The sequence below is a fragment of the Pogoniulus pusillus genome, unplaced genomic scaffold (genome assembly GCF_015220805.1).
Source record: "Pogoniulus pusillus isolate bPogPus1 unplaced genomic scaffold, bPogPus1.pri scaffold_111_arrow_ctg1, whole genome shotgun sequence".
Classification (NCBI taxonomy): Eukaryota; Metazoa; Chordata; class Aves; order Piciformes; family Lybiidae; genus Pogoniulus; species Pogoniulus pusillus.
The window spans coordinates 68,625-137,508 of NW_026974550.1; the positions used below are offsets into that span (position 1 = coordinate 68,625).

The window sequence follows — 68,884 nt, forward strand, 5'->3', positions numbered from 1 at the left end:
CTCCCAGCTGCTCTCTGCAGGGGTGTTGGACAAGATGAACTTGGAGGGTTCCTTCCAACCCGATGCAGTCTGTGATTCTGCAGACTGCTCTCTCTCTGTGCCTCCTCCCAGGGTGCTGAGGCCATAGGGCAGATGCGATCGATAGACATTCAGTCTCCACATCTAGTAAATCAAAAACCTTCTGTGCTAGTTTGAAGCAAGCTAGAATGTCTTGGTGAGAAGAACTAGATCATAGGCTGTGAAAGGGAAACAATGGTGATGTCTACGTCCCTTGCTGAAGAAGAAACGAAAACATTAGATAACACTCTCTGCCTTGGGCTTCGGACTGAGCTGCATCTCCCTAACCCACCTTTGCTTCATAACCTCTTGGCTGAACCTCTATTCTTCTTTAGGACTGGGGTAAGGTTGAGAGGGGCAGGGGGAAGGTGCGGCGGTGGTTGAGAGTCCCTCCTGGGGACTCAGGTTTCTGAGAGGGGAGTTGTGCTTCTGTATCACCTTTTATCTTGTATATTTCTGTATATAATTGTATATACTGTGAATATCTGCTTGTATATTGTGCTAGCTGTAAATAAATAGCTTCATTTATATTCCCAGAGCCGGCTGAGTCTAGTCTGGGTGATTTCTAAAGTGGGGGGGGGGTGGGGAACACTCAAACCATCACACCTTCTCACACAAAGATGGTCCTGGAAATGGGAAAGAGCAGCAACTTAGTAAATTGAAGCACAATTTTCTTCACTCCCATTAACCACTAAGCTTGGGTTCCTCCCACATGCAGCTCTGAGGAGCATGCAGGGGTACAGACAAGAGAAGGACAGCAAGAGGCAGGGTCTTCTCCTGGTGCCCTGAGGGTCTGCCCCTGTCCAGCAGTGTTGTTAAGCTCAAGTTTGGGTCCTGTCTGGCCTCCCAGCCTTAGGAGTTTAGTCTCTGCAGGCTCAAACTCCTTGCTTGTGGCCTGTCTCCCTGAAGTTTTAACTCCAAGCCCGTATAGACTCCTTCTCAGATTCTTGTCCCTGCAGTGACCCTGAAAAATGGACATCAGCACCTCTTCACTCACCTTCTTCCTTTCTCTGGGTTAGACCCCCCAGGACCAAGGTCAGGGCATCTTTCTGTACACAGAAATCTCAAGCCCAAGCATTCCTGCAAGAATTCTGGGGCTGCAGGAAGAGTAAGGAGCAGCTGCAGCTGAAAGTGCCAAGCAGGGGGAGAGATGGGAGCTGCAAGCTGCACCAAAGGACCTGGCCCAAACACCAGAAGTGGCTGTTAGGAAAAGGTGGAAGGTGCCACAAAGCTGCTGCTGCACCCCGAGCAGGAGCCAGCATTGAACACTCAGAGGGGCTGATGAAAGGCTGTAGATTCCCAACCCTGCACTCCAGGAGCTGTGCAGGCTGAAATAGTCCAGCTCTGAGTCAGACCCTGGGACTCAGCTAGCTGCTCCCAGCCAAAGTAGCTGGTGGACAGGGCTCCCTCCTGGGGGCAGATGCTGGCCAAGAGGTCAGTGTTGCTCCTGACTGCAAGAGACTACAATCCAGTTCCTCTTCATTCAGAGCTGGGAATGTTCTGGTGGCTCAGTGGCTGCCTTGTCCAAGGCTGATCCTTTGTGCCAGGTGAGTGGAAACAGCAGTGGGGGGCTGCTGGAGAGCCACCCTCAGCAGCAGGAGATGATGGATCTCCTCTTCTGAAGCTTTGCCCATGGAAGTACAGATTTTAAGCAGTGTTTGTTTAAAATATTCAGCCTGCCAGTTAAAAAAGAATACTCCTACACACCAGGAATGGAGGGAAAGATGGGGGATAGGGGCTGCATTCCCTGCTTGGAGGAGGGGGAGAGAAGCAAACAGGAGAAAGGTGTTTCCTCAGCTTCCCTCCTGCTGGATGTGCAGCCCAAGACATGTGCCACCTGCACTGCAGCTTTGCCTGCCTCTCAGGCCCCACAACAGCCTTCAGGAGCGTTTTGCACCCTCCATCCCATGTGCAGGTCAGCCCAAAGATAGCTTAGGTGCTCAGAGGGCACAAAGAAGGTGAGGAGGTAAGGAAACACTCCCGTCTACGCCCACCTCTCCTTACCTAAAAGCACAATCCTTTCTCTAATTAAGACTTCATCTCTTCAGCTAATGTGGCCAAGGGGCACATCAGTAGCAGGTGAAATCCAGGAGCGGTGGTTGAGATCTCCCTCATCAAAGACAAATGCATCACCTCTGCTCTGGGCACATCCCTGCCCTGCCAGTCACCAGCCCCTGGATTGCCACCTGATGCTGAAGAGGCAGGTAGGCCCTGGTTGCAGTACAAAGAGATTTCTCCTCTACCTTGCAGCACTTTCCAGGCTAAGGCAGGTTTTCACTGTCTTCTGAGGTGGGTTTCAGGTGGAAGAGACTGCAGGTAGCACTGGTGAAGAGAGAGGACCCAGCTGCCCAGGGAGGTGGTGGAGTTACCGTCCCTGGAGGACTTCAAGAAAAGACTGGATGAGGCACTTAGTGCCATGGTCTAGTTGACTGGCTAGGGCTGGGGGATAGGTTGGACTGGATGATCTTGGAAGTCTCTTCCAACCTGGTTGATTCTATGATTCTATGACTCAGCATGTCCTGCCCCAAGAAGCTCATTCAAATAATTGGATACATCTCACAGCAGGGCACAGGTTGCAGAGGGATGCTCAGGAAAGCACAGCTCTCCCCCCCCAGCAAACAGACACCAGAAGGGTGCTGCTAAGCACACATGGTGCCCTGGGCAGCTTGCTCTAGTGGAGGTGTCCCTGCTGACTGCAGATAGTTGGACAAGATGACCCTTGAGGGTCCCCAAATCTGAGTTTGGGGAAAAATGCAATGAGGCCGATTTAAAAGTTATTAAATAATTTATTAATATGCACAAAATAATTCCTCCAAACTTATTTACAACTCTCCACACAAGTTCTTGGATGCTGTTAGCAGAACTATTTTACAGAATGCCTCTGTACAATGGAATTTTGAAAGGCTTCAGAAAATGTATTTAATAGAGACTCTGGCAGCTTCATTCACCACTTGTGAGGTTGATTAAAATCCTTCAGTAACTTGAACAAAGAATGAAGAATACTCACTAGTCCTGATGGCCATGGCCCAAAACATAAGCAGGAAAATATTCAACAAAAGTCCTGTGGCAAATTCCACGTGGGCTGCAAAGTGGAATCAGCTGCTGGCTGAGGTGGCTGAGGTGAGGGGTGGGCGAGCGGCAGGTGAGCGAGGAATGAACGAGCATGCAAGCACCTTATTCACCTGTTCAGCCCCATTGATAGGGTAATGGCTGAGGCTAATGGTCTCATTGGCCACACAGTCACCCAATCACCTCTGGCAATCACCCAAGTAGACCCAAAAATGGAAGAACCCACAGGCTGTTGTCTGCCAAAAAATGGGGGGCGCATAGGCCTTGCATGCGACAGGGGCATGGTCCCCGTGGAACCCCTCTCAGGCAAGCAGACTAAACCAGACAGGGTTCCCTGGGTTTCTTTGTCCTGTTTTCCTGCCTCTGGCTGCAATGCAGACAGGCAGGTAAATAAGCCAGGACATGCTTAAGCCCATTTTACATCCTTTGGGACTATTCACCACACCAAGCACAGGGGCAGGCAGTAGCCCCGAAGCTGCTCAGTGTTGCCGCCCCTCTTAAGGGGGTGTGCGGGCCCCTAAATTGGGTCTGGCATCATCCAAAGGGCCTGGGGATATGAAAGGTGGGGTGAGAGGCATCCAAAGGGCTGTGGAGCATATAGAGACATCTGTAAGCCTCTGGATTTTCCCCTGTGGACTCCTGGAGGTTCCCAAAGGATCTGGGCAGTGTCTCAGTGAAGATGTGTGGCCTCTGTGGGGTGTCACAGGATTTGGGCAGGATCTGAGTGGTTCCCGGTGCCACCAGACGTTTCCTTAACAATAGGGGGGTTATGTACACATACATATGTGTATGTGTCTGTTGTGTGCTGTTTGTTGTCTTTTCTTCCTAGGGCTGTTGCCTTCCATTGAGAGAAGCCTCACAAAGCTCTGTAATTTTCTGATGAGTAAGAAATATCTAATAGGGTAACAAAGGTTGTGAAGGCCTACACAGCCCAAAGGTAACTTGATAAAGAAGCTCCTGTCCTTTAAAGCAGTGCTTTTGTTTTCATTTGGTGAGTCAGTAGAGAACCACAGACTGGTTTGGGTTGGAAGGGACCTTTAAAGGTCAGCTAGTTCAATCTCCCTGCAGTCAGCAGGGGAGTCTGCAACTAGAGGAGGTTACTTACGGTCCTGTCCAACGTGACGGGGTTCCAGGAGTAGGGCATCTACCACCTCTCTGGGCAACCTGGGCCAGTGTTTCATCACCTTTCTTGTAAAAAAAATGGCTGAACATCCCCAACTTTCTCAGTCTGCCCTCATAGTAGAGGTGTTTCAGCTCTCTGATCATTTCTCATGGCCCTAAATGTATTTGTTACTATACTAAAGGTCTTCATTCCCCCAAACCCAGACAAACTCCTCCACGACAGGCAACTAAAACAAGACCATGTTGTTTCCCAGGGGTTCCTTCTCAGGTCACGTTAATTGTGTATAAACACACTGGTTCATTTTGTAACATCAGTGCTTCTACTACTTTTTCACTCTTTCTGGAGTCACAAATGCTATGTACCTGACTAAAAATGTGATAGTAGCTTGGTTCTCGTCATGACCTTAAACACCCCTCACCTCCATGTCAGTGCTTCTACTACTGTTTCACTCTTTTTGTGGTCACAGATGTTATGTACCTGATTTCTAATGTCCATTATGTTTCTCTGTTGTGAAGCATAGCAACAGGATAAGGTCATTACACAAATAAGGTAGATGCTCAGTCAGGTTCATTAGATGCAGAGCTCGCAACCAAGGGCATGGTGATACACACCCAAGCTCCCTTTCTAGCTCTGGCAACTTAAATTAGTGGTTTCAAAATGTCTAATTTAACTTGCCTCCTGAGTTATATCCATAGCTCAGGGTTTGGGTTTGGGGGAGAGAAGTTGAGTGCAGAGATTACCATAAAGGAGTAAGGCTTGGAGCAGAGAGTTCAGACCTGAACCTCCATGCTAACAGCCAGTGCATTACATGTTTATACACAAAGTCTTACTACGTTATCTCAGGAGAGGGGCTGGTTTGAGAGGCTGTTACCACTTGCAGCTGTTAACATGAGGAAAGCAAGGAACATGTGAAAGCAAGGAACGTTATCTTAAGCTAGGAAACCAGGACTGAGCTGTGCTGTCAAGAGTGAACTGACCTGGTTGTTTGGCTGCTGTGCATTTAGTTTGTTTGTCCAATACTGAAGTGATCCAGAATGTGCTGACTAAAAGCATGAGAATTGCTTGGTCCTCATCATGACCTTAAAAAGCCATCACCTCAACAGCTGAAGGTTTTTAAGAATGGGGCAGTCTTAGCTGTCTTGGGCAGCCTGCTCCAGACCTTCACAACCCTTTTAGGGAAGAAATTTTTCCTAATGTCCAACATAAACCTCTTCTGGTGCAATGGGAGACCATTTCCTCTTGTCCTGTCATTTGTTCCTGGCGAAAAGTGCCTGACACCCACCTGGCTCCAACATCTTTTCAGGGAGTTGTAGAGAACAAGAAGGTTTCTCCTCAGCCTCCTTTTCTCCAGACTAAAAAAAAAATAAAAAATTCCCTCAGCTGCTGTGCACAGGACCTGTTCTCCAGACTCTTCACCAGCTTTGCTGACCTTCTATGGACCTGTTCCAGCACCTGAATCAGATGCCTGAGAGCCAAGCAGCTCCAGAGATTTCAGGGGAATTCCCAAAATGCCTACACAAAAATGGTGAGAGTTCTAAATCATTTGTAAAGTCACTTCTGGGAGTTAAGAGCTTGAGTTGGATACTTTGAATCCCATTAAGACTTCTTAGTATAAGATGAAGGGAAAATTCTATGTTATAATGACTCCCCTATGTTAGCAAGGGGTTGGACTGTATGAGATCCCTTCTCACCCCTATGATCCAATGATTCTGTAACCTTGCCTGGCACAACTTGAGGCTATTTCCTCTTGTCTTATCACTAAAATGTTACCCAATTTGATCACAAGAAGCTTTCTAAGCTGAGAGCTGTAGTGAGGGGTGTGTTGGTCTCTTCTCCCCACTATGAACTGATAGAAGGATAGAAAATGACCGCACCAGGGGAAGTTTAGATTGGCTGTTAGGAAACATTTTTTTACTGAAAGAGTGGTCAAGGCTTGGAACAGGCTGCCAGGGAAGTGTTGGAGTCACAGTACCTGGAGGTGTTCAAAGAACGTGTAGACATAGCATTTTGGGACATGGTTTATTTGGCACAGTGGTGCTGGGTTGACAGTTGGACTTGATGACCTTTGAGGTTTATTAGCAACCAAAATGATCCTGTGATGATTACTTTACTTTGTCAAAAAGTACAGAACCAGTTATGTACTGAGGACGGAACTCACATAAGGCTGCTGTAGTATGGCACTCTAAGACAGGGTGGCAAAAACACATTTTGCAGGGGACGGCCACGGACTCCTTACAAACCCTGGAATTAACCGCAGTGGTGTGGGCTTTAGTTAACTGGCTTGACGCCCCCTTAAATGTAGTAACTGACTCAATGTATGTAGCTGGAGTGGTGCGAAGAATTGAGGACTCTTCTATCAGAGAGGTGAAGAATCAGCACCTATACCAACTACTATGCTCACTGTATGCAGCTATAGCCCAGAGAACGGCTCCATACTGCATTATTTATATTCGTAGTCATAAGTGGGAGATAGGTCTGGGGGAAGGCAATGCTAGAGCTGACAGGTTAGTGGCACTGCCTGGACAGCCTGCCCCACTTGATCAGTTTTCCCTAGCCAGAGAGGCCCACGCTACCTTTCATCAGAATGCAAAAGGACTAAAACACCAATTTCAGATCTCTAACAACGATGCCAAGGGAATTGTATGTTCCTGCCCGGTCTGCAGTCATATGGGGCCGGGATTAGGATCGGGTGTGAATCCCAGAAGACTCAAGGCCTTAGAATTATGGCAAATGGACGTTACTCATGTTCCCTCCTTTGGCAGACTGCATTGCCTCCATGTTACTGTTGATACCTATAGCAAACATATGTGGGCAACGCCACTGCCAGGAGAGAGAGCCACTCACGCTATCAAACATTTGACAGGATGCTTTGTGGTGATGGGTGTGCCAGAAAAAATTAGAACAGACAATGGCCCTGCATACACCAGTGAGAAATTTCGGAGGTTTGTGCAAAAATGGGGCATTACTCACACCACTGGCATAGCCAATTCACCCACGAGCCAAGCTATTATCGAGCGTGCCCATCAGGTGATAAAAGGTTACCTTGAAAAGTTTCGGGACATACCTGACCCAGCTGAACGCGTGAGCAAAGCCCTTTTTGTTATTAACCATCTGTGTATTTTTGGTGATGATCCAGGACCACCTGCAGAGGTGCATTCAGGTTTGGTACAGAAAGGAGCGCCTCCAGTGCAAATGACAGTTATGTATAAGGACCCCAAGACCGGACTATGGGGAGGCCCAGCCTCCGTAATTTATCTGGGACGAGGGTACATGTGTGTCTCTACCAAGTCAGGTCCCTTGTGGGTTCCTTCACGCTGGACCAAGGCTGTACCTGGAAATTGCGATAGCGGCAACCCCCCGCCGAGTCAGCCGGATGGACAGCAAACACAGCCTGGTTGATTTCTCGAGATATAGACTGGGGTCTTGATGACTATGTCGGACTCTGGGACTTTACCATTGTTTTGACTTTAATTGTAATATATTTTGTATTTTGGACATTGTTGGATAAGGTACTGATGCTTATTAATCGTATTGGATTTTTAGGATAACGTTAATAACGCAGTAATTCTTAGGCAGTCATGATAGAGTATAATTAGCATTTGATAGATATTATACTGATATATTACGGTAAGGCATTATATTTTGTATTCATAAGTCCCTACTCACTTTTCCTATACTAAAGATAATATGGTACCATATTCTCTTTTACACACACACACACACCTTTTTTTCTTTTTTTTTTTTTCTTTTCCTTTTCTTTTCTATTAGGCTTATAAGTTAAGACAGTATTATAGTTATAAGATTTTTTCTTTAACGTATAGAAATGTAGAATTTTGTCTTTTATATAGTTGCTCAAAAAAAAAAAAGGGGGCGAGGTGGAAGAGGAGCTAGAAAGATGAGAAGAGAGGCATGGAGAAACACTGCAGCTTCTTTGGACACATCATACAAGTAAGATCAGTGGATTTATCAGCTTAGGTATTGAATATGTTTGTATTATGTTTTATCACCTGTCTGTACAGGCCCTAAGGTGGATACCAACCTGAATATGATTGGTCTGTCCTTTTATGAAGTGAGCAGAAAATCTTGCTCAGATGGCAGAATTGTGGTAAGATCTTGGGAGAATCATTGAGATGATGATTGTGAGTATTTGGATTATAAGGCATTGGATCTTTGGATCTTGGCTAATGAATTTGGGTATTTTCATGAGCTTCAGTGATTGTAGCTTAATGGAATAGATTCGGTCTGGTCCCTTTGGTGAAGGCCAAAGCCCACTTAAAATTGGCATAAGATGGCAAAGTGATTTCTTTATCTCTTGCAAGGGCCCTGCAAGGGATGAAGAAACACTGCCCCAAATTCTTGAAGTGAATCGAGAGCTGTGGGAAAAGGCCTAAGCAGAATAGCCTGAAAGCAACATCTAAGACGCACTCTTGTATTGTATTTGGGGGTTGGTAGTTCTTAAGCACAATGGTCAGACGCAGCTCATAGCCGAGGACTGCACTGGGAACATCAAGATCTCTGAGAAGTATGAAGTGAACTTAAAGCTATGGGAGAGATACTGGACAATTCACTCGCCCACAACATCAGCTACCACGGTGAGCTAATGAAGACGTGGCAGAATTGCACTCTCCAGAAGCTGTGATGTTCATCTGGACTTTTGGGTTTTTGAACATTTGCCTCACTGTTGCTTGCAGAAATGGCTTTTGGGATCATTAGCTAAGCTTGGGTGGCTAGTTTGCCAGATTGTTGTCACTAGCAAAGTTCTTAACAAATGTATTCTCTTTACTTTAGCACCATTGACCTGCGCTCCCACTGAGCACAGCTCGTTTAAAATCAAACGTGGGTTGCTCAAAGAAAAGAAGGGGGTATTGTGGGAAGCTTTCTCCTGCAGCGGAGCATGAAAGGTAAACATCAGACCCCGTGATAAGAAGTGTCCTTGGAGCCTTGAGGCTCCCAGGGGCCTAAGCCGGCGACTATGAGCAACCCACGCACAGCTGTCAGGGGGTGGAATCTGCCGGCCCCTGGGGCGGGCACGGCCCAGGGGGCTGACTCTGGCCATCCCCCCTGGGTGGGATCCTTAAGGTGTTTACTGTAAGTTAACCTATCTCTGCCTTACACTTAACCTGGAGCCAATCTGTACCTTCCATTTGTACCAATCTTGAGCTAAGTTAGTTGTCTACACCCCCTTTGGGGGCTATAAAGGTCGCTGCATCGCCCTAATAAATCGCACTGCTGCGCAGAAGCCACAGAGTCGACTCTCAGTGCCCCGATCTCTCGCCGCACCAGTCTCCGTCCTCCAACAGTCTGTGTGACCTCATAGAAGGCTGTGGTGGTTTGGGTGTTCCCTGCCCCCCCTCCCCCACTTTTAAAAATCCCCAGCTAGGCTCAGCCGGCTCTGGGAATAGGAATGAAGCTTTTATTTCCAGCAGCACAGTGCACAAGCAGCTATTCACAGTAGATACAGTTATAGACAGACATAGACAAGGGAAAAGTAATACAGAAACACAACTCCCCTCCCAGAAACCTGAGTCCCCAGGAGGGGCTCTCAACCACCCCTGCACCTTCCCCCTGCCCCTCTCAACCTTACCCCAGTCTTAAGGAAGAAAAGAGGTTCAGCCAAGAGGTTAAGGAGCAAGGTAGTGGAAGGTGAGGTTAGGGAGATGCAGCTCAGTCTGAAGCCAGAAGCAGAGTGAAGAAAATGGCAAAAGTGTTATCTAATGTTTTTCTTTCTTGTTCCCATACATCTCAGCGAGACTGTGAGGGAAGCAGACATCACCACTGTTTTACTTTCACAGCCTATAATCTACTTTTTCTCACCAAAACATTTACCCTGCTTCAAACTAGCACAATCCACCCCTGTCTACTTCACTCAGAGTATTGCTGAGAATTATCTGATCTAATCTAAACCAATATTTACACTAATGGATATCACGAGGTCAGTTCACACTTTATTCCAGCTATCTCAGATGTAGGTGATTCAAAAGCTCAGAACAGTTTTGTCTCCTCACAGATGAGATGAGAACAGGGACTCCCAGGTGACGTTGGGTTCGTGCTCATGTACTGTAGATTCTCTCGTAGATTCTTTTAGTGTTGGACACCGATGGTACCTAGAACAGAAACTCCTAACAGCTTGTGTTATACACTCTGAATTTAGACTCTCTCAGCTAAGGTTAGATTTCTCTGTGGCACACACTGGATTTCACCATTCTCCTGCATTACCCAGGAGGTGTGACCAGGACCTTCAGCAGACACCACCCCTTGGACAGGTTTCCCTTCGTCCGAAGGAGAAAATACCCAAACAGTTTTCCCTAACAGATTCTTTTCACCTACAACAGGAACTTTATCACTGTCCACTGTTTGGACCAAGTTAGATTGTGCAGGTCCTGCTCTGTTTACTGAACCTCTGCTATTTACCAACCAGGTAGCTTGTGCTAAATGTTTCTCCCAGTTTTCCAGAGTTCCACCCCCTCCAGTGGCTCTGACAGGGTTCCGAGGCTCTGACCAAGCTCTGGGCCTCTGACAAGGGTCCCAAGCTGACCATCTCCATTTTTTCCTCTGGCTCCTTCCTGCCCAGGTTCCTTCACACCCAGGCCCCTCTGCTGGCGAGCTGCAGGCTGTCGTTCCAGTGCTCCTCACAATGCCTTGGCTCTGGCTACCGAGGCCTGGGATGGCAGAGCAGGGCCAGGGAACATGAAGCACAGAGACGGAACATGAAGCACAGAGACAGAGCCAGGGCTGTCGGTCAGCTGCGTTGTACTTTCACCAGAGGGTTGCAGGCAGGAGCAGGAATGTGGACAGGATTGGTTCGAGGCTCCCAGAAGGGTTTCTGATCTCGGTCACCAAACTCAGCAGGCTATGGCAGGGCTGGGAACAGGCTGGCAATGACAGGACAGGGCCAGCTGAGCGTTCCCAGCGAGTCAGGAAGCTGCAGGCAAAGGTGTTCAGCAAAGGAGGTCTCTGTGCTGTTGCTGTGCTGCCACAGCATCACTCAGAGCTGTGCTGCACGCAGAGGTTTGCAGGCTAATGGAGTCAATTAGCAGCCAGCCAAAGAAATGTATAACCCAAAGGGCTGCTGAGGGAGCAGGGAGCTGTGTGTGGGCAGGCAAAGCTGAGGAACGAGAAGAGGCTGCACAGAAGAGATTGCAGACAGCTCCTGACACAAAACACTGCATGAGAGAAACAAAGGCAAGTGGGAGCCAGGTTGAGAGTGGTTGCCAGATGTGGAGAGCTTGGCTGGAGGCAAGCACGGGGTGAAACACGGCTGCTGGCAAAGGGGCCCGGCCCTGGCAGGGACAAAAGTGCCCATCAGAGAATTAGAGAGTGCTTTGGGTGGGAAGGGACCTTTCAAGGTCATCCAGGCCAACTCCCTTGCAGTCAGCAGGGACATCTGCAACTACAGAAGGTTGCTCACAGCCCCAAACTGACCTGGCATAGGGCAGCTCCCACCTCTGAGCACCCTGGGGACAGGGTCTCACTACCCTCAGTAGTAAACATTTCTTCCTTCTCTCCAGTCTAAATCTCCCTCTTTTAGTTCAAACCACCACCCCCTGTCCTGTCACAACAGGCCCTGCTCAAAACTCTGTCCCCAGCTTTCTGACCAGCCCTTTAAGCACTGCAAGGCCACCAGAAGAGCTCCCTGGAGCCTTCTTCAGGCTCAACACTCCCAACTCACAGCAGAGCCCTTCCAGCCCTGCCAGCATTGCTGTGACCTCTGGCCCTGCTCCAGCAGGTCCCTGTCTGTGCTGTGCTGGGGACTCCAGAGCTGGCCCCAGCACTGCAGGTGGGCTCTGAGCAGAGCACAGCAAAGGGGCAGGTTCCCCTCCCTGCCTCTGATGCCCACACTGCTGGGCTCAGCCCAGGACAGGCTGGCTCTGGGCCGGCAGTGGTCAGAGCTGGCTCATGCCCAGCTTTACACTCCCCAACACCTCCAGTCCTTCTCCTCGGGGCTGCTCTCCAGCCCTTCCCCACCCCCACCCCCCAGCCTGTCTCCATAGCAGGCTATGCACCGACACAGGCTCAGGACCTTGCCCTTGGCCCTGCTGAGCCCCATGAGGGTTGCACAGCCCCCTTCTCCTGCCTGCCCGTTCCCTCTGGAGGAGCCATCGCCCAGCCGTCTCACCGGCAGCGCAGGCTCCCGCAGGCACTCGGTGCCCCTGCCCACGCCGCCGGTGCAGCTGCTGCGCAGCCGCGGGCCCAGTGTGCCCTACACGCTCCGTGAGAGCACAAGGGAAAGGCTCTGGGGCTGGCCTGAGCCTCTCCAAGTGTCCCACCTGTGATAGGGAATGATGTGTTTTGTTCACTAAAATAAGGTAATAGAAGGGTTTTAATAAGTTTTGAGTTTCAGAAGCCCAGGTCAGAGGTCTGCCCTGCCTGAGAGGATTTTCCCGCCTGCCTTGCCTGAGAGGTTTCCCGCCAAGCGATCACCAGGGGGTCGGAAGAAACCCCTCGGCAACAGCAACGCACATGCGCAGAGTGCTTGTTTACCTTGAAGGGGACCTGTCAGCGGCGGTGGGCGGACTATAAAAGAAGGGGACTGGGACCAGCTGGGTGGCAGCAAGTGGGCAGAGCGGGGACTCCCCCTTGTCGTCCAGCGCTGATTCTTGCCTCTTATCCTGCTTGCTCGTTGTAATTAAATAAATTCTAATTGGACTTTGAGATTTTTGTCCTCGAAATTTATCACAATTTGGTGCCATGACTTGGATGCAGACAGTAGGATAAAGGCTTTGGATCTACCTGGGGGGCGCCCCGCCACCTGTTTATCGGCGGCCCGGATAGTCCAGCTTCTATCACCGCTGCACCGACGAACCCAAATTCAGAGTAAGAGGCAAAGGAGGCCGCAGACCCTGTAAACTTTGTGCACAAAGGTCCGGACAAAGGCGCAGGACGCGTGAGTAATCTCTGGGGATTCCGCTCGGTCTGGGTCGGGGATCCTGGAGGCGCAGCGAGTGTGTGTGTGAATGAGAGGGGGGCCGGCAGCTCGGCACTAACCCAAGTGAGTGGGACCCTCAGTAGTGCGGTTCTCATTGCCTGCGAGGGCGTGAGCCACGAACCAGGGGAAGCGAGTGAACGCACACACGGTTGATTGAGGGCGCTCCAGAAGATGGGACACGGGAAGAGCAAGCCCCTGGCTCCCATGAGACTTCCACCAGTACCCAGGGATAGTCCACTGGGATTTATGTTAGACAATTGGGAATCTTATCCTACCACAGGGGATAAGGACAAAGCTAAAATGATTCATTTCTGTGTAGCAGTGTGGGGAGGAAAGGAGATTTCTAGGAAAGATTTTTGGCCGATGTTTGGAGCATTAGAAGATTGGGGGAGGCAGAAGTTAACCCTTTGGGTGAATAGTAAACGTCCCTTCAGTAAGGAGGAAAGTGATTATGCCAGTGTGTGGATTACTAGACCTGGCATAGACACATTCCTATTCCCTCTAAAAGAAAAACGGAAAGAGAAGAATAGGGAAGAGGAGGTTCTCCTTGTTCCCCCTCCATATGTACCCCCTGAGGAACAACCACCCCCCAACGCACCACCACCCCCGGAAGAAGATCACCATGAGCCCGTAGATGACATACAGGGACCCATAACTCGGGGACGGGCCCGAGGACATAATTTATACCCTCTCCGGGAGATGCCCATGGGAGGTCCAGGCCCTGCCCCAGTTATAGGGTTAGTATCAGTTCCCTTGAGCAAAGGAGATGTACGGGACTTCAAGAAAGAGATGGGAAGCCTTTTAGAGGATCCTTTGGGGGTGGCAGAAAGATTATACCAGTTCCTGGGACCTAGTATTTATACCTGGGGGGAGTTGCAATCTATATTAAGCATCCTGTTTACTGCTGAAGAGAGGAGTATGATTAGACGAGCTGGGATGCGAATCTGGGACGCCCAACATGCCCAGGGACCCTTAGCCGATACCAAGTGGCCCTTGCAGGATCCCAACTGGAACCACCAGCAACAAGACCATCGAACCAATATGCAGGATTTAAGGGCAATAATAATACAGGGAATAAGGGAGGCAGTACCTCGGGGGCAAAATATTAATAAGGCATTTAATGAGAGACAAAAGAAAGATGAGACCCCCACTGAGTGGTTAGAACGCCTGAGGAAAAATCTGCAGATGTACTCAGGCCTAGATCCTGAAACTCAGTTAGGACAGGCCTTATTAAAAACAGTTTGTGGCCAAGTCATGGGAGGACATCCGGAGAAAGTTAGAGAAGATAGACAATTGGCAGGACAGAGGTCTGGATGAGTTGTTAAGGGAGGCACAGAAGGTATATGTCCGAAGGGATGAAGAGAGTCATAGGAGACAAGTGAGAATGATGATGGCAGTAGTCAGGGAGGCAGGTAGATCCGAAAACCCTCCTAAGACAGGACCGATGAGCCAGAGAAATGGGGGAGGAGTTCCTCGAGTGGACAGGAGAGAAGCAAATGTGTGTTTTTATTGTGGTGTTAAAGGACATTTCCGAAGGAATTGTAGGAAAAGATTGAGGGATGAGAAAACTTTTCAGGAAGATTAGAGGGGTCAGGGGCTCTATTTGCTGGGGGCACAGAAACATCCAGAGCCCTTGATACAGTTAAAGATAGGTCCCCAGCAGCAGGAAGTTGAATTTTTGGTAGATACTGGTGCGGAGCGATCTACCATTCAGAAATTACCAGGAGGATGTGAATTGTCTAGAGAAACTGCCCAAGTGGTGGGAGCTAAAGGGGAGCCATTTCAGGTTCCAATAATTGAAAATGTGTTAGTAGAGGCAGAATCTAAAATTGGGGTAGGTAATTTTTTATTAGTTCCAGAGGCAGATTTTAATTTACTAGGGAGAGACCTGATCACTGAGTTAGGTGTTAATGTAGAAGTAATTGATAAGGAGATAAGGATAAAACTCTGCCCCTTGAGAATAGAAGATGAGGCAAGGATTAATCCAGAAGTTTGGTACACCCCAGACAGTGTAGGGAAACTTGACATAACTCCTTTTTTGGTCACCCTCTGAGACCCTGAGGTGCCAATAAGAATTAAACAATATCCTATCTCCTCCGAGGGAAAGGAAGGGTCGAGGCCAGAGATAGAAAGATTATTAAGTAAGGGAGCCATGTATGTCCCCTTTTAACACCCCCATTCTGCCTGTGAAAAAGGCAGACAGGTCGTACCGGCTGGTACATGACCTGAGGGAAATAAATAAGAGGACAGTGGCTCGATTCCCTGTAGTAGCAAACCCTCACACTCTGCTGAGTAGATTTGGCCCTGAGAAACAATATTATAGTGTGATCGATCTTAAAGATGCATTTTGGACATGTCCCCTAGATGAGAGACGTAGGGATTATTTTGCATTCGAGTGGGAGGACCCAGTCACACATAGGAGACAGCAGTTAAGGTGGACTGTACTTCCCCAGGGCTTTACTGAGTCTCCAAATTTATTTGGACAAGCCTTAGGACAAATCTTACAGGAATACCAGACAGGAGAAGGAGTAGTCCTCCTTCAATATGTGGATGATCTCCTTATTGCTGGGGAAACAGAGGATGGGTACGAACTGAAAGCATTAGGTTATTGAATTTCTTAAGTGAAAAGGGATTAAAGGTGTCTAAGGCAAAGTTGCAATTTGTAGAGGAAGAAGTAAAATATTTAGGGCATTACCTTCGAAGGGGGGAAAGAAAATCGACCCAGAAAGGGTAAAAGGGATCCTTTCCATGCCTCCTCCTAGAAATAAGAGACAGGTTAGGCAATTATTAGGCCTTGTCGGATGTTGCCAGCAATGGATAGAAAACTACAGCGCTAAGGTGAAATTTTTATATGAGAAACTAAGTCAGGATGGGTTAATGAAGTGGGACGAAGAAAATGATGAGCAGTTGAAAAGGCTACAACAGGACCTTGTTAATGCCCCAGTCTTAAGTCTGCCAGACTTAAAAAGATCCTTTTATTTGTTCATAAATACAGACAATGGCACAGCTTATGAGGTGTTGATGCAGGAATGGGCTGGGAAAAAGAAACCCGTAGGATACCTACCTAAATTATTAGATCCTGTAAGTAGGGGATGGCCTACCTGCTTGCAAGCTGTAGTGGCTTGTGCTTTATTAATAGAGGAGGCTAATAAAATCACCCTTAATGGGGAACTGAGGGTATTATCTCCCCATAACATTCGGGGAATATTGCAGCAGAAAGCGGATAAATGGATTACAGACGCTCGGCTTTTGAAATACGAAGGGATTTTACTGGATTCTCCAAAATTAACTTTAGAGGTAACTGGTTTACAAAACTTGGCTCAATTTTTATATGGGGAACCAGACGAGGATAAATTAACCCATGAGTGTCTATCAGTTATAGAAGAGCAGACTAAAATAAGGCCTGATCTGGACGAAGAGGAGCTAGAAGACGGAGAGAGATTGTTTGTGGACGGTTTGTCCAGGGTAATAGATGGAAAAAGAGTTTCTGGATATGCAATAGTTAGGGGAGAGAAATTGGAAGGTGTAGAGTCAGGGCCTCTGAGTAAATCTTGGTCGGTGCAAGCATGTGAACTTTATGCTGTGTTGAGGGCATTGCAATTGCTGCAGAACAAATCAGGCACTATCTATGCTGATTCGAAGTACGCTTATGGAGTTGTCCATACTTTTGGGAAGATATGGGAAGAAAGGCGGTTGATAAACTCACAGGGAAAAGGGTTAGTTCATCAGGAATTAATTAGGGAATTGCTAAAGGCTCTGAGAGGGCCTAGGAGAATTGCTGTGGTGCATTTAAAAGGACACCAGAGGGGAATGGATTATAAGAGCAGAGGTAACAATGCAGCAGATCAAGAAGCAAAGAGGGCTGCACTGTTGATGGTACACTCTGCCTCTGGGCAGGGGCGAGACTTAGGAGTAGAGGCCTGTTCCTCTGGAGAAAAACCCTGGCAACCATTTAGTTTCACCACACAAGAAAAAGAGAAAATGCAGAGAATGGGGCTACGAGAAGACTCTCAAGGGAAGTGGAGACTTCCAGAGGACCATAGAACTGTTCTGCCCAAATCAGTAGCTTTAGAAATGATGAGAAGAATGCACAGCAGAACGCATTGGGGAGCACAGGCACTAATAGATCAATTTGCTGCGAATCACATGTGCATTGGGGTAGATGACTTAGCAAAGCAGGTGGTACGGGGATGTGCTACTTGCTTGAGAGTAAATAAAGTCAATCTGAGGAAACCTCTGAAAGGGGGGAGGCCAGCAGCCCAAAGACCATTTGCAAAGATTCAGTTAGATTTTGCTGAGTTACCTAAGGTGGGGATAAACAAATATTTATTAGTAATAGTGGACCATTTGACTCATTATGTAGAGGCCTTCCCTACAGCAAGGGCCACGGCACAGGTGGTAATTAAGATCCTTTTAGAGCAAATAATTCCCTGGTATGGAGTCACAGAAACCATTGACTCAGACAGGGGCCCCCATTTTGTGTCTAAAAATATTACAGAGACTATGGCAGCAGTGGGGATACGGTGGGACCACCATACCCCCTGGCACCCCCAGAGTTCTGGGCGAGTAGAAAGAATGAATGGGGAAATTAAGAAACAACTAACAAAACTCATGATTGAGACCAAATTATCCTGGGTAAAATGTCTACCTTTGGCCTTATTAAACATCAGGACACAGCCCAGAACTGATATGGGAATATCCCCTTTTGAAATGCTGTATGGGATGCCCTATGATATGGGGGAGCCCCGAGATCACCCAGTCCTAAGGGATCAGAACATGAATATGTATATAGCAAACCTAATGAAGCACAGGGAAAGCTTATGGAGGAAAGGGGTGCTAGCACAAAGACCTCCACTGGATCTAAAACTACACCGGGTGCACCCAGGAGACTGGGTGATGATAAAAACATGGAAGGAGACAACTCTAAGCCCCCAGTGGGAGGGCCCTTGCCTTGTATTGCTTACGGCAGAAACAGCGCTCCGGACAGCTGAAAAGGGATGGACTCATGCCAGCAGAGTTAAAGGACCAGTGGAAGGGCCAGCACCTGAGTGGCAAATAATTGGAGACCCAGGGGACTTAAGGTTGAAATTACAAAGAAGAGGAGACGCTGTAAATGAATAAGAAGGGTTTATTTGTAACTCAGATTGTTATTCCTTTCTGTATACCATCTTTGTAAAATCTGTAGAGACAAGTGGTGGGACACTGCAGACAGGGGATCCCACTTAGGGGAGTTTGAATCCCAGAAGGAAAATAGGGAGAAGCATGAGGGACTAATCTGATTGGCAAAATTGAACCAAAATATAGTAGGCATTGTTGGTTGCACCTGTCAGACCTGTTTGATAAAAATCCCAAGGCAGCACACGTCCCATTAAACATTAGGATTAAGAAGTTGTCCCAGAGGGCTCCTGAAGAATATCCCTGCTGCCGAGAAGATGGTATCCCTCGTGGCTCGAAGCAACCGAGTCGACGAGCGAGGCAGAGGGATAAAAGACTGTGGAGAGAAGAACCCTCAAATAGGGACACTGGAGAAATGTTTATGGGACCACATCAGAAATGAGGATTCTAGCAGGGGGAACAGAGTGCAATTAGGGAATAAGAAAAACTCTGGGGCTTTCCCCATCCCTTGTGCCAATGGTTATCACTTGACTCTGCAAATTATTGTTTTGTATTCCTTGCTGTTTGTGAAGGGGACAAAAGCAGATGAACATCTGCCTCACCAGCCATTTAAATGGACTTTAACACGACTGGAAGATCAAAGGGTTATACAAGCTATAATTACCCCTGGTGCCCCTAGCCTTACCTGTTACTTATGTGACATTGTGCCTACCAAGCCCTGCTTGAACTTGTATGGTTTTTACTTTTGTCCTAGCTCAAACCCAGGGAAAGGATATTGTAATTATCCTGGACATTATTATTGTGCTTACTGGGGTTGCGAAACTACCGCCTCGGACTGGAGAGTCAGCAATCCAGATAAATATTTGAAGGTGGGGTGGGGTCCCTATGGCTGTAGCTACTCTCCTTGGTTGACTACTTTACTTTCAACTATTGCAGGGCCAGTGATTCTGTTAATGTTGGGCCTTACTTTTGGGCCATGTATATTCAACAAGTTGATTACTATGGTAAAAAGTCGTTTAGAAGCTGCACATCTCATGTTTATAAGGGCCAAATATGAACAATTGTCTGTAGATGAAACATTAGAGACACTAGAATTAGCTAAACAAGAGTTACAAAGATTTAGTGAACAAAAATGAAGAAGAGAAATGGGGGATTGTGATTGGGAATAATATGTTTTGTTCACTAAAATAAGGTAATAGAAGGGTTTTAATAAGTTTTGAGTTTCAGAAGCCCAGGTCAGAGGTCTGCCCTGCCTGAGAGGATTTTCCCGCCTGCCTTGCCTGAGAGGTTTCCCGCCAAGCGATCACCAGGGGGTCGGAAGAAACCCCTCGGCAACAGCAACGCACATGCGCAGAGTGCTTGTTTACCTTGAAGGGGACCTGTCAGCGGCGGTGGGCGGACTATAAAAGAAGAGGACTGGGACCAGCTGGGTGGCAGCAAGTGGGCAGAGCGGGGACTCCCCCTTGTCGTCCAGCGCTGATTCTTGCCTCTTATCTTGCTTGCTCGTTGTAATTAAATAAATTCTAATTGGACTTTGAGATTTTTGTCCTCGAAATTTATCACACCACCCTGCCCCTGAGACCCTCAGCAGCGCCTGCGGGCGCTGGAGCAGCGGCACAAGCACCTCCGGCGCCCGGCAGCGCTGAGCCCCGCCGGTCCCGCTCCCTTCCCCGCCTCCTGCCGCCCTCCTCGGGGCGGCTCCTGCGCCCACCGCTCGCCAGCAGCGCCCGCCCGGGGCCAGCGCCCCCCGGCCAGCCCAGCGCCGGTGCCGGGGCTCTGCGCTTGGGCAGCTGCTCCCGGGCACGGCAGCTGCTCCCGGGGCGCTCGGGATGGGAGTCTGGGGCGGGGAGCGCAGCCCTGGCGCTGGCGCTGCAGCAGCTGCTCGGGCACCAGAGGCGATCCCTGCAGGGTGAGCATTTGAGGAATTCCTTTTTCTCTTCCCTGCTTACAGAGGGATAAACCTTTCTGTGCGTCTGAGCGAACAGGTCATTCCCAGCCCTGCGGCAGCGCTCCGGGCAGGCAGGCTGGGGTGCTGGGACACCCAGGCCGGGACACTCTGGCGGCCAAGCTGGGATCTTCTCCTAGTGTAGAATCATAGATTGTCAGGGGCTGGAAGGGACCTCGGAAGATCGTCTGGTCCAGCCCCCCTGCCAGAGCAGGATCACCTAGAGCAGATCACACTGGAATACATCCAGACGGTTCTTGAATGGCTCCAGAGAGAGAGGCTCCACAGCCTCCCCAGGTTGGGTCCTTTGACAGCCAGGTTGGGATGCTCCAAGATCCAGGTTTGGGTACTTGACATCCAAGCTGGGATGCTCTGACACCCAGCCTGGGATTTCCCAGCGTCCACATTGGCATCCAGTGGCAGCCAAAGCCCGCAGGCAGCTGTGGCTCCTGCTTCCTCCACACGCAGAGCTTTCAGCTTTGGAAATCCCTTTTCCCCCCAGAGCACTCCTGTCACTTTAGGGGGTTCCATGGAGCTGTGGAGATAATGGTGTGAGCTGAGTGGATATAAAGCCTGTGTCCACTGCTCCTCATGGAGAAAAGCAGCAATGCTATGCCCAGGAGTAGCTTTTACCCTTTCCTGCTGTTAGTCATTTTCAGAGCGAGATGTTGCCACTGCTTGGCTGTCACCTAATGTGATTGTCATGCTTAGGCTGCAGAGTGGCACTGCCAGTGGGGCTGTGGCAGCACCAGAGAAAGGTTCCACTGCTTTCAGGCATTAATAAAGCTCCTAAGCACAGGCACCTGTGAGCTCTTGCAGGGAAAAAGGAAAGCTCAGGAGCAGCAGCAGCCTGGAGAAGGGGATGGAGGCTGCTGGCAGCAGCCACCCCAGACATACAGGGGACACGTGGGGGACATCACACTTTAGACACAGGCAGAAGAGGAGGAGAGGGAAAGTGGAGGGACAGTGAGGGCATTGCAAGCTGCAAAGGACACCAACCAGAAGACATACAAGTTGGAAAAGGAGTTTATTTGATGTGGCTTTTTAAAGCTGTTTCAGAGGCAGTGACCATACAAGCACCAGCACAGTGCTCAGGCCAGACAAGAGCAGAGCTCTCTGGTGCTGCCAGCTTGAGTGTGTCTTGGAGGTGCCTGAACGCATGGCCTGGAGGCCACCTTTAGAGTGTTCAGTGCACCAGAGGAAGGCAAAAAACCCCCGGGGACACTGCAAAGGCCATCACGGGGGAAAAAAAGCCTCCTCCCCTAGCTGCAGGGCGTGAGACATCTTCCTGTGGCATGAGCAGGAGGCAATAAAGCAGCCAACAGGGGCCAGAGGAGCCTTTGCAAGTGGCCATGCTCAGTGCTGCAGAGGAAGGCAAAAACCCCCGGGGACCAGTGGCAATCTGCCCCGGGGGGGAAATTCCTTCCTGACCCCAGAGCAGCGGCGATTGGCAACGCCCTGAGCACTGAGCAAGCCCTGCTGCCTCCTGCCAGCCTGCCAGCAGAATCCCAAGCCCTGCTCACCCTCAGCCTGAAGTTTGCCAGAGTGGCCAAATGTCGACCTCAGGAGCAAGAATCCTGCCACGCCTGCCAGCAGTGCAGGGGTGCCCCGAAGCTCTGCCACCTCCTCCAACACTTCTGCACCCCACTCCTTAGCACTGCTGGCACTGCATGGGCAGGGAATGAAGATGCTGAAGCTCTGCAGGGCTCCTCAGGAACACACTCCCCTCAGCTTGCCAGCAGAGTCCAGCCTCAGGCACCGACACAAGCAATGACTTCTCTCCACCAGCGTGTGTCAGCCTCTGCTCTTCCTCTCGCAGCTCTCAGTAGGTAACTCCACTGCCTCTGCAGCGCCTGCAGCCACAAGGCCACTGCTGAGGGGCACAGGTAAAACGTCCCTGTCCTTCCCGGGACACAGCAGAGCCTGGATCCTGCTCCTGCATGGGCACCTCGGAGAGCAGCACCTGGAGTACAGGAGCATCCTTCCTGCTGGAGAGATCATTGCCTCCAAGGGTGAGCTGAAGGCCACCTCTGGAGAGAGATGCCCACAGGACACCTGTGGAGCACAAGGGTGCCCTGTCCTGCTCCTACAGACACTTTGCTCCCTCTGGATGAGTGGCCACAAGGCCACCTTTGGAGTCAGTGGCCCAAAGGCCACCTGTGGAGCACAAGGGTGCCCTGTTCTGCCCCAGCAGAGATTGCTCCCTCTGGATGAGTGGCCTCAGGGCCACCTTTGGAGTCAGTGGCCCAAAGGCCACCTGTGGAGCACAAGGGTGCCCTGTTCTGCCCCAGCAGAGATTGCTCCCTCTGGATGAGTGGCCTCAGGGCCACCTTTGGAGTCAGTGGACCAAAGGCCACCTGTGGAGCACAAGGGTGCCCTGTCCTGCCTGTGCAGACACTTTGCTCCCTCTGGATGAGTGTCCTCAGGGCCACCTTTGGAGTCAGTGGCCCAAAGGCCACCTGTGGAGCACAAGGGTGCCCTGTCCTGCCTGTGCAGACACTTTGCTCCCTCTGGATGAGTGGCCTCAGGGCCACCTTTGGAGTCAGTGGCCCAAAGGCCACCTGTGGAGCACAAGGGTGCTTTGTCCTGCCCCAGCAGAGATTGCTCCCTCTGGATGAGTGGCCTCAGGGCCACCTTAGGAGACAGTGGCCCAAAGGCCACCTGTGGAGCACAAGGGTGCCCTGTCCTGCCCCAGCAGAGATTGCTCCCTCTGGATGAGTGGCCTCAGGGCCACCTATGGAGACAGTGGCCCAAAGGCCACCTGTGGAGCACAAGGGTGCCCTGTCCTGCCTGGGCAGACAATTTGCTCCCTCTGGATGAGTGGCCACAAGGCCACCTTTGGAGACAGTGGCCCAAGGGCCACCTGTGGAGCACAAGGGTGTCCTGTCCTGCCTGTGCAGACACTTTGCTCCCTCTGGATGAGTGGCCACAAGGCCACCTTTGGAGACAGTGGCCCAAAGGCCACCTGTGGAGCACAAGGGTGCCCTGTCCTGCCCCAGCAGACACTTTGCTCCCTCAGGATGAGTGGCCACAAGGCCCCCTTGGGGACAGTGGCCCAAAGGCCACCTGTGGAGCACAAGGGTGCCCTGCCCTCCCTGTGCAGACACTTTGCTCCCTCTGGATGAGTGGCCACAAGGCCATCTTTGGAGACAGTAGCCCAAAGGCCACCTGTGGAGCACAAGGGTGCCCTGTCCTGCCTGTGCAGACACTTTGCTCCCTCTGTATGAGTGGCCACAAGGTGACCTTTGGAGTCAGTGGCCCAAAGGCCACCTGTGGAGCACAAGGGTGCCCTGTCCTGCCCCATCAGAGATTGCTCCCTCTGGATGAGTGGCCTCAGGGCCACCTTTGGAGACAGTGGCCCAAAGGCCACCTGTGGAGCACAAGGGTGCCCTGTCCTGCCCCAGCAGAGATTGCTCCCTCTGGATGAGTGGCCTCAGGGCCACCTTTGGAGTCAGTGGCCCAAAGGCCACCTGTGGAGCACAAGAGTGCCCTGTCCTGCCTGTGCAGACACTTTGCTCCCTCTGTATGAGTGGCCACAAGGTGACCTTTGGAGTCAGTGGCCCAAAGGCCACCTGTGGAGCACAAGGGTGCCCTGTCCTGCCCCAGCAGAGATTGCTCCCTCTGGATGAGTGGCCTCAGGGCCACCTTTGGAGACAGTGGCCCAAAGGCCACCTGTGGAGCACAAGGGTGCCCTGTCCTGCCCCAGCAGACACTTTGCTTCCTCTGGATGAGTGGCCACAAGGCCCCCTTGGGGACAGTGGCCCAAAGGCCAACTGTGGAGCACAAAGGTGCCCTGTCCTACCCCAGCACACAATTTGCTCCCTCTGGATGAGTGGCCACAGGGCCACCTTTGCAGTCAGTGGCCCAAAGGCCACCTGTGGAGCACAAGGGTGCTTTGTCCTGCCCCAGCACACACTTTGCTCCCTCTGGATGAGTGGCCACAAGGCCACCTTTGGAGTCAGTGGCCCAAAGGCCACCTGTGGAGCACAAGGGTGCCCTGTCCTGCCCCAGCAGAGATTGCTCCCTCTGGATGAGTGGCCTCAGGGCCACCTTTGGAGACAGTGGCCCAAAGGCCACATTGAAGCACAAGGGTGCCCTGTCCTGCCCCAGCAGAGATTGCTCCCTCTGGATGAGTGGCCACAAGGCCCCCTTGGGGACAGTGGCCCAAAGGCCACCTGTGGAGCACAAGGGTGCCCTGTCCTGCCTGTGCAGACACTTTGCTCCCTCTGGATGAGAGGCCACAAGGCCACCTTTGGAGACAGTGGCCCAAAGGCTACCTGTGGAGCACAAGGGTGCCCTGTCCTGCCCCAGCAGACACTTTGCTTCCTCTGGATGAGTGGCCTCAGGGCCACCTTGGGAGACAGTGGCCCAAAGGCCACCTGTGGAGCACAAGGGTGCCCTGTCCTGTACCTGCAGAGACTTTGCTCCCTCTGGATGAGTGGCCACAAGGCCACCATAGGAGACAGTGGCCCAAAGGCCACCTGTGGAGCACAAGGGTGCCCTGTCCTGCCCCAGCAGACACTTTGCTCCCTCTGGATGAGTGGCCACAAGGCCACCTTTGGAGTCAGTGGCCCAAAGGCCACCTGTGGAGCACAAGGGTGCCCTGTCCTGCCCCAGCAGAGATTGCTCCCTCTGGGTGCGTGGCCTCAGGGCCACCGTTGGAGACAGTGGCCCAAAGGCCACCTTGGAGCACAAGGGTGCCCTGTCCTGCCTGTGCAGACACTTTACTCCCTCTGGATGAGTAGCCACAAGGCCACCTTTGGAGACAGGGGCCCAAAGGCCACCTGTGGAGCACAAGGGTGTCCTGTCCTGCCTGTGCAGACACTTTGCTCCCTCTGGATGAGTGGCCACAAGGCCACCTTTGGGACAGTGGCCCAAAGGCCACCTGTGGAGCACAAGGGTGCCCTGTCCTGCCCCAGCAGACACTTTGCTCCCTCAGGATGAGTGGCCACAAGGCCCCCTTGGGGACAGTGGCCCAAAGGCCACCTGTGGAGCACAAGGGTGCCCTGTCCTGCCCCAGCAGACACTTTGCTCCCTCTGGATGAGTGGCCACAAGGCCACCTTTGGAGACAGTGGCCCAAAGGCCACCTGTGGAGCACAAGGGTGCCCTGTCCTGCCCCAGCAGACACTTTGCTTCCTCTGGATGAGTGGCCTCAGGGCCACCTTGGGAGACAGTGGCCCAAAGGCCACCTGTGGAGCACAAAGGGTGCCCTGTCCTGCCCCAGCAGAGATTGCTCCCTCTGGGTGCGTGGCCTCAGGGCCACCTATGGAGACAGTGGCCCAAAGGCCACCTGTGGAGCACAAGGGTGCCCTGTCCTGCCCCAGCAGACACTTTGCTCCCTCAGGATGATTGGCCACAATGCCACCTTTGGATACAGTGGCCCAAAGGCCACCTGTGGGGCACAAGGTTGCCCTGTCCTGCACCTGCAGACACTTTGCTCCCTCAGGATGAGTAGCCACAAGGCCACCTTTGGAGTCAGTGGCCCAAAGGCCACCTGTGGAGCACAAGGGTGCCCTGTCCTGCCCCAGCAGACACTTTGCTCCCTCTGGATGAGTGGCCTCAGGGCCACCTTTGGAGACAGTGGCCAAAAGGCCATCTCTGGAGCACAAGGGTGCCCTGCCCTCCCTGTGCAGACACTTTGCTCCCTCTGGATGAGTGGCCACAAGGCCATCTTTGGAGACAGTAGCCCAAAGGCCACCTGTGGAGCACAAGGGTGCCCTGTCCTGCCCAAGCAGAGATTGCTCCCTCTGGATCTGTGGCCACAAAGCCACATTTGGAGTCAGTGGCCCATCGGCCACCTGTGCAGCTGAAGGTTGCACTGTCCTGCCTGTGCAGACACTTTGCTCCCTCTGGATGAGTGGCCACAAGGCCACCTTTGGAGTCAGTGGCCCAAAGGCCACCTGTGGAGCACAAGGGTGCCCTGTCCTGCCCCAGCAGACACTTTGCTTCCTCTGGATGAGTGTCCTCAGGGCCACCTTTGGAGACAGTGGCCCAAAGGCCACCTGTGGAGCACAAGGGTGCCCTGTCCTGCCCAAGCAGACACTTTGCTCCCTCTCGATGAGTAGCCAGAAGGCCACCTTTGGAGACAGTGGCCCAAAGGCCACCTGTGGAGCACAAGGGTGCCCTGTCCTGCCTGTGCAGACCCTTTGCTCCCTCAGGATGAGTGGCCACAAGGCCACCTTTGGAGACAGTGGCCCAAAGGCCACCTGTGGAGCACAAGGGTGCCCTGTCCTGCCCCAGCAGACACTTTGCTCCCTCTGGATGAGTGGCCACAAGGCCACCTTTGGAGTCAGTGGCCCAAAGGCCACCTGTGGAGCACAAGGGTGCCCTGTCCTGCCTGTGCAGACGCTTTGCTCCCTCTTTACCTCCAGCAGGTCTCTCCCCTGCCGCCGGCTGAGGCTCCCCCGGTACTGTTGTGGCCGTTGCCAGGGGCGGCTCTGACGCGCGCTCGGGGCGGCTCCCGCCCTGCCGCGGCCCCGCCCCCCGCGGCCCCGCCTCTGCCGCTCTGCCCGGGCCGGCGCCGGTTGATTCATGCTTGGCGTTTCCAGCTTCTTAGGGCCCTGCAGCCCCAGGGAAACTCTCCAGGACAGTGGTTTGTTCTGTAGCAGCTGTACCTGCTGGGAGGCAAACTGCTCGCAGGGCAGCCCTCGGGCAGCTCTGCCAACGCATCCTCACTAAACAGCCCCCGGTCAGGCTCCGTGCGGGCTGCCAGGCACCATCTGTACCATGGGCTGTGCATCACCTCTTGCTCTGCCTGCACTAATGGGTTACGTTTTGAACCCGCTTCCAGCCACACCCAGCACTGTGTTTGCACTCGAAGCCGTTGCTGCCTTTGCCATGTGCTGGCAGCTGCTCAGGCACAGGGATGGCTGCTGCCCAGACAAGGGCAGGAAAGGCCATGGAGGGCAGAAAGTAGACAGGCACAAAGCTTGTACCTTTCCCTGGCAAATAGCACTTTACTTATCCAGCCACCCAGCTGGTGAAGGTCCAGTTCAGGTCTGGGAAGAAGCCGAGGAGCTTGCCCTGGAGTCCTCAGTGAGCAGAGAAGGACACAGCAGGCCCCAGCCAGGGCAGCTTAAGCCTCTCTCAAGCAGTAGCAGTGTAGAATGCTCCTACTGCTTTCAATGCTCAAATGCTTCTGCCATGACTTTACATCTTGTAAAGGCAAGCGTGGGCTGTACAAGGAGTCATCATCTTAGCTCCATTTGTAAGAGAAAGCAATTGATTGTGATGAGAAGCTCTGGAGCACAAATCACCCAGAGAGCAGCAGCTTAGCAGAATATTCCTACACCTGAGAGGACATCAGAGGAGAAACAGATGCAGAGGGGGGAATTTTGGGGCTGCAGTGACCTTCTGCCATCCAGAACAGATCCCTAGCTAGCTAATTCTGGAAAGCTAGCTAATTCTGTAGAGATGAGGAGGCCCCTGGAGGGCTGCCAGCACAGCCTGCCCCACCACCACGCTGCCCCAGTGGCACAGGGGGCATCCACCCTTCCCCACTGCCCCTGCTTTACCAAGCACTCTGAAGTGTGTTGTGGAGCCACAGCATCAGCAAGGTGCAAACAGGTTTCCAAGTGTTGCTGAACCAGGGCTTCATGGTACCTGTGTGGCACAAACACAGCCTCCAACATCACAGTCACACAGAGTGGTAGAGGTGGGAAGGGACCCCCAGAGATCATGGAGTCCACAACCCCTGCCAAAAGCAGGATCACGCAGGGCAGTGCACACAGGAAGGCATCCAGGCAGAGAAGGAGCTGGTGACTTTTATGGATGGAGAACTTGTGTTGGTTTGCTTGTGTAATTAATAGCTTCCCCTGCTGCTGCCCTTCAGCCCCTCTCCAGGACTGCAGTAAAGCTCAGCCTGGGTTCTGCTCCAGATGCACAGTATCTGTGTGCTGCACTTGTGTTGTGATAACTCCTAGAAGGGTAAGGCAGCTGAGAGAGAGCAGAAGTTCTTCAGAAGAGCTTGCTGGGAGTCCAAACTGGTTTCTGAACCTGGTGAGGAAATGACTCAGGTCTGCAGCTCAGGGTGAGCAGGTCAAACCAGCAACTGCCCATGGCAGCTCACACAGCATAACCTCTTGTAGCAGACGTGCACTGACAGTCTGCTTCAGACACCTCCGAAGGTGAAGCAAGAGCATCTCAGGTGGCAGCTTTCCTCTCACCTTCAGCCTGCTCTGCAGAGGAGCAGGCAGGCCAGCTGCAGGCAGACAGACCTGTCTCTCTGAGCAGCCTCTGCTGCAGTGAAAGGCTCTTTGCAGCCTCTCTCGGGATGCATCCTGCCAAGGTTGCTCTTCCGTTCCTCTCAGCTCAAGAGAAGCTGAGTCACTGAGCACAGGAAACAAGGCAGCCATGGAAGGGCCTGTAAAACAGGCCCACAGGAATCCTCCTCCTTGGCAGAGGAGCAGAGTTGCTAAGACTGCTAGCAGGGAACATGCAGCATTCAGGAGGCTGCTGGTGACCCAGAATCATTCTTGCCTTAGGGCTGGGTTGGCAGACAGCTGCCCTGAGGAGAGCATGGACTAGACCTCACTTGGGATGGGAGTTGCCTTGGAAACAGGTCTCCTGCATCCTGCTTAGCACCTGGGATGTGAATAAGCACATCAGATGCCTTCAGAGCACAGACAGGGACACCTCCCCCTAGCCCAGGTTGCTCAAGGCCTTGAACAGCTCTGTGGAGAGGGCATCCATAACCTCCTTGGGCAACCTGTTGCAGTGTCTCCCCACCCTCGCTGGCAAGAATTTCTTCCTCATCTCCAGCCTCAATCTCTCTTGCTTGGACACAGACAGAGCTCTGCTTCCTCAGCAAGGATTCTACCTGGTCTAGTAGGAGGTGGCCCTGCCTGTGGCAGGAGGGCTGGAATTAAAGGACCTTTAAGGTCCTTTCCAGTTCAAACCATTCTCTATGAAATGATCCTATGAGGGGAGTGTCTGAGAGCAGCTAAAAACTGCTCACTGTGTCTCTAGCCTCCTCCTGGACACAGTTCCATAGCTTTTAACATCTCATCACTTTGGCTCCTGAGGAGCTAGCAAGCTCTGCTGGACTTTTTAGCCACTAAGCACATGCCCTTCAAGAGAACACACCTAGGAGGCTCAAGATCCAAGCTGTCACCAGCCACCCATGTTGTGGTCTTGGATTTGTCTGCAATAGCCTCACCTCCTGCTGTCCCTCCTGCTTGTTGCCACCTCTGCTACCTGCCCCTAGCTTTGATCACCACCCTAAGTACAGACAGCTGGGAAGAGGAGGGACTTGCTCACGACCCTCCAACTCAGGGAACAGGTTGGCAGAAGGCTAAAAATGCACCAGAAGGGACCAAACGTCTGAAGAGTTCACCTTTGCAGCAGCTATGGTGAAGATAAACAGGTGGAGCCTTTCCTCCAGCTCCCTCCAGTCTTCTCCTATTAGAGCTGAGCTGAGCTGGGAGAGGGAGCAGGAGCTGCCCTAGGGGAAGGAGGAGCTCTGTCAGCTCCCAGGTGAAACCAAGGCTTTGGTTTCCAAGTGAGAAGGCTGAGAATTAAACCTCCCCTTTCTCTTAAAGCCTTCCCCTGCAATCCAGGGGTCTGAGAGCTGTGCCCCTCCCTGCTTAAGCTACTGAAGACCTGTCTTGGGTTCAAATGCAAGTTCCCAGAGACTCTAATAAATTTAATAAACCCAATGACAATTTATAGAATTTATAGAGTGCCCTCCCCTCTTCCCCCTCCTTTTCCCAAAAATAGGGAGAGAGAGAGAGAGAGGTAAGCACACCCAAATAAATCAATCTCACTCAATGTGGAAGTTAAAAAAAGGAAAAGTTTAACAATAACTTAGAAAACGTACTGGAGGTAGGGAAGTTTACAGAGGATAAGGAAGGGAAAACAGCAAAATACAACAAGGGATGGATACAACCAGAGCAATGTGATGGTGTCTCTGCCTTGTGGCTGCCACGTGGTGTGCTGGTATGCAGTGTGTGTGGGTGTCAAGAGGGAGCGAAGAAAAGAACAAGAGACAGGAAGCTCCTCTCTCTTTTATACCACAGGAAGTGGGGGGAGTGGGCTAACCATCACCTGGAGTGTGGCCCACCCCTGGGGAGGGGACAAGACCCCTAGGGTCAGGTTCAGGGTTACGCCCCCCCTGGAGTGTTAACCCTATACAAGACCCAACCCTAGTTCCTCCAAGCTGGGGGATCCTGTCTGCTACTAGTGTGGCCTTAGGCCCTCACCAGCATTTGCCACCCTGGGGGGGAGGGTCGTTTATTGTCTCTTTCCAGGCTAGACAGTGCAAAGTGCCTTTAACTGCTGCCCCCTCCCCCCAGCAGTTGTTATGAACTGCTCAGCTGCACAGCAGAGCAGTTCTGCAAGCTGCAAAGCTCAGCCCAAGGCTCTGTTGGCACTTTCCCAGGGCAGCCTTGCAGAGTCTTTTCAACTCGAGGTGTTCTCAGGGGGTGGTCTGCAACAAGCCACACGTGCAGGTGGTTTTGACCCTAGTTTGAAGGCACCACCCAGACAGGAGCAGATGAATAACATCAGCACAGCTGCAGGTCCTGCCACAGGATAAGGGAGGGTTTCACATGCCCAGCGCTGAGCAGGTGTCACATAATCCTCTGAGATAAATCAACTGGGCACAGGGATGAGACGAAGGGCAGGAAAAGCCTGTGCACACAGACAGACTGCACCCAGGAACACACAGGAGTCCAGGCTACTGGATACAGGGAGTGCTGGAGCCTCTCACTCACTGTAGAAGGGGAAGGGGAGAACAATTGCACCAGGTGTGAGCAGGTGAACTTTCTGCTCACTTTGGTTGCAGAATTGAAAGATGAGGTGGCTGAGCTGAAGGATGAAGTATCCAGGCTCAGGTCGATAAGGGAGAATGAAAGGGAGCTGGATCTGTGGGAGCAGGCTCTGCAGATCACCCCTGCTAAGGGAACTGCCCCTGGAAACAGGGAGGGATGGATACAAATCCCTGTCAAAGGCAGTAAGAGAAGTCCACCCCGGCCCTCTCCTCCTCTTCCACTGCCCTTGCACAACAAGTATGAGGCACTTCATGAAGAAAGCAGGGAGGATGGGCGGGCTGAGGAGCCTCCAGCCAGGATGCCTAGGGTGGAGCAGTCCCCACCAACTGTGGTGACCAGCTCCACAAAAAACAAGAAAAAGAGAAGTCTTAGTCGTTGGGGACTCAGTCTTGAGGGGGACGGAGGGACCAATTTGTCATCCCGACCTGTCTCACAGGGAGGTCTGCTCCCTTCCTGGTGCCCGGGTTAGGGACATCACCAGGAGACTCCCAAACCTAATCCAGCCCTCTGATTATTACCCCTTACTGGTGATACAGGCTGGCAGGGATGAGATCGAGAAGAAGGGCACCAGGGCAATTAAAAAGGAGTTCAAGGCCCTGGAGAAATTGATAGATGGGGCAGGAGCACAGGTGGTGTTCTGCTCAGTTCCCTCTGTGGTAAGGGAGTTCACAGAGAGGAACAGCAGAACCTATGACATAAACAGCTGGCTCAAGGGATGGTGTGAGAGGAGGCACTTTGGCTTCTTCGACCTTGGGAGAACTTTTACTGAGCTGGACACGCTTGATCCTGATGGGGTTCAGTTGTCTAGGAGGGGCAGGAGAGTCCTGGCACTGGAGTTGGCAGGGCTCATTAGGCAGGCTATAAACTAGGTCTGAAGGGGGTGGGTGAGGCAATTACTCTCTCTGAGAAGGAGAGAGTGGGAAGGAAACTAGGGACAATTGAGGAACCCAGAGCCCAGCTGAAGTGCATCTACACCAATGCACACAGCTTGGGTAACAAGCAGGAGGAACTGCAAGTCCTGGTCCACCAGGGTGACTATGAGATAGTTGCCATTTCAGACACTTGGTGGGATGACAGGCACGACTGGAGTGCTATACTGGGGGGATACAGCCTCTTCAGGAGAGATAGGCAAGGGAGAAGAGGAGGAGGGGTGGCTCTGTATATTAGGGAGTCACTCCTTGCCACTGAGCTTGAGGTGAAGGACGAAGGGGTTGAGAGCTTGTGGGTTAAAATCAGAGGGAGGACTAACAAATCTGACATCCTGGTTGGAGTCTGTTACAGACCACCCAACCAGGCTGAGGAAACAGATGAGATATTTTACAGACAGCTGGAGGCTGTCTCAAGATCTTCAGATCTTGTCCTTGTGGGTGACTTTAACCTGCCAGATATCTGCTGGGAACTTAATTCAGCAGAGAGGAGGCAGTCCAGGAGGTTTCTAGAGTGCATGGAGGACAGCTTCATGACCCAGCTGTTAAGTGAGCCTACTAGGGGTCAAGCTCAGCTTGACCTGCTGCTCTCCAACAGAGAAGGGCTGGTAGGAGATGTGGCAGTGGGAGGCTGCCTGGGGTGTAGTGATCATGAGTTAGTGGAGTTTTCAATATGCAGGGAGGTAGGGAGGCACTACAACAAAACCTACACCTTGGACTTTCGGAGGGCAAACTTCCATTTGCTTAGGAAACTTATTTCCAAAGTCCCCTGGGCAGCAGTCCTTGGGAACAAATGGGTCCAGGATAGTTGGACCTACTTTAAACAGGAGCTCTTGAAGGCACAGGAGCTGGCAGTTCCCATGTGCCCAAAGATGAGCCGGCGGGGGAGGCGACCAGCCTGGATGAGCAAACAGCTCCTGAAGGAATTGGGGAGAAAAAGAGGGTGTATCACCTCTGGAAGGAGGGGAAGGCTTCTCCTGGCGTGTTTAAGGAGGTAGCCAGATTATGCAGGAGAAAAATGAGAGAGGCTAAGGCCCAGCTAGAACTTAGGCTGCCACCTCTGTGAAGGATAATAAAAAGCACTTTTATAAATGTATCAGTGCTAAAAAGAAGGGCAAGAAGAGCCTCCACTGCTTACTGGAGCAGGAGGGGAACACTATAACTGATGACAAGGAAAAGGCTGAGGTCCTGAATGCCTTCTTCACCTCAGTTTTCAACAGTAAGGAGGGAGGAGGAGGCAAGTGGCCTCTTGAACTGGGGGATGGGGTCAGGGAGCAGTGTGTTCCCCTGGAAATCCATGACGAATTAGTTCAGGACCTGCTGAGCCACCTGGACACCCACAAGTCCATGGGACCAGATGGGATCCATCCCAGGGTGCTGAGAGAGCTGGCAGCTGAGCTGGCCAAGCTGCTCTCCATCATTTTCCAGCAGTCCTGGCTCACCAGAGAGGTCCCAGGAGACTGGAAACTGCCAATGTGGTCCCCATCCACAAGAAGGGTGGGATGGAGGAACCTGGGAACTACAGACCTGTCAGCCTGACCTCAGTGCCAGGGAAACTGATGGAGCAGGTTAGCTTGGGGGTGGTAAGAGCGCACCTGAAGGATGGCAAAGGGCTCAGGTCCAGCCAGCATGGGTTTAGGAAGGGCAGATCCTGCCTCTCCAACATGATCTCCTTCTATGATCAGGTGAGCTGCTTGGTGGCTGTGGGGAGGCCTGTGGATGTGGTCTGTCTGGACTTCAGCAAGGCCTTTGACACTGTCCCCCACAGCAAACTGCTGGCTAAGCTGTCAGCCCATGGCTTGGATGGCAACACTGTGCTGGGTGAGGAACTGGCTGGAGGGCCGGACCCAGAGAGTGGTGGTGAATGGTGCCACATCCAGCTGGCAGCTGTCACTAGTGGTGTCCCTCAGGGATCAGTGCTGGGCCCCATGCTCTTTAACATCTTTATAGATGATCTGGATGAGGGCATGGAGTCAGTCATCAGCAAGTGTGCAGATGACACTAAGCTGGGGGCAGATGTGGCTGGGTTGGAGGGCAGAAGGGCTCTGCAGCAGGACCTTGACCGCCTGCACAGATGGGCAGAGTCCATTGGGATGGTGTTCAATAGCTGCAAGTGCAGGGTGCTGCACTTTGGCCACAACAACCCCATGCAGAGATACAGGCTGGGGTCGGAGTGGCTGGAGAGCAGCCAGACAGAGAGGGATCTGGGGGTGCTGATTGATACCCACCTGAACATGAGCCAGCAGTGTGCCCAGGTGGCCAAGAGAGCCAGTGGCATCCTGGCCTGCATCAGGAATGGTGTGGTCAGCAGGGGCAGGGAGGTCATTCTGCCCCTGTACTCTGCACTGGTTAGACCACACCTTGAGTCCTGTGTTCAGTTCTGGGCCCTCCAGTTTAGGAGGGACATTGAGATGCTTGAGCGTGTCCAGAGAAGGGCAACGAGGCTGGGGAGAGGCCTTGAGCACAGCCCTACGAGGACAGGCTGAGGGAGCTGGGATTGGTTAGCCTGGAGAAGAGGAGGCTCAGGGGTGACCTTGTTGCTGTGTACAACTACCTGAGGGGTGGTTGTGGCCAGGAGGAGGTTGCTCTCTTCTCTCAGGTGGCCAGCAGCAGAACGAGAGGACACAGCCTCAGGCTGTGCCAGGGGAGATTTAGGCTGGAGGTGAGGAGAAAGTTCTTCCCTGAGAGAGTCATTGGACACTGGAATGGGCTGCCCGGGGAGGTGGTGGAGTCACTGTCCCTGGGGCTGTTCAAGGCAGGATTGGACGTGGCACTTGGTGCCATGGTCTGGCCTTGAGCTCTGTGGTAAAGGGTTGGACTTGATGATCTGTGAGGTCTCTTCCAACCCTGATAATACTGTGTGATACTATGATGTCACACAATATTCTCTATGATGTCACACAATGTTCTCTGTGAAGCCACACAATGCACTCTGTGATGTCACAATGATCTCTGTGATGTCACACAATGCTCTCTGTGACATCACACAATGCACTCTCTGACGTCACACAGTGCTCTCTGTGACGTCAAACAATGCACTCGGTGACGTCAAACAATGCACTCGGTGATGTTATACAATGCACTCTGCGATGTCACACAATGCTTTCCGTGACATCACACAATGTTCTCTGTCCTGTCGCACAATGCACTCTGTGACATCACAGTGGTCTCTGTGGTGTCACACAATGCTCTCTGTGATGTCACAAAATGCTCTATGTGATGTCACACAATGCCCTCTGTGATGACACACAATGGTCTCTCTGATATCACAGAGTGTTCTCTGTGATGTCACAAAATGCTCTATGTGATGTCAGACAATGCTCTCTGTGATGACACACAATGGTCTCTCTGATATCACAGTGTTCTCTGTGATGTCACACAATGCTGTCTGTGATGTCACACAATGCAATCTGTGATATCACACAATGGTCTTTCTGATGTCACACAATGCTCTCAGTGATGTCACACAATGGTCTTTCTGATGTCATACAATGCACTCTGTGATGTCACACAACACTTTCTGTGATGTCACACAGTATTTTCTGTGACGTCACACAATGTTCTCTGTGATGTCACATAATGCTCTCTGTGGAGTCACACAATTCACTCTGTGACATCACACAATGTTCTCTCTGATGTCACACAATGCTTTCTGTGACATCACAATGTTCTCTCTGACGTCACACAATGTTCTCTGTGATGTCACATAATGCTCTCTGTGAAGTCACACAATGCACTCTGTGACGTCACAATGTTCTCTGTGACGTCACACAATGCTCTCTGTGATGTCACACAATGCTCTCTGTGATGTCACACAATGCTTTCTGTGATGTCACAATGTTCTCTGTGATGTAACATAATGCTCTCTGTGATGTCACACAATGCACTCTGTGAAGTTACACAAAGCATTCTGTGATGTCACAATGTCCTCTGTGATGTCACACAGTGCTCTCTGTGATGTCACACAATGCACTCTCTGATGTCACACAATGCTTTCTGTGACGTCACGCAATGCTCTCTGTGATGTCACACAATGCACTCTGATGTTGCAAAATGCACTCTCTGATGTTACACAATGCTTTCTTTGACGTCACACAATGCTCTCTGTGACGTCACACAATGCACTCTCTGATGTCACACAATGCACTCAGTGATATCACACAGTGCACTCTGTGATGTCGCACAATACTTTCTCTGACGTCACACTGTTCTCTGTGATGTCACAAAATGCTCTCTGTGAAGTAACACCATGCACTCTGTGACATAATGTTCTCTGTGACATTACACAATGCTCTCTGTGATGTCACATTATTCTCTGTGACATCATAATATTCTCTGTGATGTCACACAGTGCTCCCTGTGATGTCACACAGTGCTCCTCTTGATGTCACACAATGCTCTCTGTGACACCATAATGACCTCTGTGACATCACACAATGTTCTCTGTGATGTCACACAATGCACTCTGTGACATCTTAATGTTCTCTGTGGCATCACTCAATGCACTCTGTGACATTACAATGTTCTCTGTTACATAACAATGTTCTCTGTGACATCACACAATGCACTCTGTAACGTCAGAATGCACACTGTGATGTCACACAATGTTCTATGTGACATCACAGAATGCACTCTGATGACACAATGTCCTCTGTGGTGTCACACAATGTTTTATGTGACGCCACGCAATGCACTCTGTGACATCACAATGTCCTCTGTTATGTCACACATTTCTCTCTGTGATGTCACACAATGTTCTCTGTGATGTCACACAATGTCCACTGTGATGTCACACAGTGCACTCTGTGATGTCACCCAATGCACTCTGTGACATCACCATGCATACTGTGATGTCACACAATGCTCTCTGTGACATCACACAATGCACTCTGTGACATCGCACAATGTTCTTTGTGACGTCGCACTATGTTCACTGTGATATTACACATTGCTCTTTGTGATGTCACCCAATGCACTCTGTGACGTCACACAATGCACTCTCGGACATCATAATGTTCTCTCTGATGTCACGCAATGCACTCTGTGATGTCACATTGCACACTGTGATGTCACACAGTGCTCCCTCTGATGTCACACAATGCTCTCTGTGAAATCATAATGTTCTCTCTGATGTCACGCAATGCACTCTGTGATGTCACATTGCACACTGTGATGTCACACAGTGCTCCCTCTGATGTCACACAATGCTCTCTGTGAAATCATAATGTTCTCTGTGATGTCACAATGTTCTCTGTTACTTCATGCATTTCACTCTGTGACGTCCCAATGTTCTCTGTGACATCACACAATGCTCTCTGTGATGTCACACAATGCACTCTGTGTCATCATAATGCACTTTGTGACATCACAATGTTCTGTGTGATGTCACACAATGCTCTGTGTGACATCATGCAGTGCACTCTGTGACGTCACAATGTTCCCTGTGACATAACAATGTTCTCTGTGATGTCACACAATGCACTCTGTGATGTCGCAATGCACACTGTCATGTCACACAATATACAATTCTTGCTGTGACATCATAATATTCTCTGTGATGCCAGACAATGTTCTCTGTGATGTCACACAATGCACTCTGTGACGTCGCACATGCTGTCTGTGTGAGAGTCTGATCCTCTCTCTTGTTAATCAACAAAGATAAAGATTGCATCGTCCCTCCTTAATCAACGAAGATTGCATCATCTCTCCTTAATCTTGTTACTTCTGGGACTCAGACTCGGTGCTTGGCCCAAAAGCTCAGAGATGCAAATCAACAGACAATACCTTTGAAACTCCTAGACCTCACCCTGGCTGGACTGCCCAGGAAGCCTCCACCTTATCTCAGCTGCCCCCAAGGGCTGTGTATGCAGGGTGCGGACAGGTGTAGCCGAGAGAGGGCGGAGGCCCTCCCCCCGGCGACGCCGGACCCCTGCGAATGTGTGAGAATGCACAGGAAGATGCCCTGGGGGGGCTGCAGCTGGACACTGAGCAGAAAACTGTATAAAAAGGCAGGAGAAATGCCTGCCAAAGTGTGGCATCCCCACCAGACCAAGTGTGGTATCCCCACCAGTGGTATTCCCACCGCACCACCAGTGGCATCACCAGCAGACAGAGAGTGGCACCTCCATCGGACCACCAGTGACATCTCCACCGGACCACCGAGGGCAGACCATCACCAGACCACCAGAACTGCACACCACCTGAAGAACCTCTGACAAACTCCGCAGAAGATCATCCCTGGGCCATGCACCCGTTTCTCTCTCACTCCTTCATCTGCGACTGAGGGTAATATGCTCACAGCCTTTTCCCCTTCCCTGCTCCTTCTTTTCTTCTCCATCGATCTCTTTATCTTTCTCTCTCCCCCTTCTCCCCTCTCTCCCTCTGTTCTGATCTTTCTCTCTCCCCCTTCTCCCCTCTCTCCCTCCGTTTTGCCCAACCTTATCCTTTAATAAACAGTTTCATGGTGATATTTGGTCTCGTTTGCACCTTAATTTCACAACACGGAATCCATAAGAACTGGTCTAGCTCCTCTGGACAGAGATACTGTTCATCTCTGCTCCTCCGGACCTTGACATTCTGTGACATCATAATGTTCTCTGTGACATCACACAATAAACTCTGTCACCTCAAAATGTTCTCTGTGATGTCATATAATGGACTCTGTGACGTCACACAATGAAGTCTGTGACATCACACAATGCTCTCTGTGATGTCATACAAAGTTCTATGTGATGTCACACAATGCACACTGTGATGTCACACAATTCTCTCTGTGATGTCTCACAATGCATTATGTGACATCAGACAATGCTCTCTGTGATGTCACACAATGCTCTCGGTGATGTCACACAATGCACTCTGTGATGTCACAGTGTACTCTGTGACGTCACAATGTTCTCTGTGACTTCACAGAATGTACTCTGTGACATCACAATGCACACTGTGATGTCACACGATAATCTCTGTGATGTCTCACAATGCTCTCTGTGATGTCACACGATGCACTCTGTGACATCATAATGTTCTCTCTGACATCACACAATGCTCTCTGTGACATCACAACGTCCTCTGTGATATCACAAATTCTCTCTGTGATGTCACAATGCACACTTTGATGTCACACAATGCACTCTGTGACATTATAATGTTCTCTGTGACATCACACTATGTTCTCTGTGATGACACACAATGCACTCTGTCACATCACCATGCACACTGTGATGTCACACAATGCTCTCTGTGACGTCTCACAATGCACTCTGTCACGTCACCATGCACACTGTGATGTCACACAATGCTCTCTGTGATGTCACACAATGCACTCTGTGACATCATAATGTTGTCTGTGATGTCACAGAATGTTCTATGTGACATCAGAGAATGCAGTCTGTGACGTCACAATGTCCTCTGTGATGTCACACAATTCACTCTGTGATGTCACATAATGCTCTTTGTGATGTCAAACAATATCCTCTGTGGTGTCAGATAATGCATTCTGCGACGTCACACAATGTTCTCTGTGACGTCACACAATTCACTCTGTGACGTCACACAACTTTCTGTGTGACGTCACACAATGCACTCTGTGACGTCACAATGTCCTCTGTGGTGTCACACAATTCTCTCTGTGATGTCACACAATGTTCTCTGTGAAGTCACACAATGTTCTCTGTGATGTCACACAATGTTCTCTGTGTTGTCACGCAATGCCCCCGTCTCTCTTTGTGCCCCGCTTTGCCCCCCCTTCGCCCATCTTTGCAACCCTTTGCGCCCCGCTTTGCCCCTCCTTTGTGCCCTGCTTTGCCCCCCTGTCTTTGCGCCCTGCTTTGACCTCCCCCTTCATGCCCATTTTTGCCACCCCTCTTTGTGCCCCGCTTTGCCCCCTCTTTGCGCCTTGTTTTGCCCCCCTCTCTTTGTGCCCCACTTTGCCCCCCCTTTGCGCCCATGTTTGCCACCCCTCATTGCGCCCATCTTTGCCCTCTCACTTTGCACCCTGCTTAGCCCCCCCCCTCTTTGCACCCTGCTTTGGCTCCCCCCCCTTTGTGCCTTGCTTTGCACCCCCCTCTCTTTGTGCCCTGCTTTGCCCCCCCTACTTCAAAGGAAAGGAGCTAGGAGAAAGTTTCTTTTGCCAGTGTATGAGTGCGTGGAAGGTAGTTTCTGGGAATTGTGGGGAAAATACGTGAGGCTCACTTGTAAAGTTCAAGTGATTTATTGCTCAAACACGGAGATCCCCCTCCCGAACTAGATTACCCACGTGAATTCTTTTGATATGAGGTTGCAGAGTAACATTTCAGAAAATGGCAAAGGAAAGAGAGTCTGTGATTTTTAGAGTTTTTTCGAGTCTCTGAAGTTATTCAGTCTTTAGGTAAAAGAGTCCATTGCTTTACTCACTGTTAGGCAGTTCAGTTGATCAGAGTTCAAAGCTTTGGGCGTTGTCCCTTCCTTTGTCAGGATCAGGCCCAAGCGGGCCTCTGGCCTTTACGGCGCCTGCGTCGGGCAGGGCTGATCAGGAGATGTCACTGGGGCAGGAGCATCAGGCGGGCAGGCGATGACAGGTGAGCGAGCAAGCAGAGAGCAGGCAAAAAGCTCCCGATCCATGCAGGCACACTGTTTCATAATGTTTCAAAAGAAGTGTGCCCGAGCACTTCAGGTAATTTTATGTTATTTCTACAGATTGGTACAAATTATAATTAACCCATATAATTGGACAATTTTACCATAAACAACTTCTAAGACTACCCCAAGTTCGGCCCACACCAGGTGTTGAGCGGACATGAGAACCAAGGCCGGCAGTTGGAAAAACAGTGGCCAATGATTACCTTTTATCTTGTCTTGGGTTCAAATGCAAGTTCCCAGAGACTCTTATAAATTTAGTAGACCCAATGACAATTTATAGAATTTATAGAGTGCCCTCCCCTCTTCCCCCTCCTTTCCCCAAAAGGCAGGGAGAGAGATAAAGGTAGGGACACCCAAATAAATCAATCTCACTCGATTTGGAAGTTAAAAAGGAAAAGTTTAACAATAACTTAGAAAAAAAAAGGGATTGGAGGTAGGGGAGTTTACAAAGGATAAGGAAGGGAAAACAGCAAAATACAAACAGGGATGGATACAACCCGAGTAGTGTGATGGTGTCTCTGCCTCGTGGCTGCCACGTGTTGTGCTGGTATGCAGTATGGGTGTGTGGTCATGAGTGAACGCAGGAAAAAAAGAGAGTGAGACAGGGAGGTCCTGTCTCTTTTATACCACAGGAAGTGGGGGGAGTGGGCTAACCATCACCTGGAGTGTGGCCTACCCCTGAGGAGGGGCCAAGACCCCTAGGGTCAGGTTCAGGGTCACTCCCCCAGGAGTGTTAACCCTATAAATTCCACCCCTTGGTTAGACCACTTCCACCTTCCTACGAAACAGTCTTCTTCTCCAAAGATGGGAAAAGTGTCCATGGGTTAAGAGTTCGTGAAGTCCTTCTTGGTCCCCGGCTGTATCGCAAGGCGATGTGCTCCTCTGGTCCGGTGCAGGTTGGTGAGGTGTGAGCAGGACAGGAACGGAAGAAAAGTCAGTGAAGCAGGAACAGTTCTTGTTGGAACTCAGCAAAGAATCTTTTCCCTCTGTGAAGAAAACATCAGGAACAGTCTCTTGGTGTCTGGCATCAGGGGAACAGGTGTAGATGAGATGGCTGTAGACATCCTCTGGAGGGAAATCAGGAACAGTCTCTCACTGCAGGGCATCAGTGACAAATCAGATGCAGGGTTCTGGTTGGATGCCTCGTTGTGATGCGTTGCTGTAGGACTCTGGATAGCTGCTGCTGTGGTGTAGGTTCTGTTGGACGCCGTGTAGTGGTGAGGGTATAACTACAAAAACAACTTGTAACCCCTTATGAACTATAATACAAGTATTGCACAACTATGATACAACTATTATACAACTATAATACAAGATAACCTGAAAGTATCTGGAACACATGGAATCAACTCTGAGATTTCAAAACCTTCTCAGCTAAAGAGAGATTTCTCTGAAGGACACACTCTATAGTACCAGTTTCCATCATCACCCAGTATGTGTGACCAGGACCCTCTGCAGATACCACCCCTTTGATAGGTTTTCCCCCACCAGAGGCAGGAGCAACCCACACAGTCTTTCCCAGTAGATTCCTTTCACAGACTACAGGAACTCCATCTCCCTCAACTGTGGGCAGTAGGGCAGACTGAGCAGGACCAGCTCTGTTAACTGATCCCCTGCTGTTCACCAGCCAAGTGGCTTCTGCAAGGTGCTTCTCCCAGTTTCTGAGAGTTCCACCTCCCATGGCCTTCAGGGTGGTTTTCAGCAGGCCATTGTGACACTCAATCTTTCCTGCAGCTTGTGGGTAGTATGGGATGTGGTAAACCCATTCTATCCCATGCTCTTTTGCCAAGGTGGTTCTTGAAATGGGTCCCATTGTCTGACTCTATTCTCTCTGGGGTACCGTGTCTCCACAGGATGTGGCTCTGCAGACCCAGAATGGTGTTACGGGCAGTAGCATGAGGTACTGGGTAGGTTTCCAGCCACCCCGTGCTTCCCTCCACCATGGTTAACACATACTGCTTGCCACTGCGAGACCGAGGCAGAGTGATGTAATCCATCTGCCAGGCCTCCCCATACCTGTACTTTGACCACCGTCCCCCGTACCACAAAGGCTTCATGCGCTTAGCTTGCTTTATGGTGGCACAGATGTCACATTCATGGATAACCTGAGTTATGGCCTCCATGGACATGTCCACGGATCTGTCTCAGGCCCATTGGTATGTGGCATCTCTTCCTTGGTGGCCAGAAGAGTCATGTGCCCACCGAGCTAAGAACAGTTCACCTTTGTGTTTCCAGTCCAGGTCAATCTGGCAGATGTGGGCAGCCAGGTCAGCTTGGTGGTTATGCTGCTGTTCTTCAGTGGCTCTGCTCTTTGGGATGTGAGCACTGATGTGGCGGATTTTAACTGGTCGTTTGTCCAGGCGTGCAGAAATGTCTTGCCAGAGATCAGCAGCCCAAATAGGCTTCCCTTTTCTCTGCCAATCATTTCTCTTCCACTCCTTCAGCCACCCCCATAAGGCATTTGCTACCATCCATGAGTCGGTGTAGATGTATAGCATTGGCCACTGCTCTCGCTCTGCAATGTCCAGGGTCAGCTGGATGGCTTTCACCTCAGCATACTGGCTGGATTCACCTTCTCCATCTCTTGCCTCTGCAACCCTGCGTGTGGGGTTCCAGACAAGCAGCCTTCCATCTCCGCTTGCTGCCTACCAGGCGGCAGGATCCATCTGTGAAGAGAGCATATGCCTTTTCCTCCTCAGGGAGGTCATTGTATGGGGGGGCTTCCTCGGCACGGGTCACTGCCTTCTCTTCTGCTGGTTTTCCAAAGTCAGTGCCCTCTGGCCAGTTGGTGATGACCTCTACAATGCCTGGGCGCTCGAGAGTCCCCATCCTAGCCCTCTGAGTTATCAGAGCCATCCACTTACTCCAAGTGGCATCTGTGGCATGGTGCGGAGTTGAACCTTTCCCTTTAAACATCCAAGTCAGGACTGGAAGCCTTGGAGCTAAAAGGAGTGGTGACTCCGTCCCAATCACCTCAGAGGCAGCTCTGACTCCCTCATAGGCAGCTAGGATTTCTTTCTCTGTGGGCGTATAGTTGCTCTCTGAGCCTTTGTACGCCTTGCTCCAGAACCCGAGTGGGCGGCCTCGTGTCTCATCAGGAGCTTTCTGCCATAGGCTCCAGCTAGGACCATTCTCACCAGCTGCTGCGTAGAGAATGTTCTTAATCTCTGGGCCGGTTTGAACTGGTCCCAAAGCCATGGCATGGACCACCTCTCGTTTGAGCTGGTCAAATGCCACCTGCTGCTCAGGTCCCCACCCAAAGTTATTCCTCTTCCTTGTAACGTCAAAGAGGGGTTTCACAATTTGACTGTACCCGGGAATGTGCATCTTCCAAAAGCCCACACACCCCAGGAAGGATTGTGTCTCCTTCTGGTTAGTGGGTTCCACCATAGTGGCCACTTTATTCACCACATCCATAGGGATGTGGCGTCGGCCATCCTGCCATCGAACTCCCAGGAACTGGATCTCTCTGGCAGGCCCTTTCACTTTGCTTCTCTTAATGGCAAAACCAGCATCCAACAGGATATTAATGATGTTCTCACCCTTCTGGAAGACCTCCTCTGCTGTCTCACCCCATACAATGATGTCATCGATGTACTGCAGATGTTCCGGAGCTCCACCCTTCTCCAGTGCAGTCTGGATGATGCTGTGGCAGATTGTAGGGCTGTGCTTCCACCCTTGAGGCAGTCTGTTCCAGTGGTACTGGACTCCTCTCCAGGTGAAGGCAAACTGTCGCCTACATTCTTCTGCAATGGGGATGGAGAAGAAAGCATTAGCAATGTCGATTGTGGCATACCATTTGGCCTCCTTCGTTTCCAGTTCATACTGCAGCTCCAACATATCAGGCACGGCTGCGCTGATTGGAGGAGTCACTTCGTTCAGGCCTCGGAAATCCACCGTGAGTCTCCACTCCCCTGTCTCCTTTCGCACTGGCCATATCGGGCTGTTGAAGGGCGAGTGGCTCTTGCTGATGACAAGCTGCTGCTCCAGGCGGCGAATCAGCTGCTGTATGGGTAGCAGGGAGTCTCTGTTGGTGCGGTATTGCCTGCGATGAACTACACGAGAAGCAATGGGTAACTTAACATCTTCCACCTTGTGAGTACCAACCACAGAAGGGTCATCTGACAAGACAGGCATGATAGACAGCTGCTCTTTGTCTGCAGTCTCTACAGCTGCTATGCCAAATGCCCACTTGTTCCCCTTCGGATCTTTAAAGTACCCTTCCCGGGGAAAGTCGATCCCCAGGATGCAAGGTGCATCAGGGCCAGTTACTATGGAGTGCTTCTCCCACACATTCCCGGTGAGGCTTATCTCAGCCTGCAGCACAGTCAACTCCTGAGACCCCCCTGTGACTCCTGCAATTGTAACAGTTTCTGTCCCCCTGTGGCTGGAGGGGATCAGAGTGCATTGGGCACCGGTGTCTACCAACGCTCTGTACTTCTCGGCTTCAGAAGTGCCAGGCCATTTCACAAACACGTCCCAATATACTCTGTTATCCCTGGCCTCCGCCTGGCTGGAGACAGGGCACCTCTAATTCTGAGCAGTGTGACCCCATGAGGCACATGGGCCTGAGTTACTGGTTACACCACCCCTTGAGTGAGAGGGCTGCCTGCGGGACACTGGGGCAACTCCTCTTCTGGAGGAGTTATCCCCTGTGTTTGTCCCCTGCAGTTCCCTTACCCTGGCTGATAGAGCTGAGGTGGGCTGGCCATGCCATCTGTCCATGTTTTCCCCATGCTCACACAGTGTTCTCCAGAGTGACCCCCTGTGTGTACCCTGTCTGCTCTGGGCTGGTCTCCTGCGGGGAGGAGGAGGAGCACGGCGGCGTGTGTTCCTTACAGCTGAGACTTGCACCCATTCTGAAGGTGAAGAGCAGTCATCCTCTGCCTTCTGCAGTTCAGAGAAAGAGGCTTTTAGCTCGTTCATTTCTTGGGTGAGGGTCTCTACAGTGGCAATTAAGGTTTTCCTCGACAAACTGTCTTCAAACTGTCTTAGGTCATTCACAAACTCCCTGATTGTGGGAAGGTTGTTGGGGTCTCTGCCCAGCAGCAGTGCTCCCAGTGTAGGGGCATATGTGGAAGTGGCACACTGGGTCAGTTTCTTTAAGAGGGCTGGCTTCATGTGGACATCATCAGGGTCCGAGGTCATCTGGCCATCTCCATAGATTATCTCCTGTACAGCCATTTGCCTCAGGTAGGAAATGCCTTGTTCCATATCTGTCCATTTAAGGGGATGGAAAATCATGTCATCCTTAGTCGGGTACCTGTACCTCACAGCTATCAGAAGCCTGGCCCAAAGTGAGTGGGTACCATCGAGCCTCCCCAGCTCCTTATCCACACCTCCATCCCTCGACAAGGATCCCAGCTGCTTTGCCTCCCTCTGATCTAGGTCCATGGTTTCTGCTCCTGCATCCCAACATTTCAAAAGCCAGGCTAAAAGGGACTGTCTGTTTGCCCTTGCATACTCCTGCCTTGTGTGCCTGATTTCCTTTCTGGGCATGGAGCTGATAAAGATAACTCCATTATCAGGTCCATTTCCAGCTGGTTGCTGTTGCTGGGGGGTGCTGGTTCCCGAAGAGGTCCCTTGCCCTGGATCTGTGTCTGCGGGAGGGTTCGGGTTTGATCTGGCTGGCCGCATGGTAATTGGAGCCAGATGGAGGGGGCTGGGCTGTGGGGGCAGGGTCCGGGGGGCTGCCCTGGGCGAGACCGGAGGCGGAGTTTGGGGCGGAGCCACGCTAGGGGCGGTGCCTGCGCTCGGGGCTGCCGGACCGGTCTGACCTGTCGCCCACCCCCCGCAGCTGCAGCTCGGGCAGTGAGGGCCACCCCTCCCCCTAAGCATCCTAATGGCGGTGCCCACCCGATACTTCCACGTGTCCAAGTTCAGAGCTACCTTGTTAATTCCCAAACCCACATTTACACACAGTGAAATAACAGCTATCCAGTACCATCTCTCCCCCAAAATATCTGGAGCTTCTGTGTTCCAATGCATATACTCAGATTGATTCCATGTTCCAGAAACATTTCTAAACACAGTGATATTACTAACAGAATTCAGGAAATAGGCATAGACTCGGACAGGCAAATGCTTAGAATATTCGCAGAGCATATCAATGACAATCCAGAAGACATGGTAACTCATAAACTTTAACAGCCAGCCCCAAAACAGCCATGCAAAAGCCTGAATGATTAAGACTCTCAGAATATCCATTTTTTTTAACTTCCAAATCTTCTCTGAAAGAATTCTTTCTACCTAGCCCCACGTTGGGCGCCAAATAAATTGTCTTGGGTTGAAATGCAAGTTCCCAGAGACTCTTATAAATTTAGTAGACCCAATGACAATTTATAGAATTTATAGAGTGCCCTCCCCTCTTCCCCCTCCTTTCCCCAAAAGGCAGGGAGAGAGATAAAGGTAGGGACACCCAAATAAATCAATCTCACTAGATTTGGAAGTTAAAAAGGAAAAGTTTAACAATAACTTAGAAAAAAAAAGGGATTGGAGGTAGGGGAGTTTACAAAGGATAAGGAAGGGAAAACAGCAAAATACAAACAGGGATGGATACAACCCGAGTAGTGTGATGGTATCTCTGCCTCGTGGCTGCCACGTGTTGTGCTGGTATGCAGTATGGGTGTGTGGTCATGAGTGAACACAGGAAAAAAAGAGAGTGAGACAGGGAGGTCCTGTCTCTTTTATACCACAGGAAGTGGGGGGAGTGGGCTAACCATCACCTGGAGTGTGGCCTACCCCTGAGGAGGGGCCAAGACCCCTAGGGTCAGGTTCAGGGTCACTCCCCCAGAAGTGTTAACCCTATACATATCTTCACTAGGGAGGCATTTCTCATGGGACTGGAAGATTGCTTTGGTTTTGTGATGCTTTTGGTCTACAATGTGAGACACTGTAATTTGCACAGCATGGAGTCCTGCTAGGAGCTTTTGCTACTCTCCATGACAGTGAGGCAGCTGGAAAGCTGCAGAATGGTGCATGGAATTCCAGGCTAGGCCATTCCTGGCTGGGTCTGTAAGCAGAATGAATGCCTTTTCTAAAACGCAATTGAATGTGTCTGCAAAGCAGCAAGGATCAAAATGTGTTTCTGCTTGAAAGGAAAGGAGCTAGGAGAAAGTTTCTTTTGCCGTGGGCAGGGACACTTATAACAGGTAGCTCAAACCTTCATCCAACCTGGCCTTCAGCACCTCCGGGGAGGAGACATCCACAGCTAACACCCACAAGGCTTTTCTTTCAGGGCTGCTCTCAACCCACTCTGCACCCTGCCTGGATTTGTGCCGGGGTTGGCCCAGTCCAGCTGCAGGACCTTGCCCTGTGGCTTGTTGAACCTCATGCAGTTGGCACTGGCTCAAGCCTGTCAAGATCCTTCTGGGCGGATGCCATCCCTCAGGTGAGTCCCCTGCACCACGCATCTTGGTGTCAGCAGCAGACTTGCTGAGGGTGCACTCAGTGCTACTGTCCTTGTCACCAACAAAGATGTTAAACAGCTCTGGACCCAGGACAGACCCCTGAGGAGCTCCACTTGTCACTGGTCTGCACCTGGACATGGAGTCATTGATCACAACTCTTTGGCTGCAGCTGAACTTCTCTTGCTAGCCCAAAAAATGTCATCGCCTGCTCCAGAGCTCCTGGATGCTGTGTGGTAGGTTCAGGGTGGCTTTCCCAGAGCTCCTGGATGCTGTGTGGCAGGTTCAGGATGTCCCCTCCCCATCTCAAGCATCACTTCTAAAGGTGTCCTTCTGGATTGCTGCAGGTGGCTTTGATTTCTTCAGGACCAGCTGGCTCTGGTTGGGTCAATGAGACTCTCTTGAGAGCAATGACCCTAAAGTTTGTCCAGTTCTGGGGTTGCTTTTGTTGCTGTATCTTCTTCTCCTCTTAGCTATCTTAGGTGTGCGAGTATTGAGTCCAACAAAGCCCATGGCTCCCTGAACACTGAGGTTTCTGGAGCTCCCCTGTCCAGTTGTGGTCCTCTTGCTCGTGTGATGGTTGGTCACCTGTGAAAGCTACCAGGAGGTTGTCCTCCAGATATGGTAGTGGCTTAGTAGCAGTGCTGGGATTGTGAGCTTGAGGCGAGACTTGGTGAGCTCAAAGGTCTCTTCCAGCCTGAGCAGAGCTGTGGTTCCATGATTCTGGAATGACAATCAGGAGAGGGCAGTTAACTGCATGTCACTTAGGATTTACTTCATGGCTCTTTGTTTTGTTACACTCAAGGAATCTGTAGAAGGCTGCCCCGGGAGGTGGTGAAGTCACCGTGCCTGGAGGTGTCCAAGCACTGAGGTGGAGGTGCACCCTCAGCATGTTTGCAGGTGGCCCCAAGCCGAGTAGTGCTGTGGAGAAAGCAGAGGGGCAGGATGGCATCCAGAAAGCACCTGGGCAGGCAGGAGAGCTTGGCCCAGGTGGAGCTTGTGAGGTTCAACGAGAGCAAGGGCAGGGTGCTGCATGTGGGCGGGAGCAAGCCTGCAGGCTGGGGTGGAGGCAATAAAGAGCAGCCCTGGGGGTGCGTGAGTGAAGCTGTGTGTGAGCACATGGTGTGAGCTTGCAGGCCAGGAGGAGTCTGTTGGTGTCTGCAGGTGTGTGCAAGTGTCTGTGGAAGTCTGTTCAGGTATGTTGCTGTCTGCAGGGGTCTTCTAAAAGGTCTGGAGGCTTCTCTAAGTCTGCATAGGGGTCTGGAGGCATCTGTAGGGGTCTGCAGGCACCTTTGAAAGGTCTGAAGTTGTCTGTAGGAGTCTGTAGATGCCTCTAGGGTACAGCAGGGGTGTGGAGGGGTCTGCAGGCACCTCTTAAATGCCTGGAGGGGTCTGTAGCTGTCTGCAGAGCTCTCTAGAGCTTTGTAGAGGAATGGGGGTGCCTGCAGCTATCTCTAGGGGTGTGTGGAGGTCTGCAGGCACCTTTCAAATGTCTGGAGGGGTCTGCAGAGCTCTGTCAGGGTCTGTAGGTTTTGGCAGGGCTCTGTAGGAGTCTCTGGGCAACTTTTAAAGGTGTGGAGGGGTCTGAAGATGCCTGTGGGGCTTTGTCCATGTCTGTGGTGGTGTGCAGGTGACTGTGGGTGTCTGCAGAGGTGTGAAGGGGTCTGAAGGTGCCTGTGGGACTTTGTCCATGTCTATGGTGGTGTGTAGGTGAGTGTGGGTGTCTGCAGAGGTGTGAAGGGGTCTGTAGCCATTTGTCAGGGTCTGAAAGAGTCTGCAGAGGTCTGTAGAGTTGAGTAGGTGTTTGAAGGTTTCTGTGTGGGTCTGTAGGTGCCTGCAGCCATCATTTAAGGCTCTGGAGGGGTCTGTAGATGTGTGCAGGGATCTGTTAAATATCTGGAGGGGTCTGTGGAGCTCTGTAGGGGTCTGTATGTGTTTGCAGGCATCTGCAGGGGTCCGTAGATGCCTGTAGGGATTTGCAGGGGTTTGTTAGTTGTCTGTAGAGGTCTGGAGGTGCCTTTTAATGGGTCTGTGGAGGGCTGGAGGGCTCTGTAGAGTTCTGCAGTGGGCTGCAGTGGTCTGTTAGAGGTGTGGAGGGGTCTGTAGGTGTCTGCATTCAGTGAAGGAGTTCTTTGGCTCCAGGACACTTTTGTCCAGTGTCTCTAAACTGTGACTGTCCCAAATGAGATAGAGGTGCACTGGCAGCATGTTTGCAGATGGCCCCAAGCTGAGTGGTGCTAGAGAGAAAGCAGAGGGACAGGATGGCATCCAGGAAACACCTGGGCAGGCAGGAGAGCTGGGCCCAAGTGAGGCTGCTGAGGTTCAACGAGAGCAAGGGCAGGGTGCTGTGTGTGGGTAGGAGCAAGCCTGCCTGTCACTGCAGGCTGGAGGTGGAGGTGATAAAAAGCAGCCCTGAGAAGGCCTTAGGGGTGCCTGGGAGAAGCTGAGTCTGAGCAGACTGTGTGAGCTTGCAGTCTGTCAGAGGTGTGTAGGTGTTTGCAGGCTTCTATAGAGGTCTTCAGGCATATGCAGGGGTGTGTAGAAGTCTCTGCATGTCTGTGTGTGTCTGTAGGGGCCTGTTAGAGGTCTCTAGGGTTCTATAGAGGCTTGTAGAGGTCTGCATGGGTCTGTAGATGTCTCTGTGGGTCTGGAGGGGTCAGTAGTTAGATTTTAGGGATTTGCAGGGATCTCCAGATATCTGTAGGCATTTGTAGGTGTTGTGAGAGGTCTTTGAGTATCTGTAGGCACCTGTTCAGGTGTGTATGGGTGTGTAGAGTTGTGTAGATGTCTGCAGGGGTCTCTTAAAGGCCTGCGAAAGGGTCTAGGGTCATGTTTGGGGATTCCAGGATCATCTAAAGAGGTACAAAATGAGGTTTTGGGGACATGAAAAGAGTTACTGTGGGCATCTAAATTGGTCTGGGGTCCTCTGGGGGCTCCTGAGGGGTCTCTCCATTTGGTGGCCACAAGGCAGCAAGCATCTGCAGGCTGGTGCCTTGCTTTGTGTTCCGTGACTCTTGGCCAATCAGGAAGCAGAGGGGATGGGAGTTCCATCATGAAATGGGTTAAAGGATGAGGCTTCCTGTGAAATGCCTTTGGGCTTTAGTTAAAATTGTCTCACTGTTCTTTTTCCCTGTTGATCCCTGCCCCTGCTTTTTTTAGGGATCTTAATTGGTTTACCCAAACTCAAGCTGGAGAGATGTGTGGAGCCTCAGCCACAGACCCTGACTGTTGGGGGATGCTTTGCTAGCAGAATGCAGAGCTGTTGGAAACCCAGTTCCTCCTTGAAAGTGGTTCAGAATTGGATTCCCCTGGGAATATGGGGACAGAGACATCTCTCTGGTGAGTTGCTGTGAAGTGCCAGCCTTGGGGAGTGATCTCTGACCACCTTGAACTTCTTATTTGGAGGAAAGGAATTTCTTCCGTAGGCTTGTTACCTCCTGCTCTGTTAGCCCCTTTTGTAGAAGGAAGGAGAGGAGTTGGATTAAAAGCCCTCCTGGTCGGTTCTGCTGATTGGGAGGGGTTTAGTATTTCTGTATTACTTTTACTACTTGTTGCTAATTGTCTGTGTTTGTAAATATCTGTATTTGTTGTGTATATGTGCTTGTGTATTTGTGTCACACTGTAAATACAGCTTAATTTCTTAACTTCCAGCTGCCTGAGTTAGCCTGGTGAATTGGTGGGGGGGAAGGCAGGAAACTCTCAAATGACCACATCTGTATTTAGTGTTGTTAGTGGCGGGAACACTGGCCGTGTTCCCAGCACTTGGAGAAGGAGGGGCAGAGGCTGGCAAGGGGGAAGCCGATAACTGTGCTCCCTTGTTTTGCTGTGAAAGAGACTGCTTCTGAGACACAGAATTTTTCCTAGCTCTTACAGAAGCTGGTTTTGAATTTTTCACCAATAATGCTAAAATTAATATGAATATTAAAATCATGAGGCAAATATTAAAAACTGTGAGAAGAAAAACAGTTTTACACGAGCATGTGCCTAAGCAAACAGTTGGAATTCCTGTTTTAGGCTGAATAACTCTCATTAGAGCCATATTTAAAGCAGAATTTCCATTGATTGTCACATTATTGACCAGAGCTCCTGTAATATCCTTGGTAATATTCTCAGAGATATTAAAACCAGCATAACCAAGAATCAAATCACCCCAGCTCCAGAACATATCTGAAACCTTAGCTTTAGCCTTATTATAAGCCAGATCAATAAAATATGCAACAATTTGACCTTTTAACCAACTAAATGCCAAGAAAACAAAACCAGACCAGAGCAGTGCCCCAACCAAATACAATAGCTGCTTGATTAGCTTCATCTTAATTCCCAGAGCTAATTTCCAATCACTCAAAAATCTCTAGCCCCACGTTGGGAAAGCCAATTAAAAATGTGATGGTTTGGGGGTTACCCCGCCCCCCCACGCTTTTGAATTTGCCCCAGTTAACTCAGACGGACCCTGGGAATATAGATGAAGCAATTTATTTACAGCTAGCAGAATTTACAAGCAGCTATTTACAATATATACAGTTATATACAATTATATATAGAAATATACAAAGGATAGACAATACAAAAGCACAACTCCCCTCCCAGAAACCTGAGTCCCCAGGAGGGGCTCTCAAACCACCACAACACCTCCCCCGGCCCTCTCAACCTTACCCCAGTTCTCAGGAAGAAAAGAGGTGCAGCCAAGAGGTTAGGGAGCAAGGTTAGTGGGAGCAGGGTTAATGAGATGTGTCTTGGTCTAAGGCAAAAGCAAGAGAAAACAAAATGGAGAAAAAGTCTTTCTTCTTCCCAGAGTTCTCAGCGAGACTATGAGAGAAGTTGACATCAATTGTTTTCATTTCACTGCCCGTTATCTAGTTCTTTTACCAAAACATTCCAGCTTGCTTCAAACTAGCACAAGTGTACATTCCTTTCTGCTTTCCAGCTGGAGAGCTGTTGCTGCTGATTGGCAGCAGGCCCTTAAAGGGCAGGGGTGGGTTGAGGTTTCAAATAGCATTTATGGGTTGAGAAACCTCCTTGCAATTATATATTAGATTGTGGGAAAATTTATTTTTTGTTAAACTAGCAAGGACTGACCCAAATATATTAAATCTTTTTTTGTTGAATGTTGTGGGTGTTTTTTTCTCTTTCACAGAGAAGAGGTGCGGCATGGAATGGCAAGGCAAGAGGCGTCGAGAAGAGGAGGGGCATCGGTCTGGAGAAGAGGAGACGGGCAAGGCGCTCTGGGCAAAGGGAGTTGCCCCTGACTGAAGGTGTGGTAAGACGAGAGCTTTGCCGTCACCTCGAGTGTGGCCTGGGTGGCTTTGCGCTGGGCAATCTCCATGTAAGTAGGACTCGGTCTTTGCTTGTGCTGTTGTTTGCCTTTTGGTGGTTTGGTCCTTTGTCTGCCCGGAGCCCGGCTACCCTGTAAGGAGGGCACAAACTGGTGTCTTCACACCCCTTGGGAGAAAGGGATCAACCTGGCCCCCGAACCCCCCCTGTAAGCAGGGTAGGGTCCTTTGCTCAGCCCTGGCAGCTTGTCAGCTGTGGGCTGCCTGTGCAGTGTGACTCCCTGTACTCGAGGTGTGTTGCGGCTTTTGTCCTTTGGCTTCCCCTGAGGGCCTTGCGTGTCCCGAGGCTTCCCTGAGCTCCGCGCAGTCTGGTGTGGCCAAGTCTGACCCTCTTCTCTCCTGCTGCGGGGTAAGGATGGCTGTCCCAACGGTGGCTGCCCAGAGCTTGCTCCCTCTCCTGGGAAGAGGTGTGTGTATGACCCTCCCCTTGCCTCTGCGTGTGTGTGCTTGTGTGCCTGAGTGTGCTTGTGGTGTAGGTTGCTGTGAAAAGTGCTGCAGCTTAGCTTAGGCTTCCCAGGAGGGAAAGAGGGGCTCTGGGCAGTAACAGGGCAGTCTCCTTGGAGTCCCTGAGCGGAGTGGGAGCTCAGCTTGCCCCTCCTTGTCCTGTAGAGACACAGGAAGGCCCTGTAGTTGAGGGCCTGGGTGTCTGCCTCCATGGCAGCCTGTCCTGTTGTCAAGGTGGCATCTCAAGAGCTCTGTAGTTGGGGCCTGTGTGATGAGTTGTGGAGCCTTCTGTCCCTGTGTGTCGCCAGGAGCAGCCTGAGGTCCCTGTAAGCAGGGCCTAGGAGGCTGTTTTAGGCAGCTAAGAGAAGCACGCCTTCCTGGGTGCTTAGAGGGTGGAGGTGGCTCCCTGGTCTCCTGAAGTGGTGTTGCTGTGCTGCAGGCAGGAGGGCTGTCCCGTAAGGTGGGAGCAGGCCGGAGCCCGTGTCTCCATAGGCATTTTTGGGAGTGCTGAGGCGAGAGTGGCAGCCCTGTAAGTAGGGCTGTGCATCGCGGTGCCCGGCAGGAGGTTGGAGGGAACCCCCTTGTAATCAGGGTGAGTATGTCTGGCCCCAGGCTTTCAGAGGCTTGGCGTCAGGTTTGTTTGGCTTAGCGTGTACGCCTCAGCCCTAGGCTTGGAGTTGGGGGGGGTCTCTTGCCATGACCCAGGCCTTTGGCTGTGATACCCTGCTGCCTGGCTACTGAGTCTCCTTCTTGTAGCTGCAGGACCGGTTTGAGGTCTCCCTGACCACCTCTCAGATGCAAGTCTTGTGTAGCCCCAAACTGTTCCATGAACCCAGAATATTCAACGGAAACTTTTCATGAAAATGGTGTGTAAAGATGGGTAGACACCTCTCATTGAGGTGGTTGACTTCCAGTCCTTGGACTTGGCATTGAAGTTGAGACGTGGTCTTGAACTCTCTCCTTCTTGGTGTTGGGGAATGGTCAGACCTATGATCTTAATGATTTTTTGTTTCAAATTGAGGTGATTCGTAGTGGCTATGACATAAAGCTAAAGCTCTGCTGTTCCCTGAGGATACATAGTACCCATGCTGCCCTTGGCATTAATTGTATCCTTTTTTTTTGAGTACATCCATTGGTGAAATGACCACAGGAGATGCGGAGTTCTCATCTCACTGAAGATCTCAGAAAAGGTGTGTTTTGCTGCCCACCATTCGTGTCTCTGCTACGAATGTGCAAGCGGGAGGAGTGGCTGATACTTCTTGAAGCTGTGCGACTCTTCAGGCCCATTTTAGCAGGTTGGGGAGCTGCAGAGAGGACACCTGAGGAAGGTCAGCAAAGGTAAGTGTGGAGTCCTGCATGTGGGGAGAAAGAAGTATTAGATGTTGTGTGTTGTATCTTTCATACAGCTGTGTTCTAAAATCTCTTAAGAACAAGTTTTGGCTTGGTAGAGTGTATCTATTTTGTCTATTATATATAAAGGCTTCTAGACTATAACCTCAAATCCTAAATAGAGCTACATAAGGTTTTCTATATACACAACTCATACTTTAAAAACAGTGAATTTTCCATTGTGTGTGTTTGTAGCAGACATAATGAGATGGGTGAAGGAAGAGAATTATCCTTAAGGACATTGCTAAGGTATTGAAATGACAGCATGGTGATGATGGCAATGGGAAAGGCTCTTGGAAAGCACATGTTAAGAGGGGTGAAGGTTCTGGGATGGTTAGGAATGTTCTTAGGAGAGATTTGTATAGAGGCCAAAGAGGGGATGGTGCAGATGAAGAGAATGTTATTTAGAGTTGTAAGGAGCCCAGAAGAAGACAGGAGAACCAAATCTAAGCTGGCTAGGGAGATACTGTGTTACAGGTGCCAGCGTTCTAGAGGTTGGTGACAAGCCTGCAAACCAAATAAGGCCACTTAAAAAGGCAAGTGGAATTAACTAACACATAGCAAGCTCTCTTGGTAAGATTACACTGTGGGCATGCCTTTTGTTGGCTGTGCTACTGAAGTACCCTTCTGGAGGAGATTTGCCATGGACATCTAGGAAGCGGACCACACTTGAGCAGAGAATTAAGCTTCTGAGGGAGTTTGCTGTAAAGGAAATACTTTCTGGAGATGATGGTATGCAGAATCCTGATGAAATTCCTGTTGGAACATGTCTTTGAAAGAAACTTCTTGACATTAGATGGAGGAGCAAGTTTAATAGTTTGGTAAACAGGTTTGTGTGAGAGAACAACGATGGAAGACTTCCTGCGGTTGGTGAATTCCCTGACCAAATGAGGCAGTTAGAGGACATTTTGTCCCACACTTCTTTAGTGCCTGCTTTAAAAACTCTGGCTGCACAAATGAAAGGTAGAATAAAAAAGATGGAGGAGGCCCTTAAAATCTCCATATCTAAGTTGGTGAAGGAAAAAGACAGCATTTCATCTGGAGATGAATCCAGTACCAGTTGAACAGTTTACCTCAGGAGTGGAAACACAGTTGGACAATGTGTCATTCAGTCATCCACAATGCATTGGAGAAAGGTAAAGTCCCAGAACATCTGCAATTCATCAATGACAACATTGTGTGGGGCCAAACTGCTGAGGAAGCCTTTGAGAAAGGTAACAGAATAATTGACATTTGGTTGAAGGCAGGTTTTACCATAAAGAGGACAAAGTAAAAGGACCTGCTAGACAAATACAGCTTTTGGGAGTTTGGTGGCAGGATGGTCACTGTCACATTCCACAGGATGTGCTAAAGGAATTCTCCACCATGGCAGTTCCTGTGACTAAAGAAGACCCTTCCAGTTTCTTGGGTGCAGTGGGATTTTTGGAAACCTGGATTCAGTCAGATTGCTAAGCCTCTGCAAGATGTGACTTGTGAAAGGAACAATTTTGAGTGGGGACCTGAGCAGCAAGCAGCCTTTGATCAGATAAAGTGAGTAGTCCGTGCAGTGGGCTTGGGAGCAGTTCAGATTGGTCCAGACATGAAAAACATTCTGCATCCAGATGCAAGTGCCAGTGCTCCAACGTGGAGCCTTTTGGCAGAGAGCTCCAAATGAGACATGTGGTTGTGCACTTGGTTTCTGGAGTCATTGGTGCAGAGGTTCAGGAGTGAATGACATTCCAAAGGAGAAAGAAATACTAGCAGCTCCTGAAAGAGTAAAAGCACTTCTGAAGTAATTTGAACAGAGTCACAACTTCTTTCCGCTCCTAGATTACCAGTTCTGAACTGGATGTTCAAAGGCAAAGGTTTCTCACCACATCATGCCACAGATGCACCCTGGTTTAAGTGGATAGCTTTAATAAGCCCAGGAGCACAAATGGGTACTCTTGCATGACCTGGTCTGATGGAAGTGTTCACCAATTGGCCAGAAGGCACAAACTGTCCAAAATCTCCAGTAGAGAGAATAACCTGTGATGAGGAATTTTCTCCTTATGGTGATCTCTCTGATCAGGACAAGAACCATGCTTTGTTGACAGACGGTTCCTGTCGTCTTGTCGGGAAGAAGCGAAGATGGAAGTCAGCAGTTTGGAGTCCTGGCAGGAGAGTTGCTGAAGTGAGAGATGGAGAAGGTGAATCCAGTCAGTTTGCTGAAGTAAAAGCTGTCCAGCTTGCTCTTGATATGGTCGAATGTGAAAATTTGGCTATCCTTTACCTCTACGCTGACTCGTGGGTAGTAGCCAATACTCTATGGGGTTGTCTAAAAGACTGGAAAAAGAACTGGTGGCAGATGAATAAAAATCTATTTGGTGTGCTGGTCTATGGGAGGAAATGGATGGTTGCCTTGAGAAAATGCCAGTGCAAGTGCGGCATAGACACACACACAGGCCTAAGAACAAAGCTACTCAGGAACGTAAACACAACTATGGGGCAGATCAAGCTGCTAGAGTTTCTCAAGTTGATACAAAGTATGACCTTGATAGGAAACATGGAGGTGAGCTGTTCTGATCTTGGTGGGCCCTTCATTCATTTGGACACCAAGGCAGAGATGCAACTTACTGGTGAGCATGTGACAAGTCAATGGACTTCTCCATGGATCGCAGGATATTAGGGGTTGGAAGGGACCTGAGGAGATGATTGAGTCCAACCCCCAATGTAACACCATTCTTGGGCTGTAGAGACAAAGGATGTGGAGACATAGAACTCCAGAGAGGATCAAATTGGACCATGGCACTCAATTCAAGAGCAATCCTGTGAAAAACCGGGCCAAAGATCACAGTATTGAGTGGATCTACCACCTACTCTATTATGCACCAGCTTCAGGAAAAATCAAATGCTATAATGGTGTGCTGAAAAGCACCCTGAAAGCCATGATGGGGTGGTACTTTGAAAAACTGGGACAAGCATTTAGCACAAGCAATCTGGCTGGTAAATAGGGTGTGTGATACGGTAGAAGTAACCACTAGGTGTGTGGAATAGGCTGCATGCTGTTTTTTAATGAACAAAACACAAGATGCCAGAATGTACTGACTGCTGCATGAACAGAACTCAAAAAGCGTCTGAGATACGCAGTAAAGGTCTTGGGAATCATGTGGCATTTGCCACAGTCAAGGTTCTGTAAATAGAACAGGACCTGCACAATCAGATTTGTTGCAAACAGTGGATGGTAATAAAATTCCTGTTGTGCGTGAAAAGAATCTGTTAGGAAAAGCTGTTTGTGAACTTTCTCCTTTGGGCGAAGAGAAACCTGTCTGAGGGGTGGGTTCCGCTGAAGGTCCTGGTCGTCCATACCGGGTAATGCAGGAGAATGGTGAAATCCAGTGTATTCCAGGAAGAAATCTAACTTCAGATGAGAGACTTAAACCTCAGAGTGCATAATAGAAGCTGTAAGAACTTGTGTTTGCGGTACAATGCAGCATCAAAAAGAAGAATCTTCGAGAGATCTACAGTACAATGGCATGAACCTATGTCACTTGGGAGTTCCTGTTTTCATGTCATCTGTGAAGAGACAAACTGTTTTCTTTCTTCTGGGCTTTTGAGTCGCCTACATCTAAGATAGCTGGAATGATGTATGAAGTGGTGTTGCAGAGGGGAAATTAATCGGTGGGAGATGATATTCTACAAAAACATATAATTCATTAACTTTAATATTCTGAACTCTCGCCAACCCCAACCACTGAATTGTAATATTAATATTTGTTCTTACACGCTTATGGAAGACATTCTAGGAATATCAGCAAACAGAGCTACTATTATCTAGCAAACATTCAAACTATAAACAGAGAGGAATTTCCCCACGGCCAAATGCCGCTTGGGGTCAATCTGCTGCTTGCCCACTAGGTGGGCGGAAGCTCATTCTGCTTTATGGCAGAAGGCAGTAGACAATTACAGAGGCGTTTAAAGCATTTACTCACAAATTCATATTAATTGTCAATCATCCTTCAGGGCTACGTCACTGCCTATACAAGTGTCCAATCTTCAGGGAACTCTGCCCATGGACTTCAAGGCTGGGATCCTCCTGGTTTCAGAGGAAAGAATGCAGACGTGCAGACAATCTCTGACTTTGTTCTCATGTCTTCTTCTGGCAGGACCTGAGGTGCAGGAGGATGTCATACAGTCTCAGCAGGATGTCCCGCTGGCCATGCAGGCCGATCACGTGCAAACAATCAAGGGTCTGCTCCTGCTAACTCGCGGCCGTGGAGTTTACCGTGCAGCAATAAGGCAGCAGTCGTGCAATAGGGTGGACGGGAGACTGGGCTCCGTAGAGAAAGGCAGGCAATACAAGCAAATAGCAACAAGCAGTGAAGCAAAAGCAAGCAAGCAGGCAGGCACTTTGTTTACCTGTGTACCTCCTATTTGTCACATGTGGGCTGAGAATAATGGCCCCTTGGCTGTCAGAATGACCAATGAGCTTGGCAGTTAACCAAAGCATACCATAATAGGCAAGGGCCACAGGCCTGGCCTCCCCCAAATATGGGGCTAGCATGGGCCTTGCACCTAGTAAGCTGCAAGCTAGGCGCATGGGCTTACCCAAGTGCGTTACACAACTTGGGCCCTGGGCAGGCCAGACTTTATGGCGCCAGGTCTATTGTGGCCTTTTTGTGTTTGTTTGTGTCTGTTTAATGTGTTTACCCCTGGTGCGGGCAGAAAAACACATCCAGGCAAGACAAAACATGTATAAACCTATTTTGGGCAACTGGAAACACAGACTTTACAAGGATGGATAAATATTTTTTTTAGATTTGACAGATGACTGTATGTAAAACAGTGAATGATCTAGAGGAGTGATTTGTCATGGTTTGAGGCCAATTGCAATATTTTAATGAAGGAATGAGATGTTTGGTTGTAAAAGGAAAATAATGATGAAGTCTGTCATTCATTGGTCTGCTTTCTGAGATAGAAAGAATGTCAACAATTTGTACCGCTCTGGTCTGTGACGCTGGATCTAATAGCTTCCTCCTCATTCTGCTCTGGTGTCTGTTCTACTGATTGTGGCTATCAGGAAACAATGTTTCAGCTGCTCACAGTTACTTAAAACTTGCTGTAAGGGGCCACTAGGCTCTTTTGTGTGTAGCACACTGGGGTAACCTTACAGGGCCTCCTGTAATACTAGAGAATTCCTGAGACATCACTCTAAGTGCTCTGTGGGTATGGGGACACCAATATTGGTAGGCTCTTTTCCTGCTGTGTCTATAATTCTTTGTCTGCCCTTGCAGATCAACTCACCTATTGCTTCCATTTGAGTTTGAATGCTTGTTTTCGGTCGATTATAAGATTGCATTGTTTGTCAAGGGCACTGCTTGCCAGGGAATCCTTTCCCCCTTTTCCTTTTTGCCGTTGACAAACCATGGCAAAAGAGCGTGTGACATGGTTACAGACAAGCAGCAATAGCGGTAGTTCGGCGAGTCATCGGCTGACAGCACCAGCAGCAATCTTTTTAGCAAACTTCCGCAAGACAGACTCAAGGAGAAACCGTTATAGATTGACAGGCATCAGTACCACAGAAAAGTGGCAGAAGAGGAGCAATATCGGCATTAGTGATACCCACAACGTTTCTAAGCCACTGAATGTTGCCCAAGAGCATCTGCACATCAGTAAGGATAGTCAACTTAACATCCAATTCAACCTTTGGTGGCTGAATAACTGAATCAGAATTTTTCTACACTAGATAATTCCAAGGCACCCTCTGCTGAACCTTCTCAGCTGCTACTGTTGAACCTTTCTCCCTCAGTTTTGCAGTGATGTGGTTTGTATCTTGATCAGTGAATTGTGTCCGTCTGCAGAACAGCATGTCATGCGTATAGTGGTAAATGATGACCTCAGACCAGAGGATCAAATGGGTGCCAAAGCCCAAGCCACATATAGTTGGCATAAGGTGGGAGAGTTTTTCGTGCCTTGAGGCAGTACAACCCACTCATAACGCTGACTAGGTTCTGCTTTATTGACAGAAAGTGAGGTAAAAGCAAAGCTTTGTCAATCTTGGTTAGCCACTACAGTCATGAAAAAGCAATCTTTCAAATCAATTATCACAATATGTCAATTGTGTGGTAACTTAGCAGGAGAGGAGAGACCGGGCTGTAGGGCTGCCGTTGTCTGCATTTGGTCATTTATTTTTTGGCGGTCACGCAAAAGATGCCATCTTCTGGATTTCTTTGGGATTACAAAAGTGGGAGTGTTCCATGGGCTAATGGAAGGTCAAATGTGGCCACCAGCCAATTGTTCAGGTACCATATTTTTCTGCGTATTGCGACATTTCTTGCGTTATCGGCCACTGCTCAAGCCAAACAGGATCACCTGAGAGCCAAGTAAGTGGCAATACGGGTGGCTGCTCGGCAGTGGCTGTCACTAAAAAGAATGCCTGTCTGGGGTAAGGATAGCACCCGTCTGATCTAGTGCATCCTGTCTGATTAACGTCTGTAAACATCCTGGTAACAGCATGACGTACAAAAAGGTGACAGCATGAGGCTCTTTTCCCAATTGTATCACATAAGAATTCCTCTGCAGCTCTGTTTGTGTGTGAGGGATTTGGGGTTTTGTATTCTATCTACTTTGTTTCTAATTGTAAATACTTGTAAATATGTTGTGTATATGTGCTAGTAAATTTGGCTGTGCAATAAATACATCTACATCTCCTCAGTGGGAGCAAATTCCAAGTAAGGTAAGTTCCAAGAGCAGTAAGTACCTATCCCACCACAGAGGCTTAGGGTTAGGGGGTTGGGGTTAGGATTGGAGTGAGATTAGGGGCCTGGAGTTGAGGAGGTATCACAGTATCATCAGGGTTGGAAGAGACCTCACAGATCATCAAGTCCAACCCTTTACCACAGGGCTCAAGGCTAGACCATGGCACCAAGTGCCACGTCCAACCTTGGGAGTTAGTATTAAGGGTTAGGGGTTACAGTTAGGGGATTTGTCTTAGGGTTAGTCCATTAGAATTGAGGTTAGCATGAGGGTGAGGGGTCAGGGTTAGAGCTAGGTGAGGGGTCAGGGTTGGAGTTAGGCACTAGGGTTGAGGGGTTAGGGAGTGAGGGTAAAGTCAAGGGGCTGGGGATCAAGTTTTGAGGATAGGTTTAGGGTTAGGGTGAGTGGGTTAGGGGGTTTAGGGGTAGGGTTAGGGGATTGGGGTTAGGGGTTAAGGGTGAGGGTTAAGGGTAGGGGTTAGGGGGATGGGGTTGGGGTTAGGGTGAGCAGTTAGGGTTTGGGGTTTAGGGGGAGGGTTAGGGGTTGGGGTGAGGGGTGAGGGTTGGGGTTGAGGGTTAGGGTCTAGGGCTTGGGGGGTGAGGGTGAGCTGGTTAGGGTTTAGGGGTGAGGGTTGGGGTTTGGGTGTTAGGGTTGGGGGTGAGGGGGTTAGGGGTTGGGGTGAGATGTGAGGGGTGAGGGTTGGGATGAGGGTTTCGGTGGGGTAGGGGTTAGTCTGTTAGGGTGAGGGTTTGGGGTTAGGGGTTAGGTTAGGGTCAGTGGGTTAGGGGTAGGGTTAGTCCATTAGGGTTAGGGTTGGGGCTAGTCAGGGTTAGGGGGTTAGGGTTAGTTGTGGTTAGGGTTAGTTGTTAGGGTTGGGTTAAGAGTTGGGGTAGGGGTTGCGGTGAGGGTTAGGGTGAGGGTTATGGTTTAAGGGTTCGGGGTTAGGGTTAGTCGGTTAGGGTATAAGAGGTTAGGGTTAGTCCGTTAGGATTGGGTTTAGGGGTTCGGGTTAGTGGGTTGGGGTTAGGGTTGCGGATGGTGAGTGCACCAACATCCGTTGGGGTTGGGGTTAGGGGTGAGGGTTAGGGTTAGTCCGTTAGGGTTAGGGTCCATTAGGATTAGGGGTTAGGGTTAGTTACCCATTAGGGTTAGGGTGAGCGGATTAGGGTCAGGGTTAGGGTGGTTTGGGGTTAGAGTTAGTCAGCGAGGGTTAGGGTTAGTCACCCACTCGGGTTGGGGTTAGGGTTTCGGGTTAGTGGGTTAGGGTCTAAAAGCAGTATGAGTGATTTTTCTAAACTGCATTTCTATGGTTCTTCAATGGGGCTAGGATCAAAACGTGTTTCTGCTTCAAAGCAAAGGAGCTAGGAGAAAGTTTCTTTTGCCAGTGTGTGATGCAGCTGGAAAGCTGTAGAATGGTGCAGGGGATTACAGGCTAGGCCATTCCTGTCTGGGTCTGTAAGCAGAATGAGTGCTTCGCCGAAACTGCGTTTGTATGGTTCTTCAATGGGGCTAGTATCAAAACATGCTTCTGCCTTAAAGCAAAGGAGCTAGGAGAAAGTTTCTTTTGCAGGTGTGTGACGCAGCTGGAAAGCTGCAGAATGGTGCAGGGGATTCCAGGCTAGGCCATTCCTGGCTGGGTCTGTAAACAGAATGAGAACTTTTTCGAAACTGCATTTGTATGGTTCTTCAATAGGGCTAGGATCCAAAAGTATTTCTGCTTCAAAGCAAAGGAGCTAGGGAAAAGTTTCTTTTGCCAGTGTGTGAGGGAGCTGTAAAGCTGCAGAATGGTGCAGGGGATTCCAGGCTAGGCCATTCCTGGCTGGGTGTAGAAGCAGAAGGAGTGCTTTTCCTAAACCACGTTTGTATGGTTCCTCAATGGGGCTAGGATCGAAACGTGTTTCTGCTTCAAAGCAGAAGAAGTAGGTGAAAGATTCTTTTGTCCGTGCGTGAGGGAGCTGGAAAGCTGCAGAATGGTGCAGGGGATTCCAGGCTAGGCCATTCCTGGCTGGGTCTATAAGCAGAAGGAGTGCTTTTTCTAACCAGCATTTCTATGGTTCTTCAATGGGGCTAGGATGTAAAGGTGTTTCTGCTTGAAAGGAAAGGTGCTAGGAGAAAGTTTCTTTTGCCAGTGTGTGAGGGAGCTGGAAAGCTGCAGAATGGTGCAGGGGATTCCAGGCTAGGCCATTCCTGGCTGGGTCTATAAGCAGAAGGAGTGCTTTTTCTAACCAGCATTTCTATGGTTCTTCAATGGGGTAGGATGTAAAGGGGTTTCTGCTTGAAAGGAAAGGAGCTAGGAGAGAGTTTCTTTTGGCAGTGTGTGAGGGAGCTGGAAAGCTGCAGAATGGTGCAGGGGATTGCACGCTAGGCCATTCCTGGCTGGGTCTATAAACAGGAGTGCTTTTTCTAAATGGCATTTCTATGGTTCTTCAATGGGGCTAGGATGTAAAGGTGTTTCTGCTTGAAAGGAAAGGAGCTAGGAGAAAGTTTCTTTTGCCAGTGTGTGAGGGAGCTGGAAAGCTGCAGAATGGTGCAGGGGATTCCAGGCTAGGCCATTCCTGGCTGGGTCTATAAGCAGAAGGAGCGCTTTATCTGACCGACATTTCTATGGTTCTTCAATGGGGCTAGGATGTAAAAGTGTTTCTGCTTGAAAGGAAATTTTGCTAGGAGAAAGTTTCTTTTGCCAGTGTGTGAGGGAGCTGGAAAGCTGCAGAATGGTGCAGGGGATTGCACGCTAGGACATAACTGGCTGGGTCCATAAGCAGAAGGAGTGCTTTTTCTAACCAGCATTTCTATGGTTCGTCAATGGGGCTAGGATGTAAAGGTGTTTCTGCTTGAAAGGAAAGGAGCTAGGAGAAAGTTTCTTTTGCCAGTGTGTGAGGGAGCTGGAAAGCTGCAGAATGGTGCAGGGGATTCCAGGCTAGGCCATTCCTGGCTGGGTCATAACGCAGAAGGAGTGCTTTTTCTAACCGGCATTTCTATGGTTCTTCAATGGGGCTAGGATGTAAAGGTGTTTCTGCTTGAAAGGAAATTTTGCTAGGAGAAAGTTTCTTTTGCCAGTGTGTGAGGGATCTGGAATGCTGCAGAATGGTGCAGGGGATTCCAGGCTAGGCCATTCCTGGCTGGGTCTATAAGCAGAAGGAGTGCTTTTTCTAACTGGCATTTTTATGTTTGTTCAATGGGGCTAGGATGTAAAGGTGTTTCTGCTTGAAAGGAAAGGAGCTAGGAGAAAGTTTCTTTTGCCAGTGCGTGAGGGAGCTGGAAAGCTGCAGAATGGTGCAGGGGATTCCAGGCTAGGCCATTCCTGGCTGGGTCTATAAGCAGAAGGAGTGCTTTTTCTAACCGACATTTCTATGGTTCTTCAATGGGGCTAGGATGTAAAGGTGTTTCTGCTTGAAAGGAAAGGAGCTAGGAGAGAGTTTCTTTTGCCAGTGTGTGAGGGAGCTGGAAAGCTGCAGAATGGTGCAGGGGATTCCAGGCTAGGCCATTCCTGGCTAGGTCTATAAGCAGAAGGAGTGCTTTTTCTAAATGGCATTTCTATGGCTTTTCAATGGGGCTAGGATGTAAAGGTGTTTCTGCTTGAAAGGAAAGGAGCTAGGAGAAAGTTTCTTTTGCCAGTGTGTGAGGGAGCTGGAAAGCTGCCGAGTGGTGCAGGGGATTCCAGGCTAGAACATGCCTGGCTGCGTCTACATGAAGAAGGAGTGCTTTTTCTAACCGGCATTTCTATGGTTCTTCAATGGGGCTAGGATGTAAAGGTGTTTCTGCTTGAAAGGAAAGGAGCTAGGAGAATGTTTCTTTTGCCAGTGTGTGAGGGAGCTGGAAAGCTGCAGAATGGTGCAGAGGATTCCAGGCTAGGCAATTCCTGTCTGGGTCTATAAGCAGAAGGAGTGCTTTTTCTAACCGGCATTTCTACGGTTCTTCAATGGGGCTAGGATGTAAAGGTGTTTCTGCTTGAAAGGAAAGGAGCTAGGAGAAAGTTTCTTTTGCCAGTGTGTGAGGGAGCTGGAAAGCTGCAGAATGGTGCAGGGGATTCCAGGCTAGGCCATTCCTGGCTGGGTCCGTAAACAGAAGGAGTGCTTTTTCTAACCGGCCTTTCTATGGTTCTTCAATGGGGCTAGGATGTAAAGGTGTTTCTGCTTGAAAGGAAAGGAGCTAGGAGAAAGTTTCTTTTGCCAGTGTGTGAGGGAGCTCGAAAGCTGCAGAATGGTGTAGGGGATTGCACGCTAGGACATAACTGGCTGGGTCCATAAGCAGAAGGAGTGCTTTTTCTAACCGGCATTTCTATGGTTCTTCAATGGGGCTAGGATGTAAAGGTGTTTATGCTTGAAAGGAAAGGAGCTAGGAGAATGTTTCTTTTGCCAGTGTGTGAGGGGTCTGGAATGCTGCAGAATGGTGCAGGGGATTCCCGGCAAGGCCATTCCTGGTTGAGTCTATAAGCAGAAGGAGTGCTTTTTTTAAATGGCCTTTCTGTGGTTCTTCAATGGGGCTAGGATGTAAAGGTGTTTCTGCTTGAAAGGAAAGGAGCTAGGAGAAAGTTTCTTTTGCCAGTGTGTGAGGGAGCTGGAAAGCTGCCGATTGGTGCAGGGGATTCCAGGCTAGAACATTCCTGGCTGCGTCTACATGAAGAACGATTGCTTTTTCTAACCGGCATTTCTATGGTTCTTCAATGGGGCTAGGATGTAAACGTGTTTCTGCTTGAAAGGAAAGGAGCTAGGAGAAAGTTTCATTTGCCAGTGTTTGAGGGAGCTGGGAAGCTGCAGAATGGTGCAGAGGATTCCAGGCTAGGCCATTCCTGTCTGGGTCTATAAGCAGAAGGAATGCTTTTTCTAACCGGAATTTCTACGGTTCTTCAATGGGGCTAGGATGTAAAGGTGTTTCTGCTTGAAAGGAAAGGAGCTAGGAGAAAGTTTCTTTTGACAGTGTGTGAGGGGTCTGGAAAGCTGCAGAATGGTGCAGGGGATTCCAGGCTAGGCCATTCCTGGCTGGGTCTATAAGCAGAAGGAGTGCTTTTTCTAACCAGCATTTCTATGGTTCTTCAATGGGGCTAGGATGTAATCGTGTTTCTGCTGAAAAGGAAAGGAGCTAGGAGAAAGTTTCTTTTGCCAGTGTGTGAGGGAGCTGGAAAGCTGCAGAATGGTGCAGGGGATTCCAGGCTAGGCCATTCCTGGCTGGGTCTACACGCAGAAGGAGTGCTTTTTCTAACCGGCCTTTCTATGGTTCTTCAATGGGGCTAGGATGTAAAGGTGTTTCTGCTTGAAAGGAAAGGAGCTAGGAGAAAGTTTCTTTTGCCAGTGTGCGAGGGATCTGGAAAGCTGCAGAATGGTGCAGGGGATTCCAGACTAGACCATTCCTGGCTGGGTCTATAAGCAGAAGGAGTGCTTTTTCTAACTGGCATTTCTATGTTTCTTCAATGGGGCTAGGATGTAATCGTGTTTCTGCTTGAAAGGAAAGGAGCTAGGAGAAAGTTTCTTTTGCCAGTGTGTGAGGGAGCTGGAAAGCTGCAGAATGGTGCAGGGGATTCCAGGCTAGGCCATTCCTGGCTGGGTCTATAAGCAGAAGGAGCGCTTTTTCTGACCGACATTTCTATGGTTCTTCAATGGGGCTAGGATGTAATCGTGTTTCTGCTGGAAAGGAAAGGAGCTAGGAGAAAGTTTCTTATGCCAGTGTGTGAGGGAGCTGGAAAGCTGCAGAATGGTGCAGGGGATTCCAGGCTAGGCCATTCCTGGCTGGGTCTACACGCAGAAGGAGTGCTTTTTCTAACCGGCCTTTCTATGGTTCTTCAATGGGGCTAGGATGTAAAAGTGTTTCTGCTTGAAAGGAAAGGAGCTAGGAGAAAGTTTCTTTTGCCAGTGTGTGAGGGAGCTGGAAAGCTGCAGAATGGTGCAGGGGATTCCAGGCTAGGGCATTCCTGGCTGGGTCCATAAACAGAAGGAATGCTTTTTCTAACCGACATTTCTATGGTTCTTCAATGGGGCTAGGATGTAAAGGTGTTTCTGCTTGAAAGGAAAGGAGCTAGGAGAAAGTTTCTTTTGCCAGTGTGTGAGGGAGCTCGAAAGCTGCAGAATGGTGTAGGGGATTGCACGCTAGGACATAACTGGCTGGGTCCATAAGCAGAAGGAATGCTTTTTCTAACCGACATTTCTATGGTTCTTCAATGGGGCTAGGATGTAAACGTGTTTCTGCTTGAAAGGAAAGGAGCTAGGAGAAAGTTTCTTTTGCCAGTGTGTGAGGGAGCTGGAAAGCTGCAGAATAGTGCAGGGGATTCCAGGCTAGGCCATTCCTGGCTGGGTCTATAAGCAGAAGGAGTGCTTTTTCTAACCGGCATTTCTATGGTTCTTCAATGGGGCTAGGATGTAAAGGTGTTTATGCTTGAAAGAAAAGGAGCTAGGAGAATGTTTCTTTTGCCAGTGAGTGAGGGGTCTGGAATGCTGCAGAATGGTGCAGGGGATTCTAGGCTACGCCATTCCTGGCTGGGTTTATAAGCAGAATTAGTGCTTTTTCTAAATGGCATTTCTATGGTTCTTCAATGGGGGTAGGATGTAAAGGTGTTTCTGCTTGAAAGGAAAGGAGCTTGGAGAAAGTTTCTTTTGCCAGTGTGTGAGGGAGCTCGAAAGCTGCAGAATGGTGTAGGGGATTGCACGCTAGGACATAACTGGCTGGGTCCATAAGCAGAAGGAGTGCTTTTTCTAACCGGCATTTCTATGGTTCTTCAATGGGGCTTGGATGTAAAGGTGTTTATGCTTGAAAGGAAAGGAGCTAGGAGAATGTTTCTTTTGCCAGTGTGTGAGGGAGCTGGAAAGCTGCAGAATGGTGCAGGGGATTCCAGGCTAGGCCATTCCTGGCTGGGTCTATAAGCAGAAGGAGCGCTTTTTCTGACCGACATTTCTATGGTTCTTCAATGGGGCTAGGATGTAAAAGTGTTTCTGCTTGAAAGGAAATTTTGCTAGGAGAAAGTTTCTTTTGCCAGTGTGTGAGGGAGCTGGAAAGCTGCAGAATGGTGCAGGGGATTGCACGCTAGGACATAACTGGCTGGGTCCATAAGCAGAAGGAGTGCTTT

General features: G+C 50.1%; 1 long non-coding RNA gene across 2 annotated transcripts; it reads left to right on the forward strand.

Moving 5' to 3' along the window:
* Nucleotides 1–49,063: 49,063 nt before the first annotated feature.
* On the forward strand, nucleotides 49,064–53,141 carry LOC135173884 (uncharacterized). Of its 2 annotated transcripts, XR_010301497.1 has the most exons (3): nucleotides 49,064–49,149; nucleotides 51,113–51,292; nucleotides 53,088–53,141. It is a non-coding gene; the product is annotated as an uncharacterized LOC135173884 (long non-coding RNA). The 2 variants fall into 2 exon arrangements; XR_010301496.1 differs by lacking the exon at nucleotides 53,088–53,141 and having other exon boundaries at nucleotides 51,113–51,603.
* Nucleotides 53,142–68,884: the final 15,743 nt, after the last annotated feature.